The 71,546-nt window shown below is 54.5% G+C and overlaps 1 protein-coding gene and 1 non-coding gene across 2 annotated transcripts; one reads left to right on the top strand and one right to left on the bottom strand.

The window, feature by feature from the left end:
* Positions 1-175: 175 nt before the first annotated feature.
* Trnam-cau lies at positions 176-247 on the bottom strand. Its single transcript has one exon. It is a non-coding gene; the product is annotated as a tRNA-Met (tRNA).
* Positions 248-18,044: 17,797 nt separating this feature from the next.
* LOC122368578 (T-box transcription factor TBX20-like) lies at positions 18,045-64,271 on the top strand. Its single transcript, XM_043342643.1, has 6 exons — positions 18,045-18,343; positions 32,184-32,466; positions 55,635-55,908; positions 56,403-56,567; positions 58,432-58,508; positions 63,289-64,271. The coding sequence occupies exons 1-6, from the start codon at positions 18,208-18,210 to the stop codon at positions 63,761-63,763; spliced, it is 1,410 nt and encodes a 469-aa protein (XP_043198578.1). The 5' UTR covers positions 18,045-18,207; the 3' UTR covers positions 63,764-64,271.
* Positions 64,272-71,546: the final 7,275 nt, after the last annotated feature.

Genomic DNA, 71,546 nt, shown 5'->3' with positions numbered 1-71,546 from the left:
ACGTACGCTGCCCAGATGAAATAAGAGTTTATGATTTATTTACATTTCACGGGAAGGCAGCACGGAGAGGAATGGAGAGCCAAGAAGTCTCTCAGCATATTTTAGGATACGACAGGAAAACGTTCGTCTGTGAAGAAATTCCTGGCCGGCATCCCTACCAGGGAGCGGACAATCCTAGCAGAGCGTGGTTTCGATCCACGGACCTCTGGGTTATGGGCCCAGCACGCTTCCACTGCGCCACTCTGCTGATGGACAATGGCCACGGAGTGTGTGATTCTCTGGGATGGGGGTGGGGTGGGGGGGGGGTGGGGTGCAATTAAGGTCCACTCTTGGCACTGAAATCAACGTTTTACTTTGCACCATTGATCTAAGGAGTGAGAGAAATCCTTAGGAAAAGACATCCCAGCACCCCCCCCCCCCTCCCCAAGGGGCCAGGTCAAAATGGTAGCATCCGGGCAAATCGCCATCCTCTGGCCCTTATGTCCACCCGTCAAAACCACACGACGACAGCCAATCTGCCGTCCGACAGCTCACCAACAGGTTTTCACGTCGTCGCCGTTGTCGTCGCCGACGTCCAGCGGACCGCCCCGTCGGTATCGACCCTTAACGATTAGCCCGGCGGCCGCTGACCCGTGGCGGCCATCGCCCTCCGTACGGCTCTGCTAATAGTGGAGTCGGGAGTCTGAGTCCCAAGTGGGCACAGAGGTGATCGCTGAGTGGGGCGAGGATGTGACCGAAGAGGAAAAATCGGTGAAGATTTTGGAATAAGAGTCTGTAGTGGCCAGTGAACGGGAGCGTGCGATGAGTCGATGACCGAACGGAGACGCCCGAGATGACCGCTATACAGGCGTCCCAGAACGATCGCCGACTGATTTCGTGATGACCGAAAGGAAAACGCCCACGTGACAGCTGACCTGGGCCCTTTGGTGACCGACGAGCATATTCCCCAGCTGACCCCTGCACCGACTGGCGCCTGTCTACCTTTGCGCACGTGCCCTCATGCGTTTGTAGTCGGTATATCGCAATAACAGAGTGAGTATATCGCACACTACATGACGCTTAATGGCGTGCGCAGGCTATTAATCATCATTTCGCACCCCATTGGTAATACCAGGGGAAATACGGTAACATGAGGCCGATAGACGGATACGCAGATCTATGATGGAACACTCATAAGTGCGTGTTCATGACATAATGTATAAAGCACTTTACTTGCAGCGTCAGTAGAAATATGAAAAGCTCATTGGGCTCGCGCCTGCATTGTTCTTCCCATTTCCCATAGCAACCGTACCATCCTGCAGCAGATAATGCATGCATTTTCTCCATAGGGATGGGTCTCCGTGCTTACTGCAGATCATTGCAGTTGTAATGCCGCGAGGCGAGATGCCAGCCATTTCTCCCCTCTATCTCGTGTGATTTCCAGACAACTTCGCGCTGACTGCGAGCAGGAACACTTCCAAGCAACTGCAAACCAGGATGAGTATGAGTATTTCAACCTTTGAACCCGGTCCACGCTTGTGATTACACGCTGTCATAATCACGACTTACGACATAAAACCCTGGAATTAGTCGTCCCATAGTCTCGGCATCAAAGGAGAGCGACTCTTGCGCCCACGGGAGTTGAGCTGGGCCGTTGGTGTCAAAATCGGTGTTGTGGCGGCCACTATCAGAGGCGGCGTCAGGCCGACAGGTGGGGAGGTATCGGGCCGCCCCAGAGGCGGTGCCAGGACGGCAGGTGGGTCGGGCGGTGTCTTCCTGTGCTGCCGGGCGGCGGGCCGCTGGAGCCGGGCGGGGGCGGGGGCGGCCAGGCGCGGCGGCGGCGGCGGCGGCGGTACCGAATTAGAGAGCACCGGACGCGGCCAGCACGATATTGTGTTGTAAATCAATAGGGAGCCGGGCGGCGGAGCGGCCGGCCCGCCCGCCACGTCCGTGTGAACATCCAGCGCCATTTATCAAAGCGTCGTTAGCGGGTCTATTTTTCATCGCGTAATGGCGCTACATATTGCGGATTATTATTTTATATCACTATGATTACGTGAGTGGGCAATTTGGTAGGCGCCGCCGCCTGCGCGCCCCGTGTTTGCCCCGGCGGCACTCACGGCAGCCGGTAAGACGCCGATCGGCTTCTTGTCGTCACTCGGGCCGCCTTCGTGATCGGCAAATTGACCTTCCCCTCGCGAGCGCACGTTTTATACAGATGCGGCAGCTCCGGACTACCGGAGGTCTGGTCCCCATGGGCTCTGGCCTCGTGACCCGACCCAGGTCATCAACAACGGAAGCCGTATGCGATGTCGGAGAATTATCGATGAGATGGAAGCCCTGCTGTGTGCTTAGCCATACGCTGGGGAACAGCGCCGGCTACCGCCTATAAAGTCTTAGCCAAAAACGGCCGTAGAAAGATTGCGATCAAACTCGCCCTTCTACATACATACCTGGTGGTACAGCTATACCAGGAGCATTCAGTCGGTATACACATATCTCAGAGTATCGGCAGCCTCATGACGTGCATTCAACCTATGAGACCACCGGCCAGCAGCCATACTGGCTCGCGGCACGCGCCTCCACTGCAGGTCCGCACGCGTGTTCACACGGCTGGCTACCAAAGTGGCTCAAACGGCTGCTTCGCACACTCGGTCTTGACAGCACACACTTATGGACGCGAGTTTTATTGTTAATGCGCGAAAGTCTGGCATACAGTCGTGATAGGTGGTCGTTCCGCTGATGGACTGCGAGTGTGTTCGTCTCGGGCGGCGCGAAGGGTGTTGCGTGTGTGAAGGACCACCTGCCTGGCATACCATATGCTGCAGCGGGCGCGGAGCGGCCCGAGGCACAGTAAGCCACGCAGCTGGTCGGTCCGTTGACCACGCCGCCCCACAGACAACGATGACGTATGTGCCGCTCCCGGCGGCGCCCGCAGCTCGCGGCGGGGGTCGGAAGCGTATGTAACACTGCCCTCCGGTGTAGGGCTGGCAGAAGGGGGTCATTTTACACCGCTCAGCGGCGTCATTGCGTGCCGCCGCCGGCACCTGCGCGCAGTCGGGGTCGTCATCGGATGTCGGCTGTTCTCACATATTCGGAATATATCCGTTTCGGTTGGCGCGGGGAGAGATATGAGCGGCTGCGGTGGAGTAACTCTGCGCCGCTGACACCCTTTCCCTGCTCCAGTGCCGGAGTTGGGTGCGATATCGGGTGCAGCGCAATGGCGGCCGCATTGCTGGGAGGCCGGAGGGGTGTGTGCTGGGGTGAAGCGAACGGTAAATGTCTCTGTACTTCCCGTGTTCAGCGACCTGGCCGAGTATTCGCGGAAGTCTAGGATGGCATGTCGTTTCAGTCATTTGCATTGCAGGTAATTAGCGTCGGTTTAACACTCGTTAACATAATGAGGTAAGGGAAACGTTGTTTGTATAATGTATTACCTACCCATGGCAAAGTGTAATTTGTCCCGTTACTATCTGACATATTTGAGCAATGGGATATTTTCAATTAACTCCACACCTGTCCCCGTTTTGCAAGTAAATGTATATCTTGTTAGAAAATTTAAAGTTCATGTTTCAAAGTTCGTCTTAAAGCAGTACATCGAACTCGTACGATGTACACGCAGTTACGTCGTAGAACTGTTAATTTTTCCACCCCCAAAATCTCTAATGTCTAAATGAATGCACCCTAAGCCAACTAAATACACACAACACCTGACCACCACGCTATCACCCCCCCCCCCCCCACCCAGGCTGTCACCAGTCGCCACCCCTCCCCCTGACCCCTCCCTGCGCTCCCACCCCCTCCGTGCGGCCGTCGGTCCAGCTATGACTAATGGCTCACCGTCGGCTAGTACCACCGTGTCCCGATCAGCCACATCGACCCTCCGTCGGCGCCAGAGGTGCGAGACAAACAAACATGCTAATTAATATCGTGTGAATGTCGGACGCATACAAATGACCTGGAGACCTCCGTCCCCCACGCTAATACAGCGCTAAAACAACGAGAAAGCGGACACTGAATATGCAGCCGCATAGCTGATGGGTGCTTTTCACACGTTTAGTGGTGATTTCTGAATAAAATCGTGGCTGGAGAAGTGTGGAGAGGTGGTTATGTGGTGTGGATAGGCGCGGAGATGTGGATGCGTAGTGTGGGGAGTTGCGGGTTTGTGGATATTTGGTGTGGAGAGATGCAGAGTTGTGGAGAAATGGCGATCTACTCGGTATAATACTAGGTGTGAAGAGGAACAGAAAAGGTTATAACCGGAGAAAGAAGCCCCTTTTCAATTTGGCAACGGATGTAAGGACAAAAATAGACTCATGATAAAGCAAAGGCTGATCTCTAAAATGCAAGAAACCGTATTGCGTTTCATAAAATCAAGAAACCAAATAACATTCCAGATGCCTAGACAAATACAGGTTTAGATTTTAGAATGAGACTTTGATGAGACTAAGTACCTATAGCTTTGTCTTTCTTAGGTGTTGTTTTTATCCGCTGGGACTGAGAGCGTGAGATGATGTTTTTCGTACTCCAGCGTAGATGGGTAGCCATACGGCTGCCACGGTGCAAAAGATGACTGGTGTCATCACTGTCAACCGTGGCAGCCGTATGGCTACCCATCTACGCTGGAGTACGAAAAACATCATCTATAGCTTTGTCTCTATTTTGCTGAAACATGGATTAACTTCATCCATGGCTGAAACATGATAGTTCTTTGCGAGGTTATCTATAACACTTCCATCCCTTGCAAACGGAATATGCCGACGACATGATGCTTATATTTCTGCTGACCAGTTTATCAAAGCATTCTGTGTGCCATTCAGGGGCGGATCCAGGAATTTTCGGGAGGGGGGGCGGCAAGTTGAAATAGGGGCGACCTGGCAATCCGGGGGCGCCAAACCGTCGTCAAAATCGAGAGTTTAAAACCCACGCCGTGCGTTGTCACGTCCCCCTAGGTTTTTCGCAAATATCTTTAAGACGGCTGCGCGCAGCGCCGCCGTTTTGAAGATATTTGCGCCCAACCTCTGCTTGGATCGCCCAATCCGTCATAGGGAGGCTCACTTTGCTGAAGTCGCCTCATTTCTTCTAAGAACGACCAATTTGCTGTAGGCGGCCCACTTATCTGGGACGCCCATTTTTTTGCTAGAAGTGCCCCTCTTCTTCCTGATGCGTCCCGCTTCTACTGGGAGTGCACCTTTTCTGTTAGGGCACGCCTTTGCTGCTGGGGAGTCCCTTTTTCTACTGTGAATGGGGCGGCCCTTTCCTGTTCGGCGACCCCTAATTCTGCTGGGGGCGCCCCATTTCTGCCCAACTTTTGCTGGGGTGCCCCTCTCCTGCAGGGGCACTTATCTTTTGCTAGAGACGCCTCTTCTGGGGGCGCCCTTCCACTGCGGGGGACGTCTCTCTCCTGCCAGAGGCATCCCTTTTCTTCTTATGGGGCTCCTCTTTTTGCTTGGGCGCCCCTCTTCTGCTCGGAGCGGGGCACCACTCTCCTTTTACTGGGGCACAGCCCCTCTCCTGGGGTTGCCCTTCCGCTGCCTCAGGGGCGCCCCTCTTGTGCAGAATATACTCCTTTTCTTCTTGTAATGAGGCGCCCCTCTTCTACCGGGGGCGCCCATCTGCTGCTGGGGCGTCTGTCTTCTGCCGGATATTGTCAATGGGGCGCCCCTATCCTGCTTGGCGAGCCCAACCTCTGCTGAAGGCTCCCCATCTCTGATCAACTTTTGCTGTGGCGCCTCTCTTCTGCTGGGGCGCCCCTCTTCTGCTGAGGGCGCCCCTCTCCTGCAGGGGGCTCCTCTCTTCTGCTGGGGCGCCCCCCTCGCTGGGGCGCCCGTCTCCTGCTGGAGGCTCCTTGCTCCTGCTGGGCCCCCTCCGCTGCCGGGGGCGCCCCTTTTCTGCCAGTGGAACCCATTTTTTATTATAGGGCTTCTCTTTTTCTTTGTTGGGGCGCTTATCTGCGGTTAGGGCGCCCCTCTTCTTCTTGGAATGGGGGCGCCTCTCTACTTTTGCTGGGGCGTCGCTCCTCTTCAGGGGGACACCTCTCCTGCCAGGAGTGCCCCTCTTGAACAGAAGGCATCTTTTTATTCTTGTAATAAGACGCCCCTCTTCTGCTGGGGGCGCCCATCTGCTTCTGGGGCGACTCTGATCTGCTGGGAATGGGCAATTGGGCGTCGCTCTCCTGCTTGGTGAGCCCAACTTCTGCTGGAGGCGCCCTATTTCTGCTCAACCTTTGCTGTGTCGCCTCTGTTTTGCTCGGGGCGCCCTCTCTGCCGCGGGCTATGGGCGCCTTTTTCGGATGTCGGGGGGGGGGCGGCCGCCCCCGTCGCCCCCCCCTGGATCCGCGCCTGGTGCCATTGGTATGGCAGTATAAAGAGGCGTTTATTTTGTAGGTACTGGAATGTGTTTATTTACACTTACTTCTACATCTGTGGGGTCTACCGACTTTGTATATGTCTCGCATAACTCAGCATTGAGAACGATAAGGTCGCTATGTGCTCTGTCTGAAGAGGGATATTTCAACAACAGTGATAATTAGGTATCGCAATGTGATATGTCAATAAGTACGGAAGGCTCTGACTTCGTAATCTTTTAGACAAATTATTAGTAGCAAGCGATCCCAAGTCGACATCTGCCATATCAGCCGCGGAATCTACCCTGTAAATCGATCGATCAGTTGATTTTTGATCCCTGTAACACAGCTCACTGACCGGGAGGGGAGGGTGGACTGCAGTGCGTATCACGAACCCGATCCGCGGCGAGAGACCTGCCCTCCAGTGACCCTGCCTCCCCTGACTGCACCACGAGTTGCGCTGTGATCCAATGACGTCACAGGCCCACTCGGCCGCCCCCCGCCGGCTGTGGCGTCACGCCGGCAGCTAACGGATGACTGGACGCTAATTGGCGCCATTGTGACGGCCGATCGTGACGTGGTGACGAGGGTGACTGGGCGCCGCTCGCCGCGGGGCGCACATATCGCCACGGCGGCCACTTGTCACCGCGCGCCGCAATGGCTGCCACTGGAGCTGCCGGGGGTCTGGGGTCGGGTCACGGCAGCAGTGGGTGCTGGGCTCGCAGTGGACGTCCAGAGCCACCCGGCGACCGCTCAGCGCTGGGGGCGTCGAACGGCCCGGCCGGCCGCCGCCGGACCAGCAAAACCACCGAACGCGAGCCGCCGAACACTAAAAGGCACGTGACCGGCTGACGTGCGACGACCAAAAACAAAGCCACAGCTCGCGGCCGGAGAAAAAGCAATCGCCTGTGTGAATCAAAGTGAAGTGAGCGACGAAAAACGGCCACGGTCGACAGGCGCGCTCAGAGCACAAATCAGCGCATTAGCGAATCGGTGAATCGTCTAATTTGCGTCTGACAGGAGGCAATCAGAGCCATCGATAAGCTCGGGCCCACCCTGCACCGCTCGCCATCCATCTGCTCCCCATTCATAATAGAGAAGGTGTACGGAAGTTGGCTTTCAATTTGCCGGTGTGATCATCTATGGAGATATCTGGTGGTTTTTGTCGACATTCCGCAGGGCGGGCTGAGCAGCCAGCCGAGATTGATCGTGGCAGCACTGATGGTGATAGGTACAGATAGGGAGATGTTGTGTGAATGGCCGCACAGAGTTGCCAGATCAGACAGGTGACGCCGATTGTGATGCTAGATGACCTCCCGCTGACCGGGTACGGGTCTCGAGGGCAGTGGGGATCGGGAGACGGGGCAGCGATTGCTGAAACAGGGTCAGGTGAAGGAGACCTCTGATTCGCGAACAGTGACTAATTTTGCAGCCATCTGCCAGACTTACCGCAGTGCAAAGTTCTGGACTGCAGTGAAAAGCCACGGTGATAGTTCTCTTTGATTTCATTATCTAATTTCTATCTGCATCATCAGTCATACACATCGTTATGTCATGTCCGATCGGGAAAAATGGTGGGTGACAAAGCGCTCCAGTCGGCCCTTTTCGATGACCCATTCCTTCCACAGTCGTGACCCGCACTGCACGTTCAAGCAACTGTCACGTCGTGCACTGCAACCTGCTCCACTTCATCATCGCGACATAACAACCTACGCTGCGGCCCCTATCGCCATCCTCGCAACCAAAGTGATTCGTCAAAGTGTTCTCGAAAGCAACCTTTGACACTGACACCACAGGAGCACGACAGACACTTCCTGGAGAGCAGATTGAAAGTCCTAGTCATCGTGTTCAACAACAGACCCTCTCAATCGATAATTTATTAAAACTGTGTCGTGAGGCCTTTCTAGGCTCAGAGCACTACTCATCCACTGAAGGCTTTGGTGGCTCACATTTATTTATGTCTTTATGACAAAGTGTGTCACGGATTTAAACTTACATATTTACTTGTATATAGTTATGTCGCCGATTCTTTTTTGGCAGTAAAACCGTGACGCCTGAGCAGAGGCAGGTGTTTTTTTTTCATGTGCACTTTCATCAGCGAATGATAATTTTTAACAAATTCTACTGCTCCTGCAGCCTGCTCCCACACTGATCCCCCCCCCATCTCGAGCCCCTTTGACTGCCGCCACCAGCCGGTGACACAGCTCGGCGCCCCAGCTGGGGGCTGCCGGACAGCTGCCGAGCTGCTGCAGCTCTCAGTGGCTTCATCGTCCCAGCGGCGCGCCCGCCGAGCGACATGCACCGCCCGCTGACCGCATGCAACATGCATGAGGCCGGATTTGTTTGCTCAGAGTCCTGGCGGGGCGGTAGGCGCGTGGCGGTCACAAATAGTGACGATGCATCATGACGACGTCTTCATGGCGCTCCGGTGGCGAGCACTGCTCCAGACTGGAACACCCAGAGAGCCGGGCGCGTTATGCAACTGCTGACCTGACGTCGCACGTGACCAGGGTCACTGAACGGTGCCCGACATGTCGCCTGTCATCTGGACGGTTAGTTTGGTGGTATGATAAAGGAAGAAGCTTCCTTGTTAGCAGGGTTGTATACCAATCAAGTCGATTGAATTGATTGATTTGATTCAACGCGTATTTTGAGTTGATTGGATTGAGTCGATTGACTTTTCGAGATGACTGGTTGACTGACTCGTTTGACTTTAGCGACTGGTTGACTGATTTGATTCCCGAAAATTAGAGTGACTCGTATGATTGAGTCGATTGAATGGAAAGTTCCAATAAGTTTTAGTTGACAAAAAATAATGACACCAATTGATGACATCAAAGATCACAAAACTACACTGAAAACTGCTTGTCATCACAACTGCAATATGGGGTAGATGGCCAAATAAAGAACAGGGCCTAAACATGAACAGCCAACTTTGACTTTCAACTGCAAAAACTGCTCCAATCCTGGTGATGGAACCTAGCGATGCACCTACCTACCTTTCTGCACTCAGCAGGAAACTTTTTTTTTAATCCAGACTAGAGGGACAGCATTACGCGCAGCGTAATAAATCAATTTTCATTAAAATCGGCCCAGTAGCGGCCGAGTTATTACCAGAATAAATTTGGCGTCTCCTCCTGGCCGGCGGTGCTCTGTTCCGGTATTCATTGCCAAAGGTCAGTGACCTTCCGGCTCTGAGTTTGCTCAGTTTTCGCAGCGAACAATCTGAGCCTAAGGCGCGTGCTCTCTGATCGGCGCCGGCCGCGGCCCAAAATCCCGCAAAGATGCCCCCGCCACGTGCAAACCGCCGCACGCACCCCCTCGAAAAGTTGATACGACAAACAAATGCACGCGTCCGACTTGCGCCCAAAATTTCACCCCCGTAGCCCGCACCGTTCCGGAGCAATAGCCCGCCAAGCGTGACTGACGCGTCACATACATACATACATACATACATACGGACGTTTTGATTTTTATATAAGTGAATACGCGCAGCGTAATAAATCAATTTTCATTAAAATCGACCCAGTAGCGGCCGAGTTATGGCCAGAATAAATTTGGCGTCTCCTCCTGGCCGGCGGTGCTCTGTTCCGGTATTCATTGCCAAAGGTCAGTGACCTGCCGGCTCTGATTTCCCTCAGTTTTGCAGCGAAGAAACTGAGGCTAATGCGCGTGCTCTCTGCTCGGCGCCGGCCGCGGCCCAAAATTCCGCAAAGATGCGCCCGCCACGTGCAAACCACCGAACCCACCCCCACCAAAGTTTAATACGACAAACAGATGCACGCGTCCGACTTGCGCCCAAAATTCCACCCCCGTAGCCCGCGCCGTTCCGGAGCAATAGCCCGCCAAGCGTGACTGACGCGTTACATACATACATACATACATACATACGTACAGACGTTTTGATTTTTATATATGTAAACTAGACGGACAGCATTACGCGCAGCGTAATAAATTAATTTTCTTTAAAATCGGCCCAGTAGCGGCCGAGTTATTACCAGAATAAATTTGGCGTCTCCTCCTGGCCGGCGGTGCTCTGTTCCGGTATTCATTGCCAAAGGTCAGTGACCTTCCGGCTCTGATTTCGCCCAGTTTGGCAAGCGAAGAAACTGAGGCTAATGCGCGTGCTCTCTGATCGGCGCCGGCCGCGGCCCAAAATCCCGCAAAGATGCGCCCGCCACGTGCAAACCACCGAACCCACCCCCACCAAAATTTAATACGACAAACAGATGCACGCTTCCGACTTCTGTCCAAAATTTCACCCCCGTAGCCCGCACCGTTCCACAGTAATAGCCCGCCAAGCGTGACTGACGCGTTACATACATACATACATACATACGTACAGACGTTTTGATTTTTATATATGTGATGATGATAAAGTGCAAGGCCCTATATAGGTACTAATAAAGTGTGATTAATTAATAATTCACATCTCCACATCTCCTCAGAAACAACCCACTGAACTCTATAAATATCTGAAACCCCTACAAAAATAACTGAAACCAAAGCGTCGTTTTCGTCTCGCTAATTACGTTTGCGTAATAGCTAATTTGCTGCATTGTTTAATTTGCAGCAGAACGTTTGTTGATCCTTTTCTCCCGAGAACCTAAGCATAACATATTTAATATATTTCATTTTCCTTAAAATATTTTACCAAATATTATTAAGTGGTTTTATTTCAAATGAAATAATAATTAAAACGAAATTGGTGTTGTACAACCGATTTATTTATGATGATCTACCATACTACATGATAATCAATGACGTCATCTTACCAAAAAATCAAAAGACGTAGAATAAGGATTTATAAAAGCTTAGCATACTTATTGGCAAAACGTTTTCTTTGTTTTTTCGCAGTCGCTCCGTGCCGTTTTCGTGTTTTAATTTTTTTTTTGTTCCTACTTCCTTTGTCCTTAACTTATCCTGTGGTTCCAGAGTCCCTGTCCTCTCCATTTCCTTTTAAATATATTTTTAATGCTCATCCCTATCCCCCAGTCCTAACAGTTTCAAATTGTATTGCAATAAAATGTTTTGAATTCTTCACATATAACCTATCTACCTTCGATGGTACTGTTGGTAGTCAGTGACACATCTAGGCAGGTAAGTAGGTACCTACCTCAACCTGCTTTCCTGCTGTCTTCATAAAGCATACCTAATGCAGTTGTCAAATTTTTAGCACATTTTCAACACTTTCATATGGTGTCGGTGTGGCATGAAACCTAGCTAGGTTCATTATGTTCAGGGTTCAATTCAGAAGAGCTCCGCATAACTCACATAAGAGACAGACAGGGGCTTTACATGGGGTAGATGGCCTAATGACTTAGCTGGAATATGGCCAAAATTAAATTGACAACTTTTAGGTGAAAGGTAGTGATTTGGGTTAAAGGGCGTTTGTTGAAGTCAACTACTGGGTTATTTTGCACCCATTAAATGAGACTTCTGCTCCAATTCTACCCATTGAACCTCAATATCATGATCCACCTGTCCATCACTAGGTATCCTTCCTTATTACATAGAAACTTTGAATGGCATGGCAATTTATAATTTTAAATGACAATATTTTTATGTTTCTTCTGTAGGTAGGTAGGTAGGTAGGTAGGTAGGTAAACCAGACTGCTATGGACACTCTTCCAAGTTGGTGGGGCAAAAAAACCTAATGTATGTCTTGGTTTGAGTCGTTTGATTGAGTTGATTGATTCCTTTCATTGTCGCGTTTGAGTCGATTGAATCAATTCCCGAAAACTGCTCTGACTTGATTGATTTGATTGGTTTCCCAAATTTGTCGTGATTGAATTGATTGCTATTGATTGAGTCGTATACAACCCTGCTTGTTAGTTGTTGGTGGTGGAGCGCAAAAGGAAGTTTGTGTGAAGTTCATGGAAAACGAAATCCGAGTTACACGCACATGACGCAATGCAGTCTCCAGTGTGTCCTGCGGCACAGTCTACCTCCCAGGACTGCTTTCGAGCATCACACCACCCTTTTTCCGGGTGCCCGCCCGTGAAGCTGACGCCAGTTTTTCACTTCCTGTTGGACTCACGGGACGTCAGCGCCGACCACGGGTGACGCCGACGGACAACAATGCGTCTTCATCGGCAAAACCGGCGGCCGGCGCGCGCGCTTTGGACGAAAAACGGCGCGCCGCTGCTGATGGATGCGCGCATAGAGGTGCGTCGGTAGCGGGGCCTCTCGCCGTGTCGAAAGCAGGAGGTCTCGGCAATCGGCAGTGCCATCGCTTCTGGTCACACCTGAGCGGTATTACGGGATTTGTCTTGGGGTAATGATAACAACGTATAAAAAGCAAGCGATATACTGCAGTGAACTATTTTGGACAGTCAGCTAGCATTTGGATAACACGATCTCTTTGCGTTAATATTTCATTTATTTTTTACTATGATCACGGCTTTGATATTATTACTATTTCAATTACAGCACGAATGTATGTAAGTGACATGAAAAAGGCTGAAAGGAAAAAAATATAGCTGCACAAAGATCAACGGAATAACACTACGGAATGTGTGTTATAGTCGTGAATCATGTATTGGTAATCGAGCACATTTATAAAGGATATTATGTTTAACCCTCGCCCTGGCAGGGGGGGGGTCGATGCGACCCCCCCCTAAGGTTTTTCGAAGATAGCGTAAAAACGGCGGCGCGCAGCGCCGCCAAATTTGGCACAGCTTATGGGGCAACCTTTTTACATATGACCTGAAAATTTCAGGTCCGGGTGACCTTGGGTCAGGTCACCAGGTCAGAAAAACCGGTACAAGGTCATGGTCAAATTTCAATTTTCTTTTTGCACCTGTCCAACTCACAGTTTTGGACTGATTTCCTTCAAACTTTCAGGATGTGCTAAGTTCACCGAGTTATATAACATATAGTTCGGGTTTTTAGAGGTCACTGACCTGAGGTCAGTTAGAGGTCATTACGTCGTAATGTTAAGCCTATGGGAAAATACTAAATTCGGAAAATACTGGAGATATCCGCTTCGTTTTATCACTTTTGTGCTTTGAAACCACAGTACTTAACAGCAGGTCACTTGGTGCTTCTTTGTTTGGTGTACTTATCCATGGGTCAGGTCAAATGAGGTCAACTGAGGTCAAATGACGTTTTTGCCAATAACTTGGCACATAATGACGCTAGAGCTTAAAAAATGGTATCATTGTGTTCCTGGTGATCAGCCGAATCGAATGATATGCAATATGATGCAATTTGGTTAACTTGAACTTAAGTTATTAATTTAAGTTTACTTAAAATTTAAGAAAAACTTTAAGTACAATTAAGCAAGCCAAAAATTATATCACTCGACGCGCCTTGACGTGCTGAGTTCACTGGTGCTTTTCTTTTTGCTCTATCTTAATTAGATCAAAAGTTATAAGCGAAAAACGCTTGACCTGTTTTTAGCGAAATTTTTACATTTATACCCCCCAAAACCCCCCTAAATATTGACCTAGAGCAACCAAATTTGCACAGGGGCGAGAACTCCAGGGCGCCCACCTACCTACCAAATTTGGTGTTTCTAGGTGCCATAGGAGCCAATCGCGAGGGGGGGGGTCGCATCGACCCCCCCCCCCCTGCCAGGCCGTGTTATGAAAAATGCCCTGCCAGGGCGAGGGTTAATGCTCTCTAAAATGTAATAAATCATACAAATTTGATTAACATTGTCAAACTCCCCTGTATACCTAATGTTCATGACATGAAACATATTAAAAGTGCATATGATAGCGTAATAAATGATATGCATTGGCCACCTATTAATAAAAGCCTCGCGTGTAGCTATTTCATTGCGACATGAAACATTTCCGGAGCAGACAGCCCACATTAGCCGGGCAAACTGGTCACAAATGTATTGTTTGGCGCCTCGGTAAGTGTCGTCAATTGTTAGCCGGCCTCACTCGGTGTAGGGCCGAGCGCGCGACAATGGCCCCGCGGGTCCGCCGCGCGACTCGAGGCATGTCTCCGGCCGCTCTGTAAAATACTGATTAATTGAGCACCATCACGACACACTGTCCTCGATATTTATCGTTCGGCTTTTGAGCGTTATGGCCGCGGTTAATCATCCGAAGATATAGTTCACAGCGCGCAGAGCGGCGTCGGCCCATTGATTAGGCTGAGTACCTCGCTGTCGGTGGCGAGGAGCTTCTTGAAACGCGCTATAGCTCTCGTCAATCCTTACCCGGGCGCGGCAAACAGCCCCGTCCGGCGGCCGGCCGCCGTGGTCGATCGATTGTTATCGCTCGCAGGATGGTCCTGGCTACTTATAAACGATGTTCGGCGACAGACTCAGGTATGTGTGCACTGCGCTGACGAGCCGAGCGGCTAATTTCCACCCATTGGCCAAACGCGCCGTGACGAGACCCGCTCGTCCCGGCGGCATCTGTCATTACTTGGGTGCGCCGCGGCCGCGAAAATAGGGCCGTTTCGTCGAGAGAGCTCTCTCCGGACAGACGGTGATTACAGCGGTCACGCGCCTGATCTGCGCTGCCGCCGCCGCCGCCGAATAGCTGGCATTTCTGAGCGCGTAGGCCGGGACCGCCGGGACCACAGCGGGACCGCCAGGACCACGACCGCACCACCAGGACCAGACCGTGACCGTCGCTAGCGCCATGACCAGCAGGTATTTTAATGTGTCGCCCATGGCGTGCGCTGCGCTGAATATGTATGTGTCGCGCCACCCGGGACGGGCCGGCCCCCAATTTGTCATCGCCACTCGGCGACTCATTAGGTGACGGAAGCGGCGCGGCGGCGGCGAGGGCGGCGCGGCGGCGGACCACCCCGGCCGGCCACGGCGCACCGATAACAGTAATGGCCAGTGGCGTCATTAACAGGCAATTAATCACGCACAGGACACCATCAGCGTGCCAGATTTCCTCTGGACGGTTAGGCGACACACAACCCTTCCCCCTTGTGGAGGATCGCGGCCGTGTTTTGCGCTCACCCGACCTCTGAGGACTCAGGACACCTCAGCCGGCGGATGTACTCGCGGGAGATCCGTGAAATTCACCGCCGGCTACTACAATAGTGGTGTGGGAATGTTTGCCGACGGTGAGCAGCTTCAAAGACCGCTGCCGCGGCGCCAGTGACTGATCTGTCGCGACCGACCCATCACACGCACACCGCACGCACAATCACACACACTGTGCGGCGCAGAACACACAGCAGCGATACGGCGATGGTCTGAGCTAGACAGTGAGACCGCACCGCCAACGCTGGGACCGAGGACCCTCGCCGAGTCGCCACAATAGGTAATTTATAGATTTTTGACGGGATGTCAGCGGCGCGATCGCCAGCGACGCGTCTCTGTGGGACTCTTGGCGGGTCAGACCGCCCAGGTCGGGCCGCCACGCCGCGGGAGGAAGATCGCTTTGTGAGCGGCAGAAGCCTCTTTGTGAGCGGCAGAGGCCTCTTTGTGGGCGGTAGAAGCCTCTTTGTGAGAGGCAGAGGCCTCTTTGTAAGCTGCCGACGGTGGCGGCCCAGTAATGCTGTGAATTCTAGGGACACTCAATGCGAGAAACGGATACGAGCACTAACCATTTCATATAAATACGTTTTCCTTTGCTCTTATCCATATGTAATATGCAATATGGACGTCCCTTTTATTGTAATAATATACATTTTCGAGTGAGCCATGAAATATCGAAATCCACTAAGTGTAACGGATTTATGCAATATATCTTGATGTGCATTAGTGTTTCTAATTATGTAACATATTTAGTTTTTTTCTATTATTTTCTTTATTCGACAATATAACTGTTCCATGCAGCTGCACCACCCAGCTGGGTATGCGTGTGTTCTTGGTCCGCTGGCAGCAGCTCTCTGGTCCAACATTAGCACATCACCGGACTGTGATGTGATGTGCTGTGATGTGCTAGCTCAGATCTGATGAGCTGTGAGCTGTCGGTCAGCGATCGGCCAGCTCACGGTCCAAAGAGTGTCAGCCTGTGAATGAAGGGCTTTCGCAGCCCGTCAGCCCTCCCTCAGTTCCTGTGTCAGCTCTTGATCAGCTTGGAGCAGGTGGGCGGCCGAGGCACCCAGGCAGCTCTGCCCCGCCGAACACATACACACACCTGCTGTGGTTGACAGGCTGGGCAGGCGTGCGACCACCAGCAGGTGAGCTGACTGATGAACTTTTGACGTATCTCTAACAAACTACCGACAGATCAATCGGTAAAGGTGCTTTTCGCAGTGACCACCTGAGGCACTGACCATGGCCACAAACATAGGCGGCGGAACGGGGAGGGCACCGGGGCATCGTGCGGCCCCCTTTGGTTTTGGCATTTTAACATGAGCCCTATGGGCGTTGCATGGAAAGAGTGGGACCAAAAGTCGGCGGTGCACCCCTCCCGCCTTAATTGAAGGTGTTCCGCCGCTACTGGCTACAAAATGGATGTCCTGTAATGGTACAAAATGGTACTCCTGTACCAGTGTGAAACCAGTGGACTGTTTTACCCTGGTGATGATTTAGGTTTGGTATGTAAAAAATAGTAAGGCCATCTTCTATTGAGAAAAGGTCGAGCATTATAAGCAAAAATTCTAGCATTTTTGGCTATAGATAATGTTGCAGGATAATAGCGTTGCTGCTTTCTTTTTTTTCCGCTGATGGCTAACACCGTGCCAAATCAATCAATAGATCAGTACTCCCGGCCAGGCAGCCTATCTCCAGAAGGATTCTGGCTTCTGCTGTCTTGCAGATTCCCGTTTTGACACCTACCCAGCCCATATCCCAGTGGTCTTTCTCCGGATACAATATCAGGTACCTAGTAAAATAAGTATTTTATTTCCTTGATCGTATAGCAAGCATTGCTGCAAATGCTGCTGTGTGTCATTTTCTGCAACTCTGGTTCGCTTTTAAACTTTATCAGAGTACGTTTCAACTTTGATTTTATCTGATTGCTCAATACTCAACCACCTACATTAGCATTTCACGCAATTAGTCACTCATTCAGAAGCAGTTCCGATTATTCCGGCCCGGAGATCGGTGTGACTGGTCCCGCTGAGTTGGGGCGCCCTCGCCATGGGGGCGCCGCCACTGATCAGAGTTCGTTCGCCACGCCCTCGCAGCCACAAAGGCGCCTAACACACTGCAGCACCGCGCCTGTGTGCCGTTTCTTCCCCAGCGCAAAACATCGGCGATATCTACTGATATTTTGCCGCTCTCAGCTTCCCTGCCTCCGCGGCACAAGAAGCGAAAAATTCCCACTGTGCGATAACTCCGTGAAGTTTTACATGTCGCCCGCCTTTCACTCGATTAACTACCTGCAAGAATGGAGCAGTTTGCAAAAACAGAGAGCTCTGGGCGGGCTCGAACGGAGATAGCGGTCGAGCGAGTAACTCGATCGTCCATTAGGGAAAGGGAGGAGAGAGGTGGGAGCGTGGTGAAGAGAGAAGAGGAGCGAGAGGCCGAGAGAGCGATCTGAATCGGCGGTGGTGGTGCGGCGCTAATGGCTGACGGCCGGCCGGGCGACACGGACTGCATGTTTTCAGACGATTAGTCACGCCTGCTCAGTCGTCGGCCCAGAAATCCTCTGTATATTCAATTGCTATCAGCCGGATCGCCGCCGCCGCCGCCGCCGCTCTCAGCGCTGGGAGCGGCGGCGGCCGGCGGCGTCGCTCGCTCCGCCCCCTCAGCAGACGGCGCGCGGTGATTGGCTGGCGGCGGCGTAGGCCCCGCCCTGCTGCCATGGTGACGGCCGGCTGCCGGGCGAGTTCACACCTCCTCCTAGTAGCGAGCGGCGGCCGGGGGAGGGCGCGTCAGGCGGCGGCGATCGATACGAACCCCAGTCGAGCGGCGGAGCCGGCAGCGCAGCGTCCGTCCGTCGTGCGGCCGTCCGGTGACCGAGCGACACGCAGCCACAGACAGACATATAGACAGAGAGGGAGCCATGTCGCCGGCCAGCCTGCCCAGCTCGCCGGAAATGGTGCGTCCGCGCGCCACAGACTTCTCGATCGCAGCCATCATGGCCCGCAGCAGCAGCCGGGCCGAGGTCAGGTCGGCCACGCCGCCGCTTCTATCGCCAGGTGAGTGCAGACCCAGAGTGACCCGTTCACCCTGGGGAGTGGGTGGGGTTAGGGGCCTCCAGCCTCCGTTATCTAGTGTCCTGGTGGAACAGTGCTGTCGGTTAGCTGCTGCAGTTTGGCACGATTGCAGCGAATTGGATGTGAGCTTGAGTGGTCCACAAAGGCTGTGTTCCAATTTTGAATATGACGCTTTTCTCCAATATCCATTTCTCTAAATCATGATGGAATTATAAGTTTTACCGCAACTAACACGACACGAATAAACATATCGACTTATCTTTTGCCGAGCTATTAAACTCCAAAATTAGGCAGAACATTTACTAGATCTATGTGCTACAATACCAGTGCACAAATCATAGGCTGTTAGTTCTCAATAGACCCCAAACCAATGATTTATTCCCATCTCATCCTCGTCATGTCGTCCCGCCCTCCTTTTGTCTTTTCCCCGGCCCCTCATTAGGGTCCCTCCCAAAACCCACACCTCGCCAGGTGCCCTGGGGAGCAGCTGGCCGGCCGGGACGCTCCTCCTGTTAGTATTCCTCAGGGACGGGCGCCCCGCGTGGCACATGTCGCGCTCAGCGGCCGGGCCAGATACAAATGTGCCGCGCCCCGGGAGGCAGCATTGGTCGCCGTTCGACAGAGTCCCAGCTCCCGACCCCGACCTCGACTTCGGCTGCCGACCGCAGAGACCGAGCCGCGCGCTCTCACGTGTGGAGCTTCTGGAATGTCACTGAGAGCTAACTTGCATACAGATTAGAGGACCGAGTGGGCTGCCAATGCACTCATTTGTAATGTCACCAGCCTTTGGAACATTCTGAGCATGCTATCACCTCTTGCTTCTTTCGCGTTATTCCCGATCTAGCCACAGCATAACGTTAACCGTGGTTGGGAGCTGTCTTGAAGCGATTTTCCCGCAGCCAGGTAGTGTATCTGGGAAGACCCGGCCGTATCTCCCGCCCCAATCATCACCCCAGCCGCCCACTACACCACCCACTGTGCACCACTGCGCCCCCGTCAGCCCCCATGGCCCCTTCCGCCTCAGAAAATCACCTGGTGGTGGCCCGCCCCCAGAAATTGAAACTCTTCCGGACAATGAGTCGGTCGTTGGTGTCCGCGCTCGATGTGGGTTTCGCAGCGAGCTTTTCTGTGCCGCTCTAAGTGGGGACATTGTGTGATGGTTCGACAGCCCACTGAGTTGGAAATGTGAGGTGGTTTAGGGGAATTTAGTGATGCTTTGTGTGCTCTGGGCTCGGTGAGTTGACATTCCCGGCGAAATGCACGATGATAATGGGAAGTCGTCATGACGTATGGGTTCATTTCCGAATCATTGTTCGGTGTTACCCCTTTAGTGGTCAGCTGGAATGCCTGGCTAGGAGTATGGCCCTATACTGTGGTTACAGACTGTCTTGGTGTGGTTTTAAATGTTCTGTTGACTGCCGATGTTCCCTGAATCGCTTTGCGGGCCGTACCGTATTCTTTCGTTTATAAAATTAAAATACGTAGTTCTGAGTAATTGCAACAGCAATTAACGTGATAGAAACGCCGATCCTGCAAGTGTTTAGTCCGCTATTCATTATATTTACTAGTTACAGCTAAACCTATTTATTCATAAAAGTAACATTTAAGATTCGCCTCGCCTTATTTCTTTTCTGAAATCCTTAATCCTCTACACAGTGTCTCTATGTCCATCTGTGCTGTGTGAGGAGTGCACGTTCCAAGCAGTTGTCTGGTTGTTCGCTGTTGGTCTGAACAGAAACATTGGTCAGTCTTGTATAGTACACCTAAGAGCGCGCGCTGGTCGATCTGATAGCGCCGAGCAGCTGCTTGGACGGCGTTTCCGGCCCCTCCCGGACGGCAGCCGTGGTGCAGCAATATGCCGTGTGGGCTGCAGCAGCTGTGGTGAATGGGCTGTGGCGGCTGGGCTGTGGCGGCTCGGCTGTGGTGGCTGGGCTGTGGCAGGGCTGGCGGCTGGGCTGTGGCGGGCGGTGGCTGGGCTGTGGCGACTGGGCTGTGGGGGCGGAGCTGTGGGGACGGAGCTCTTGCGGCTCGGCTGTGGCGACTGGGCTGTGGCGGCTGGGCTATGATAGTAGCAGCTGTGTGATGGGTCTGTTGTCGGACGGTTGTGACAGAATGGTTTTTGGAGAGCTGCTATGACAAGGCGAAGCCTATGTTCTCTTGGTCCTGTATGGACATAACTGCACAGACTGCCAGTAACTTCCGGAGGCTGATACTGTGGCTGTTACGGTTCAACTGCGTCTGTGACAGTTGTAGGTAACTCCACTTATGGCTGTGAAGACTGTTGCTGTGATGACAGCTGTTGCATTGATGTAGCAACTGCTGTGGAATGTGGATGTAGCAGTGGTGCCATTTTTCGGCTGCTGGATTTCGGTCGTGGCTGCTGTTGCTTCGGTGGCTTCTGATGCTGAACTGTCGGTACTGTCAGGGATTGGGAATCGCAGCCGCCGGGATGTAAGATCTTCATTTCAAGCTTCGATGCTTTTAGTTGAAAAAGTTCGGTTAATTGGGTGTCACATAACCCTTGAAATCGAGCAGAGAATAAGGAATATTTCATTTAATTTCTTCTACGCTATTCATTGAATGGCGGTTATAGCTTATAGGGATCAATTACGGCAATGAAAAATGTCACAACTCTATGGTCGACAGTTGTTGCTGCCGACTTTTAACGCCAGATTCAGCTTGAGCCGTTCTCTCTGCGTCATTGGCTACCAGCGGCTACCAGTTATGTTTCCACATAACTGACAACGTTTCCACATGTTTGTAGGCGCCTGTTCCCAGCCAGTCTGTAGCAGCGCCATATGGCAGCCGAGCTGAGTGGTCAGCCATCCATCTCCGATCGCCCTGAGCTCTCGTTTCTGAATATAACAGACGCTGTAAGACGTATGAACGAGCCGCCATTCGTGTCGAGGAACAAGTAGGTAACGGATAATGTGCGCGAGATGCACTCTTCAGTCCTTTGGTCTTCTGCACAGCGGGATAGAAGAAGGAGAAAGAAAAAGAGAAAGAGAAAGAGAAAGAGAAAGAGAAAGAGAAAGAGAAAGAATGAGGAGGGAGAGAGAGAGAGAGAGAGAGAGAGAGAAGAGAGAGAGAGAGAGAGAGAGAGAGGGAGGGAGAGGGGGATGAGAAAGAACGAGAGGAAGAAGGTTGAGACGGCGACATTGACCGGTATTTGCGATCATTGCCCAGTCAAATGTACCCCAATCTATCTGTTGACAGTTACCACGAGTGGACATAGAACTTAATTCATTGCATTATAATTTTCTTTTATCGTCTTTTTCGGTAAGTAAATAATTGCCGAGGGAAAAGGTGCAGGTATGGTTTTAGTTGCTGATATTTTTTGGCATGCCCCTGGAATTTTGAACAAAACTTATCTACCTTCACAAGTGAATTTGATATTGGCTTTACTATGGACAACAAATGCTCGCATAAAAATACATTTGCAAAAGAACTGTGAGCAACAGGTATCATGTATAAAGCGAAAATGATATTTAAAAACTCACTGACAAAACTTGTATTAACTATTTCATAACATCTAACCCTTCTCTTGGTGCTGATGTTCCCCGTACGGGCCCCACGCATTTACAACCACTCTGTGCTGTGGTTCCCCCGTACAACAGTCGGTGAAAGGTCATGACCGAGGTTGTGTCAGCGTTTGACGAGCATACAACTGCTACACGTCATGTTTAACCCCTCTACGGTTATATCTGCAGGTGGTGGTGACAGAAGCATTGACTGTCCTGAACTTTACACAGCGCGATCACAATAGCATGGTTCTATTGCTGTCGTTCGTTTTGACGATTGGTCGTATGACGTCAAGCCCCAATGGAAAGAGGCTCAAAACAGGAACATCGACTGCCGAATGTGTTTGGTGACGCCACTTCCTGTGGCAATTGTCATCACCACTGCTGTCTTATTCTATAGGGGAAGTTGGGGCAATGCCGGAGTTGGGGCAAAGCCGAAATTCGAGATATTTCGAAAACCGTAAGACATGGATGCCACCTGTCAGTGATGCTCTGAAGCTTAAGTGACTACAATTATCGCATGTTTGTTACGAGTCGTCATTCGGAATACTTCGACTGTGAGGGCGCCAAGAGCGTTTTCAAGGTACGTTTCCCTTGTACTACATGCTCCTTTGAAGCTGCATTTCTTACTCATTATGCTACCGTTTGTCTGGCCAATTCGGTCAAGTAATCTTTAGCATGTCTTTGCATAAGTGTGCTGCCTATTTGAAATTTATACAGCACGTTGAAAAGTTATGGGCCTGCAAATGAAAGTATGGCAGGCTGGGGTAATGCCGAAAACGTGCGATTACGCACGTGTTAAAAGCACGCTACGTGGACTTTACTGCTGTAGAATAGCAACGCGTATTTTTAGTCACACAAATTACACTTTCAACCGACACAACGGCCTGTTACCTATAAGGAATGATTTACCTGGCATGTTCTTATTATATCACACAATTATAACTTCCAGTGTGCACCGCGTCCTCAAGCTCTTAAAACGCGTGTCAGCTTTGATCAATTCTGGATAAAGTTTGAGATAAAATGGCAAAACATCAATGTCGGCATTCCCCGTAGATCATTTCTCCCATTTTCGGCTTTCCCCGCAGTCCGGGGCAACGCCGAAAAAGTCACTTCTTTTATATTTTTAGTTTGTGCGCTTAACGGTATGCGAATTCATCAAATGCGCCTGGTATGTTTGAAAGGCAAAAGACTGGCCTCTCGAATGACGCCAACAAGAATAGCTTATGTTGTCTACCTTGCGTGCTACGGGTGTCAGAAAAAAAGTCTTCGGCGTTCCCCCAACTTCCCCTATAAAGACAGAAATGTCTGGAGGGCTCTCAGTACGCTGAGCCATTCACATATGCTCCCAGCATTTTTACTTGCATATGCTCCTCAAATAGCAGCATTCGGGTCACTGCAGTGGACCCATTTGGGCGTCAGTGTCCACGGCGCTGTGTGTGGAGAGCGCCTGTGACCCGCCGCGGGCGGCCCGTGTGCGTCAATGGCTCATGACGGCTGCAGCACGGAGGCACCAGTCCGCTGCGTCCGTTTTCGCACTAATTAGAACGTGATGATGCTAACTGCCCGCGCGGCCGGCATTAATTCCATTATCTGTGATCTGTGTGCCGTACATTCTTGTCAAACAAGCTGCTGTACACGCCGTTATCATTTGAAATGAGGGCTCAGTCGGCAATATTGCCGTTATCTATCATTTTGTTCACACTACCATTTCATGCTGAAAACTATGTCTTGTTCTGCTGTGCTGGACTAACGGCATTCTAGGGCGAGGCAGACCTACTCATGGTGATTGGTTAATTGCCTAAATAGGTAGTTTTTGAATTTATGGAAGAGAAAGCAAATAATTTATCCATATTACACAGAAACTTGGTGAAATTCCACGTACGACCTAAATCAAAAATGTAAATACGGGTTTTATGTAAATATGGTTAATTGCTCCTGCATATTAATAGGACATTTTGAAAGGCATGGCTTTACATTACATTACATTACACCATTGCATACATGTCATAATTACTTATTAACTTTTGCCAGCAACTTCTTATCCATTCTTTATTAACCCGCGAGTTGCTGGGGGGGCGTTAAACGCCCCCACTTTTTTCGCCGGGCCATAGCATAAAAACGGCGCGCCGCAGGCGCGCCAAATTTTGGGTACCTGTAGGGAATTCATTGAAGTTTATTGTGACAAAGTTTCAAAAAAATCGGTCGGAAAATTTTTGAGATATCGAGGTTTTAGTGACGTCATGATTTCTGAGTTTTCGACCAAAAACGGCATATGTTCAAAAAATCATATTAAATCACAGAATAGAGATACAGACATGCCGTAAACGCCATTAGACTGCCAATACCATGATCAATCAAATGGCTATCTTCGATTATTGATTATCGTTCCGCATTTTCCATAATATTGAACTGAATCTTGGCAATTTTTCGTGACTACTTCACGACCATGATACATGAATTTCTTAAATTGAACTTTTTGAGCCAAACACGTACACATATGATAAAATGAATGTCACCATCGTGTTTTACGCCCAAAATTACCTATAAAACATGTGTCACAGGCTGCAAATATCAGTTTTGATTTTCGGGGATATGTGCCTACCCGGTTGACCTGACCTTGACCCTGACCTATGCTTGACTGACCCCTACATGGAGCTGACACTCTTGTAGGCCTTATAAGATGGATTGTGCACCGTTTTCACAGAGTTTATGGCGAGCGGCGCCCATTGCGAAGTCCTGAAGTCCATGCTACTGAAAGCCCGATTTCAGGTGTTTGACCTGACCTTGACCCGACCTGTGACCTCAAAATTCAAATTTAAAGTACTCATCTGAAGCGTCTCGTTGCGCTCTTTCGTTTGCCGCCTCGTGCGTTTCGCTGCGCCTATTGGTTCTCGAGTTATCGGCTGGGGGCGTTTAACGCCCCCCCCCCCCCCAGCAAACGGTGGGTGGCGAAATACCCCAGCAACTGCCGGGTTAATAATGCATGTGGTGCCTCAATAGGTGAAAGCTTCTGTTGTTTCTTTGACAGAAGATTTGTTTTTCGAATACACCTCAATTTTTTACGTGAATAAGCTTTTCTAACGCAACAAATAATACCCCGAAAATTCAATTTTGCTCCCTTTTCGTTGAACTCTGCGAATTCTGAAAAACTTGAGTGGCCGTTTTCATATTTGGAATAATATTTGTTTACTGCAACGAAATAGCATAAATGAGTGATTTCATTTCCGGCATCGGCCATTTTTTATTGTGGATCACATTTCAGAAATTATCTGACCAGTGCAATCTCAATGCTGAAATATGTACTGCTATTTTTTATGTTTCTATGATGGCCTAAGCCACCTAAATACACCGGAACAAATATCCTTTTAGGCATGTCAAATAGAAATCCTGTCATTCAGCTGTCGAACGAAACTGTCCAGTGTCCATTTTACACGATTACCCAACTCTCGAAAGCGCACCTCATTGAACCCAAACGAAAGTCATTTAAGTTCTTGACAGCCTTTCCGCATGAGGATTATCTTATCGAGCTTGTTAAATGAACAAGAGTCCTGATTTTGGGAATACAAAAAAAAAAAAAAATATATCAGAGCGGATGCATCAAAACTCAAAATGAACCTCAACATGAAACAAAACACCTCGCATAACTTCTTCCACAGCAACATTTTGTGGCTGTTTGGCATCGCATCCCCTTTTTGCTATTGTACTTAATGTGAGCCAGTTGTGAAACTGTCAAAACACCAGCTCCCCAAAGAAAGCTAAGCTGCCTGTAACAATATGTGCACTTCCGTTTATAGACAGTCGCAGCATTTGCATACCAGTGTCCGTCCCCCCTAGCCTACAGTGGGCGCCCTGTTTGTGCCATTTGTACCACATTACTGGCGCAGCGGGGGCGAATTCCGGCGAGTCTCCGTAACCATGACTACACAACCCCCTCCCGATCACCATTCATGGGGCACTCCATTGCGAGTGGCGGAGGCCGTGCTCCATTGAAAACAGCCGCCGCTCTCCCCGTGTTCGGCCGCCGTTCCCGGTCCGTCCACCAGCCGGCCTCGGCGGGCGGCCGCTTCTCCCACTGTGCCCAGCAGCGACATTTTTACACGGCTATCTTGTGTGGGATCGCGGCGCGATTTCGCGGTGATCCGTCCGTCGGGCCGGCCGGGCATGAGAACGTTGGTTTACCACCGCTGTGCGCCGAGGGGGGTCGCGCGCCGGGCTGGCCGCACTGGGTCGGCAGTGGAGACGGTTGGAGCGGCGGTATAGGGGCGGGAGCAGCTGGACGCAGGGGCGACAAGAGAAGAGGAGCGGCAGTGGCGACAGGGGCGACACAAAGTAGCAGAAATGGATAGCAGAAGCTGACAAGCAGGACCAGTCCTCTGCATCTGGTGGCGCCTAAGTCTGTGACATGGATGCTCCCGAACCGCGGGATCGGCCGCCCACTTGAGGAGCGACGGCAGCAGTGGCGGCGGTCACAGGCCCGGGCTGAGCGAGGCTCTGTGCGTGCCCCAGTATCGATCACCTCCTACTGCCACCGCTGACGTGCCGACACTGCACGCCGTGTTCTCTCCAAACAGAGAAACGACAACTTTGTCATGCTGAGCCGGGCGACCAATATTGGTGCGCAAACAGACTGAGACAGAGCGCCTCACTGCTGGTCATGGACTCGGGGTCCTGGTCCCACTACTGGTGACAGGATACCGCATGTTTGGAATATTAAGACTAGCTTCACGTTTTAATCAGCTGATTTAGTCTAAGCTGAATGGTCTAACACCGCTTCACGGGGCTTCTTCAGCGGTTCGCCGTTTTGTCTTTACCCCGTCGAGCCATCAGCAGCGCTCGGCGCCCCAACTTGGGAGCTGATGTGAAATGTCTGTGACTGGCGGGCTGCGCCCCAGCCCGGGAGCTGTAGTCTGTCCGGTGACCAGTGGGGGTCCGGAGCCTCCCGCCCCTCGACGGCCGGTCTGCGGTTAGACCTTTTTGTCCGGCCTGGGAAAGAAGTGGCCCTCCACCTGGGGTCTGACGGACCGGGAGCCCAGCGCAGCAGCTCTCGGCAGCTGCTGGTGCTGACTGCTGGTGGTGCTGGTCCTACCACCGGGGGAGCGATGGTAAAAATAAACACGACTTCAGAGTGTGGTCCTAGGACACTAAAGAACTCAGTCTGGCGGGTCGGGTGATTGTCAAATCATGATCTGAACCTGTAATTAAACAGCTTTCTGCACCTGGCAAGCCGGATAAAGAGCTTCACCGTTTTACAGTGGCAGTTGTGATATGACTGGACGTAGGAACTGGCCTGGTTCTTCGCTCCACAACTTGTTTTCAAAATACGGAACATACATATTCTCGTTCCCTCGCCGTTCTGCGAGCTATGTTTGACGCAGGCAACAACAGGCGTGACATCCATTTGACGTCTGTAAACGCGCGGCCGTGGTAAAGTCACGTCGTTCCCTCTATGGTGTAGCGCTGACAGTGTGTTTCAACACTGACAGCGACACTTTGCGGTGTCAGCGCGACATTTTGATCGGCCCTTGTTTTGATCGGTCGCCGCCGCCACTAAACGGATCGACAGTGCCACAATCAAACTGTTCTCATTTCGACATCGGAGCGACAAAAACAGCGCACCGCGCGACGCGCAGCGATCGATGCGCACCGCGCCACGTTCGCCGTCGGACGTGCCGCCGCGCCAGGATGGCCGCTGACCGCTGGCCGTCCGGCGCAGCGCAAAAGTCGCGTCGCGCCACAGACGCCGCCACCGCAGCTTTTTGTGCGGACAGGAATGTGGCGCACGTGAAGCGCCACAATGGTGTCCGCACGGGACGCGTGCGGCGTCCGCGGCGTGTCTCGCAATGTGGCGCACGACAGACGGTGTCTGGCGCACCGCCCGTCCGTCCGTCGGCGCTGCTGCCAGTCAAGTCGGCTCCCTCAGTTCTCTTTCTGGGTGGCGGAGCGGCGCCGGCGGCGACTACTCATGATTCCTAACAGGCTGCTAACCTGCACCTGGCGCCCGTTCGGAGAGGCGGCCGCTCTGGGGCCGAGGTGATGGCTCGCGGAATTTGCTGCATTCCGGTGGTGGGCGATTGTGGGGCGCACGGCCGGCCTCCCCCACCCCCGGGGCTCGTCAGGTGCCCGCACCGGCCGTTCCCACAGGAGAAGAGCCGATCGCCGCCATTTTGGCCTCTTACCCGGCCGCAGTGAGATGCAAACTGGTGTTGATGGTGGGGCGTTTAGCTCATCTGTTGGCCGCAGAGCCGTCCCGTTAATTTTGTTCCTCATTTTTCACCTGCTCCGTGCCCGCCGGTTAGCGTGAAAAGGTGTTACTCACCCGGCCCCACGCCGTGGTCCTCATTTCATCCCAGCGAGGTCTGCTATTTTCATATGTTGAGCTCAATACTGGCTATCTAATGAGATTTAACTATTTTTCATTTCCTCTTGCCTGTCAATTTTTGCGTAAAGCTTGCCTTATTTTAGACTGACCCCACTCTATTTCCCAACCTCCCCATCTATCCCTCTTCTCCCTGTGACCGTGTGACCGTCTGCTGGCGGGCCGGGTGACCTGACCTGACCCGCGCGCGGTGGTCGCCGGTGCGGCTGATAGCCTGTTTGCCGGTAATCACGGCACAGCCGCGGCTCTCGGCCGCCCTGTGTGGCTCACCGGCCGCTCGGCGCCGTGCCCGACACGGCCCAGTCATTTTTCACCCGCGGCTCGCCGGCTCATCTCAGGCCCGCTAATGTCGACGGCGCCTTTGATGTGCCGCGCCGAGGTTTTGCGATGATAAGCCATGATTTCATTTACACATTACATCAATTAATAAGAGTCGGTCATGTTTCAGAAATTAGATACGACACACTGGCAAAAAGGCGTTGCGCGAGAGAATGCGGCCTCGCGGTGGGTAATTGATACAAAGGTGGCCCCCGGCGGTGCCGCGGGACACGCGAGAGGCGTGTTGCACCACGCTGCACGAAACTCGAGCGGGGGTGTAGCGGCTGGGCCAGCTCCAACGGGGCGTCAGCGGTGTCCGGTGAGCTGTTCTTTACCGCTCTGTGGTGAGCCGACCCCGTGAGCTGGCCCCTTCCGATCACAGAATCAATTTACGGATCCAGTGCTCGGTGGGACATCTCAACTTACCTCACTTTTACTTTGATCCAGCAGCGCTGACTCGTCTCAATGATTCATTCTCACTAACTGAGTCTTTGTGTCGAAAGCGTCATCAGTGTCACACTCAGCCAAACTCACGCCACTGACACCGGAGCTGACACCCACCCGCTTATAGACGCTCGAACTAGCTGTGTTTGTCGACTCAATTGAAATGGGGCCGATCACGGATGGGAAAAACAGGATCAGCCCTGCTATCGATACGACCACCAGTGAGCTGCTACTCGCGGCAAGTCTGAAACGCGGCACGTTAGATTGATTTCCAGGCAGTTAAGTGATCTCATTGCAAGCTCGGAAACTGATATGGGTGTTCTTTTCACTGGCGACAAACACCCTTTGTCAGCTTCGCTTACGACAAGCTGCACGTTTTATACGACCTAGGTTTTTGTTTCCAGTATTTTTTGTGTGTGTGTGTGCTTAGTTAGGTTATAACTCGGAAAAAATACAATTTTTTGTCAGCTTGATTCTATTTGACACGTACGCTGATATTTGATCACGATTTTTTTTTAACCAGTGCGGACCAATCACTGGACGCGTTCGTTAATTATGTCAGTCACGTCAGCGGTCTGATGGCTCCGTGAGTGCCGAACAGCGCACGGAGGTGAGAGCCACGTCAGTTGGCTGCGGCCTGATCGCTCTTACTGCGGACTGGATGATAAAGGTCAGAAAATTGTGGGACCCGACCTTTCTCGCCATTTTTTACCGAGTTGACATACTCTGCACGCTAGTTTCAACAGCATGTCCGGGAAATTCATTAGAAACATTCATTGAATATTAACGTGAACTTAACTGATGATAATTGGTTGTCATGAGGTACCGTGAATAGTTACAGCCTTGTAGCGGGAACATAAAGTTGTTACATGATTTGGTCGGCTCTTTTGATACAGCGAACTACATACGAAAACCTAGCCATATTTGTGCGTCCCAGTTTAGAAGACGACCGTTTTAGTGTAGTTTCAACTACGCGTCATATAAGTGCTGCGTAGGTACGGCACTGGATACAGTGTTCCGTTCCAGCGTGACCAGCGCTGGGTCACGTTCTGCGACGTCCGGTCACCGCTCGGGTCAGCGGGTCAGCGACTGGGCGCCGCTGAGAGCCGCCGCCTGCCTTTGATGTGCCGCCCGGCGCGGCGGTGTCCGGTCTCTGAGCAACATCTCGCGGTCTCGCAGGAATGCTGACCGCAGGGGCGGCTGCAGAAGCGTCATCACCGGCCCCATCACCGTCATCACCATCAAAATCACCATCACTGGCGGCGGCATTAGCAGCGGCAGCGGCAGAGGTGGTCTGCCCGCCGCCCTCACTCCGTCTGCCCTCGGGGCAGGGCGGTGCCCTTTGAGCAGCGTCACCAGAGCTGGGCTGTCTCTGCCGGCGGCGCGGGGTCACCGCGGGATCTTACCCCAACTCCGGGTCACGTGACTCTCCGGGTGACGAAAGGCACCACTAAATCCTGCATTAAATTCAATTACGGCCCAAATTAGGATGAAGTGTGGGATCCAGAAAATTCATGTCCATGTATAATTGGCTGTAAAACTGCATGTCGCTGTTGTTCATTGGTTAGGACTATTTTCTCCTATTCAGGGCGTAAAAATAAGATGCTATTTGGAACAACGCTGTCGGTCTAAACAATGCGTACAAATAAGCTACACAACATGCAAGGTGGTATATAATAACCCAACCATTTTGCATGTAATTAGTTATGCAAAATAGCTGTTTGTGCTTCACAGTGGTAATCATCACCAAGCACTTGTGAAGTATTTTTTGTGGACTTATAAAAAATACCTCTTGGGAAAGCTCCGTCGCCATGACTGCCTCAGACGTGCTCTATTTTCCGTCCCTCTTCCTTCCTCCTCACTCTCGCCGATGTCGTCTGACAAACAGGTGCAGTGCAGGTCTGATCAAGGCCGTATAAGGTCTGATCTGATCCGCTTTTGTGTGCCGGACATCAGCCAAGCGGCCGTTCGGTGTCCGTAATGGCAGTGGACCTCACTGACCGGCGATCGGAAGGGGATCAGCCGATCAGCCGCCTCACACTGCTCTCCGAACTCACCTCACAGCGGATACCTCCCCTTCTCACCTCTCCCCTCCCCCTCCCCACTCCCGTCCGTCCCGGGCCAGTTCCGGCCGACCCGGCCCCGCGGTCAGCGGTCAGCCCGGCCGACGCCCTCGCACGTGCCCCAATATCGGGCTTTTTATCGCGCTCACCGCGCCGCGATCGGCGCATTTCTTCGTCAGCTCGCACAATGAAAACGTCAAAATATTTTTTTTACCGTCATCCACGTGCGCATTGAGAGAGCGGCGTCGGCGTCAGATGAAAGCACGTGCCGATGGGGGCGGCCCGCGCCAGGCCGGACCCGCTCCTGATTTCGGCCAAATGGCCCCAGATTAGCGCGGAGCGCCGCAGAAGGCGAGCGGGGTTTACCGCTGGTAGATTAGGTAGGGAGGCACGTGTTTTGTACCGGGGATCGAGGGGAGGGTAGTGGTGGGACCGTGTAGTGCGAATTATGAATGCGGGGCTGTGGTAGATACTATGTAGATGTAGGGCAGGTCAGAAAAAAAAATACTGCCTCTGAGGCAGATGACATTCTGGACAGTGGTCAGTGGACAAGGATATAGCTCTCTGGGTGCCAGAAGATCTGGAAAATCTGTCAGCGTTCTAATGCTGGCTGGAAATCCCCAGATAGCTACAGCGTCGACATTCAAAAATGGATGTGTTAGAAGCCAGTGAAGGGTAAGATGACCAGGGCCCGACATGTAAATTCAGATGCAGCAGCTAACAAAGGACATTAGGATTTGGCTAAAACGGATTGTCATGAATTGTTGTAATATAATGCTGAGCTTGAATGACATCTGCATGAGCTTTGCTCTGTCGTCAAGCTAAGAAGTCATCTAGATGTGGAAAAAATGAATGGAAGATTTGGTAGATTGTGCTTTGTCATCGCGAATTTTACGTCCCCAGCATCTGCCACAGAAGCTAAAATGACGTCATTATTTGAAATGCGGCACATCACACTTCCCATTGTTGATGACAAGAGCTTCAAAAAACATTCATCCGTTCGCCTAGCTCGAAGTCTTTATTTTCCAACCGCACCTTCCTGCTCTTTAAAAAGTCACTTGTCGCATGCACCTGACCAGCCTCTCCTCCGTTTTCAGTGAAGGCGATGGAGGCGGTGCGCGTCTCGGAAGGTGAGGAGGAGGAGCGTGAGATCGACGTCGAGGAGCTGCCCGAGGCAGCCGCCATGGACGACTCGGCGTCCCGGGGCTCGACGCCCTGCTCAGAGCCGTCCGACAGCCCTCAGAAGCCGGCCAAGAAGGGCGTCCGCGAGACCAGCAACTGCGAGGAGCTGAGGGACGTCCACTGCCAGCTGGAGGCCAAGGAGCTCTGGGACAAGTTCTTCGAGCTCGGCACGGAGATGATTATTACCAAGACTGGACGGTGAGTACCCGTGGCACAGTGATGGTGGCCTGAGCGATTGGTGAGACGAGAGTTCGGTTAATGAAAAATGTAGGGTGATGATTGCGAGGGAATATGTAGGGAGTGAAGTTTTGTCATCATCCACTTATCGATATAAACAGATACACCCGCTGCGATACACACTCGATTGCACATTTCCCACACGGTCGCGCCCCTTACTGTTCATTAATCACCCCTGATCCATCTCATCACCAGCTTGTTACAACTCTCCCGCACCCACTCCCCACTCGTCGGTCCGCTCCGTCCCCATCAAACGCGGCGTGTCGCTTCCAGTTGGCCGGCGCCGTGCAGATGAAATCAGGTACCATTGACTGGCCGTCACAGCTGTATTGTCTGTCGGCGACTGCCGCGCGGACGGCACGCGCCTGACACAATGACGCGACTGACTGCTGGGAGGCCGGGCGGACCCGGGGGCGATCCACTCCCCAGTCGGACTCTCCCGGGGACGGTGGGGATCGCTCCCCTCCCCCGGGACACGCCGGAGTATCGGGTGTGGGCGGAAACAGAGGCGAGTCAGAGCCAGTGGCGCTGGGAAAATGTTTTGCTGGAGTTTCAATGGATAAGAACTGGCGTTTGATCCGTATTTGTGGATAAAGAAATCGACGAATCGTACTGGCGCAGTCTTTTCTTGCTGACGTTGCTATTCTTTGTCAACTGAGCATTAAATGTTTGTTTTAAAACGTTCCTAAACCTATTTTAAGCATCCCTCCAGAGTTATGTTTCTGTCTCGTGTAGGTTTGCCTTTTCCCAGCGTTCTCTCCTTCATCCCACTGTACTGGTACGGCTCCGTCCTTTTCACACCGCTTCTCTGTCCCTCGGCTCCTGTCATCCCCGTCCCCACTCACAGCAGTTACTCTGATTCGCACGCCGCTCAGTTGGTCCCTTGGCCGGTGTCGGTGTCGGCGGGGCGGCTCACGCCACCCGCACCGGCTGCCTGGGGGCATTATACGCGGCCATCGCTCCCCCATTAGATGACAATCACCCCGGACAATCGGAACATTGCGAATAATCGACTGGGGTGCCGCCGCCGACGCGGCGCTGGCAGGTGTCGCGTCGGTTGCAACGTTCCGGAACGCTGGCCGCTTTGTGGGCCGTCGGCGCCGTAACGAGAGCGACGGCACCGACAGATGGCCCGGGATTGGACTGGGACGGGCGACGACGGCGACGGGAGGCGGTGGCAATCGGTGGCGAGTAGGACTGTGGAGTGTTGGTGCGGACTGTGGAGTCCTGATAAAGTTTGGAGGGGAGGGAGGAGCTGGTGCAACGTCTATGAGACAGTCATAAGCCAGATTTCAATTAGTGATGTATCACGCTTGGTACATCTGCCTGTCCACCCGTTCACCGTCAGTCTGTCCGTCAGTCCATCAGTCCCTCAGTCAGCCAGTCCCTCAGTCAGTCAGTCCGTCAGTCAGTCACTCAGTCACCGAATCTGACAGTTGCCGCCCGCTGCAGTCACACTCGCTGCAGGGACATCCAGGTCCGGTCTGGCCCGTCCAGTCCCGCAGAGCCGCCCTGTGAGATCTCGTTAGTACGGTCCGCTGCGTTTGTTTGTTCTGCGGTGTGTAACGTAATCTAACGTTCACGTGTTTCAACGAAGCTCACGTCATTCATTTTTATTGCTGCAAAGATCGTTAACTCTAGATCCGTGTCAAAGCTACCGAAAATACACGCATGGAAGGTAAAGTGGCAAAAAGTCCAACATTCTAGCTATATCTACATAATTATCTCACAAATGCAGTTCTCTCGGCACTACACTGCAATGCTCACAAACCGACCTTCTTCCTACGCACTCCGCTTCCCCGCCGGGTGGTGCCGGGTTGTCTGGCGCGGCGGGGCAGCCGTGGGGTCCAGGTGTGGCCCGCTCAGCCGCCGCGCCGGCTGTCATTCAGGCATCGTGTTCCGCGCCGTCGGATGCCGGCGGGCCGCGCGTGCAGCCGCCGCGCGTGCATCGTCCACCTGACCGGCTCCGTCCAGCCGTCTGGCAGAGCGCCGGAAACGCGCCACCCGCGCCGCCGCCGCCGCCACCGCGCTCAATTCTCCGCACGGAGCAGGCCAAGTCTCTGTTTCGGCGTCGCGCGGGCTCCGTTTCGGCGACGGTGGAGTGAGCGGCACGGCCTACAATGCTGGGTTCGGCGGCGGCTAGCCGGGTGGTCCCGTCGGCTTCCCAGCGCCGCTGCCACCGCTCTCTCTCCGATGATCGATCCCAGCTAACCCGGCCGCCGCGGCCACACTCTCAAACAGTTTACGGTGGCGCATTAGAGGCCTCCCGCAGACAGAAGGCCAGACATCGAGCGGCTGCAGTGGCGGGGGCGGGGGCGGGGGCGGCCGCGGGTGGCAACTAGCTCGAACGGTGTCTGGAAGTAGCTCGGCCGACCTGAAAGACGGCGCGGCGCCGGCGCTGCCCGCCCGCCGGCCGACGCACATCCGTCAAACGGACCGACGCGAGGCGGGTCTCGGAAACGGTGGCGGTGGAGGGGAGGATTGGGGTCTGGAGTGGAGTAGACCAGGGGCAGAGTAGAGCAGAGCGGAGCCGGGAGGGCTCGAAGACCGGCGGGCGGACCGGCACTTGTTTTCAGCGCGGGTGGCGCGCGCCGTGAGGACGCCCCTCTCATCAGGGCCGTTCGCGCGACACCGATCCTGACGAGGAATGCTGCGGGGGCGCCTTAATTGCCGGCGTCTCGCGCGGTCTGTGACGGCGTCCGGGCGTCCGGGCGGCGGCGGTGGGGGCGGCGGCGGCGGTCCGTGGCGACCGGTCCATACCTGTCAGCGCGCCCGGCGGCACCCGGGTGGTCCTCAGCGCTAGCGGCACGCTGTTTACAATCGGCCTACAAATTGGTAAATTGATACTTGCGGCACGGAGACGGTGCCGAATTAATGAGCACCGAGTGGGCGGTGGGGTGACCGAGTCGCCACCAGCGCCGGCGGCGTGCATACAACTGTAGAGCGGCGAGCTGTGTGTCCAGCGGTCCGCTATCGGCCGTGTCACCGCCCGTCGCTCCGATCGACCCCCCGCGGCGCCCTCCCCTCCCCCTGTGGTGGTGGTGGGGCGCCGGAATTGGCATCATGGGTGACGTGTTGGACGGCACTGACGCCGCCCCGGTGGTCCTGCAAGCTGCAGACGGGGAGCTGTGACCGGACACGGGACAGGTCGCCCCTGTTCGCTACCCTGTCCCTCCCTCCCCCTCGCCCTCTGCCCGGCTTAGATCCGGATGGGAGGCTGGGTTGTGCAATGAACGACTCCCTGTTTCATAAGGCTCGATCGACAAACACTCGGCAGAAACTGCTTTGATATTAGATACTCATACTGACCTGTTCAAATTTAGATAAAGAAAATTGTTGAAGCTGTGCAAACGGTAAGATGTTTAGCTTCAAGCTAATCTAATCCTCAAGTATCACGGTGATTTGTTTTGTATCTCAAGTCGGTAGTTTCATCGATCCATTTTCATGAGCCGTCCCCGGCCGGCCGGTGACACTACCATGGGCTGCTCTGCAGGTGGTCGGTGGCCGTCCCTCGCCCCACCTGCAGATGCACTCGTAACCCGCTCTCTCGGCACAGAGCGGCCAACAATCATATTTCAGCACGGCGTCTGTCGGGGTGCGCCCTGCTCGGACCGACACGGACCTCTGTCAGTCGGACCGAGTCATGGTCAGCCTGTCACCTGGTCTCGCCACCCGCCCGAACGGCCGGAACCCGCCGCGGCCGCGCCAGCGACGCCGGTGGTCCGCCCCGAGCCGTCGCGTGCACGCCCCACCTCTCCTCGCTCCGGACTCGCTCGCTCGCCCGGGACTCGCCCGGCTCGCCTCTCCCGGCCTCGCTCTGCGGGCGGCAGCCGGTCGCCGGTCGCCACTCTCCGGGACGATGTGTTGCTGGCTCAGGAGACGCCTCAGCGTCCGCGGTGACCCCAGCACGAGACATGAGACACGGGCCACGAGTGACGAGACACTGCCCACGAGGCAGCGCGAGTGACGGCGCTGCGCCGGCGGCCCGACAGCGCCTCACGGGGGGCGCCGCGAGCCGCTACTTTACGAAGCTGTTGTGCCGACACGGTGCAGGCGATTTGCGCACCCCAGCTGCGCGTCCAGTGTCGCCCATTAGTTTGTGAGACCGTTACTGTCTCCGGTAGGGGTGTAGGGAAATAGATATAACGCACCACTCAGCCGCGGGCGGCGTGACGTGCTGGAGACCACGAGGAGTTCTCGGCACGGTGCTGTAGGGGTTCTCCGAGTCTCTCAGGTCAAGTGATTTCCTAAGACACCAGGAACTACCCACACCGGTAGGTTAGAGGGAATACGATCGCCCTTACAGTTGGGACACCGCCTCGGCTACCGTAGTCGGCCGAGAGATGACACGACATCAGAGCCTGCCGCCGCCGCCGCCGGTGCTGCCGGCGCACTCTGACGGTCCGGAGGGAGGGGTGACGGACGGGGAGGGGAAGGGGGCCCCAGTACCCGTATCGATATCATTGCTCGTCTGAGGACGTCCGTCACGGGGCCTGGCAGTCGTCGGCCGGCCGGTGGCGCCGTGTGCTTATTTATGGGCGGCCGGGCTGCGTCCGATCAGGAGGACCGACCGCCGCAGTCGGCGCCGAGCGCGTCACAGCAGCCCGCCGCCGCACTCGGAGGTGTTGAGAGGTGGCTGGGGCGTCCCTACCGACCCCCATCGGACCGCGGCCGCCCCCGCCCCCTCCCCGCCACCGCCCGCCCGCCGCTTTACTACCCGGCCCACCGCCGCACACTGGTCGGAAACGCCCTCACGAGAGGCCACGGGCGATTCCGGAGTTTCGGATTATTTTTTATATAGATCGATTTGAAATTGATCAAATTATTATACTTAGGCCAAAAAAACTAATCCGGGTGACCAAAAATAGCTGTAATCAGCCCCCGAAGATGGGGTATCCCAGAACTCGGAAATTGACGCGGAGCAAGAGGTTTCTTGAGCCGGATATTCAGAGTCTTATTGCTGATAGACACCAAATTGAAATCCCACATATTATGCATCAAAATGTTCGTTATGAAGTTGCCGACTGGTCAGTGCAAAATTTTTGGTATACTTTTTCCCTAACTAAGATGTACTATAGCTTTTTTATGAAGGCTCTCCTACAGTGATTCTGGAATATAACTGCAAAGTTTAGGTAAGGAAACAACAGGTAGTCCCATCTAGTTCCACTCTGATTTTTTGTGAGATGAAGTAGGATTTAAATTTACACCAGGGCAACATAAAAGCTAACTGCGCATATTTGCGCAAAATTTGCAGGAGCCGCTCTTCCTACCCAACTACCGCCCGCCCCGCCCCAGTTTCGGCTCGGCCGCCGCGCCCGGCTTACGCTGACCTGTGTGGCCTGCACGCATCCATGCGTAGTTGACTGGTCATTAAAACAGATGCGCCAGAGTTTATGAATTTTGTGAAAAGCGCGTTTTATGTATGCATTTATGTATGTATTGACATCAAAAGCCTTCCACATATTGCGTGGCGATTACGGCTTGCATTTAGAGAGCCTTGCAATTGACAACCATCACTCGGCTGAACAAAGTGGAAATTGAAACCTTCGTGAATATAAGACGCTGCAAATATAGGACACCTGTCACTGACGTCGGGTTACCTTGGGCCGTCTTTTTACATTAGATCACAATTCCGGTATTTAACCCTGGCCGGACCGATTGGTTTTCTACATTGACCGGGGAGGGTTGGTACAACTCCCTCGCCGTTTCGCCTCTAATTGAGCTAGAGCCTCGCGGAAAAAAACAAGCTTGTGTGCCGTTATAAGACGCAAAAATTAGGTACTACCCGATTTTAAGGTCTTAGGTCAGCCAGTGACCTCTTAGGTCAGGTAAGTGCCACAAGGCACGGGCTCGGTTTTAGGTTAATTACTTTGTCAAAAATGGTCGCACTGCCGCGATTTTGGCATAATCGTGTTTGTCTAGCTCAGGCGCGTTGAATGCTATACTTGGTGTTCGGGTGAAGTCAACTTAACCCTCGCCGGCACAGGCCATTTTGCGTCCTTCGACGGCACAAGGGGGGTTGGGGGGGTTGGTACGACCCCCCCTCGCGTTTGGCCCCTGATCGAGCTAGAGCTTCGCGGAAAAAAACGAGCGTGTTGCACGTCACGAGAGAAAGCCGATGATACCCAATTTTAAGGTCCTAGGTCATCGGGTGACCTTCCAGGTCAGGTCAATGACCCGAAAACCGGGAAAATCGGGACCTGTTAGAAAGTCGTAAATTGTGGCTGCTATGTGGTTTTCCGGGGTGCTGATCACGAATATCGTATTAGTTTTGATCAGAGATAATGTCTTTAAGCATTTAGACCAGGTCGAGTCAGGTCAGGTCAACCGGTAGGGGTTGTGACAGGTATTCGTAATACGTGTCAACCGCCTCTGACAGCTTCGTAACATGTTACGAAGGCGCCAAAACTACTTCGTAAATGTTCAAAAACTTCAAATGGTTGCTAAATTGAATTCAGCTCCAAAAACTAGCCTAGAAACATGTAAAACTCGAAAAAGTGAACCGAGGTCACCCGAGGTCAACAAAGGTCAATGACCTGACCTGACCTTCAGGTGACCTTGACACCCATCCTTATGTATGGGAGCAACATCAAATCACATGTTTGAACGTTTGAAACCACGAAAAGCTTGCAAACGCGCGGCTAATGCGAGCCGACATACGCCGAATCGCGATTTCGGCCAAACATGGTCACGGAAAAGAGGTCACAGGTCAAAGGTCATTAGGGTCAGGGTCATGAAATTTTCAGGGTAGGTGTAAAATTGATCAATGCGAGGGTACTGAAAGTTTCGTCGCGATCGGCCGCTTTTTACGCGAGTTATTCGCGAAAACCCTTAGGGGGGGTTGCATCAACCCCCCCCCCCCTTGTGCCGGCGAGGGTTAAGGTGTTAACCTCGGGTCAAGGTCAGGTCGGAGCCCCTCAGGTCACGAAAATGGTTGAAGGAGGTCATATTGCATATCATTCGATTCGGCAGGTCTTCCTGAGTCCAATGGTGGCTTTCCCGACTCTCTAGCTCCATCTGATCAGGAGTTATTGACGAAAAACTTACATGGCCTTAGTGACGTCATAAATGACGTCACGCAAAGTCAACAATGCTAAAGTCAAGCACTGGACCTTGCAAGGAGTGCATGAAACCATTCCCGGTGCCCGAATAGCAGCTCCCAATTTCCCTTGTTGACTTAAAGTGGTGCTAGATCCTGTATTATACTCAATTATGACGTCATAACTTAACAGATTCACGTCATATATTTAGTGCTTGACATCCAAATGATAGCTTACATATGACAGAGAAGGTATGCAAAGTTTTATGATGTTTGCTTCACTAGTTGTGGAATAACAAGCAAAAAACTTTTGCGGAAAGGCCGCTGGCCTCTCGCTGGAGCGTTTCCGACCAGTGTGCGCCGTATCGCCAAATCACAGCCGAGTAAATTAGCACGACGGCTCGACTTGGAATGCAGCCGTCTGGGGACAATACCTGTGTCCACAGGTCGGTTCGCTGGTAAGGTGGGCACCGCGTGGTCCCGGCCGACGCCAATTTGTCACAGGGCCGGGTCGACCCTAAAACGTTTACCGCCCAGTGATTGGGACCCGCGGAGGGAGGGGGAGGGAGGGGACGACGTGGTGTATCGACTAACAAGGTGACGAGCCGTCAACGCCGGCCGACCGGCCGCGATTGACGGCCCCTGGGAACGGACGGACGGACGGAGGGCTCACCTGGCCACCCGTCGTCCCCTGTCCTGTCGTCTCGGGGACAGCCCGTCGAGCGAAACACCGATACAACGCCAACGCTGGCGGCCGGCGGTGACAGCGGAGGACACGAGAAACAGCGCGGCGAAATATCGGCCCGTCGGCCCCCAATGCGCCGATCGAGGACGCTGCGCCAGTACAGCTTTGTTTACGCTGCGCGGGACAGTGTTGGCCCACCTCCTGCCTCGAAAATAGCGTCGTTAAACGGCGGGATGCGCCATGTTCGCCGCTGCGCCACTCTGCGCACGGTCGCGCCGTCAGCTGTCTGAGTGGACGTCTGTCTCTGTGGCACAATGCTGGCGCGGTTCGGGCGAGCTCGGCGCACAGATGTTGACTGCGTTTGGCCGCGGGCTCGACGAGCGGCGTCGGCTAGTCTGCGCTGCCAGTCGTGCAAATGAGGGCCTGACACGGACCGCCGGGGGGCTGTCGGACTGGGGAGAGGGACAGGCGCAGGGAGGGGCTGGGAAGGCGGACAGCGGCCCGCCCCCGCAGTCCCCGGTGACAGGCCTCTCCCGGTGACAGCAGGGAGCAGTCAGCTCATTGACAGGTTGTGTATGAGAGCTGGGCACGTCCGGCACAGAAGGCACCGATCCAGAACGGAGACAGGGCAGCGCGGCGCGCACAGAGCGGCGCAGCGGGCTGGCCGCCGACAGCCGACGCGTCGCCGCCAGTTAATTGTGCGCCGTCAATGGAGCGATGTTGTCGGAGCGCGCCCAGATGGGCTGACCGTCCGGCGGCTCCCCCGCTGTGCAGTAACTGGCCCGGAGTCGCTGAAAAATGTCACACGCCGTCCGACAGGCCGCCCGCCGCGCGCCGGAGAGTCGGACTGCGCGGACGGCCGGCCGCACCTGCCGCCGCTGCAGACGAGCCTACCGCCTGTGTGCGCCGGCCCGTCTGCTGCCGCCGTGTATGTTTGTATGAGAGCGGCGACTGTTTGTGTGCGTGTGTGCAGCAGCGTTGCTGTATGCGTCACTACGCGTCACCCGCTCCACTGCATCCGCGCACTGACGGCTTCTTACAGAAGGCGCAATTACGGCCCGGCGCGGCGCCGGCTGCACCCGTTGGTGACGACATTCATCAGACTCGGCTCTGCCGGTGTCGTCCGTATCGGACCATCGTCACCCCCCGCGCGGGCCGTTTTCACAACATTGGCTCGAGCGCGGCGCCGCCGCCGCCGCCGCCGCTCATTAGGGAGCATTGTGGCGGCCCGCGACGCGGTCATGCCACGTTCAGCCGGTTAGCTCCGATAAATTGAACGGAGAGTGAATCTGGGCGCGTGGAGAGCCGGTGAGCGCAGTGAGAGCCGCCGAGTGAGCGCGGCATAGTGGGATGATGAGCCGGGGGCCGCGGCTGGTGATAAATCGGAGCCGCTAAGCAGGCTACCGGAAAAGGCACGGCCGCTCCTCGGCAGCATATCAACTCGGCACGCCGGCAGGCTTGTTGTCGCCTCGCTCGGCGAGAGATGCCAGTGCAGTGGCACGTTAAAGCTGCCGGCTCCAGCACCTTCCTCAAGGCTGCAACGTGGCGCGACGCGACGAGGCGCGGCGCGGCGTGGCAATCGACGGCTCGCGGCGCGCAGATGAGCTCTCGAGTTTCGTCTCTGTGGGGAGGCGCGCGCTGGATAGGTGTCGCACGTCGGCCGGCGGCTCTACCGCGGGTATTTGTTTGATTTTCGAGCGGCGCCTCGTGACTGCAGACTCTGCGGTCTGAGGGCCGGCTCCTGGCGCTATCGCAGTTCAAAGTGACCGCCCGCGCCGCTGACGATGGCCCGGCCGCCGTCGCCGCCGCTGCAGACGACGGTATGCAGTGATGGTTGAGAAGTGACCTCTCCTCCGTCGCCGACATGTCACAGCGGCCGCCGGCTAGCCGGGTGACGAGGATGACCTAATTGACCTCGGGCACCTCCAGGCGAACTTGGTAACGGCGCGCGTGGATGACCGACGTCCGACAGAGCTCGCCACTCGACCCGGTCCGGTGAAACGTTGTGCGCTCGCGTGTCTGCTGCTGTGCGCGGCTGCTGTTGCCGCGGTGGCCGCAGGCTTCGTGGTCCGACCTGCGCATTATCACGTCGTGAAATGCTCAGTCCGATCATTGCGGACGGTAATTGCGGACTGGGGCGGGCCGCCGCTGGGTGGCAGGCCGCCCCGCCGCGCCGGTCGCTCCGCCGCCGCCGCCGCCGCGCCGGTCGGTGGACGCCATCCGTCCCCTCCCGGGCGTTGCACGCGGCCGCCCAGCTCGGCAAAATAATCATTATATTCAAATTCGTCGCTATCCATCAACGGGACGGCGCCGGCAGCGCCGCACGGTGGCCCCGGGGCGAAACTGGAGCGGGGCGAAACAGGCGCGAGCAGGCGATATCGGCGCAGCGGGCGCGCCGCTTCGGCCGCTGATGGAGCGAGTCGAACCAGAAATGATAGTTCGGTCGGCGCGTTGGGCCCGTATTAGCCGCTGTGTTAATCTGTGATAATAACGGCCGCGCGCTAATCTCTTGTAATGACGGGTTCGCGATCGGGCCGTGTCGGTGCTGAGACGGCGCGGCGTCGACCGCCCAGAAGGCGGTCATCCATCTCGAACCTCCGCCCGGAGTCGTCCGGAGTCCGCCCGGAGCCGCCCGGAGTCGCCCGGAGCCACCGCGTCACGCTATGACCGCCCGCCCCGTCACGTCACCTCCGTTACATCACGTCACGTCACAGCACCGGCTGCCGTTATGCTAATGTCGCTTCCGTCGGTGGGTTCGGGCGGTGGTGGGTCGGCCGGTGGTCGCAGTCCAAACGCCTGTCGACGGGACTGGACGGGTGGTTGGTGGTCAACGTGGGAGGGGTCCAGATGACACCGCCTCTGTCCACCTCCTGCCGTTCCACCGCCCACCGCGCCGCCACTGGTCTTACCACCACTGTTCCGTTTTTCTACCGTTATGTATCTACTCACCGCCCACCGCTTCAATGTTCACCGTCTACTGTCTACTGCCCATAGCCCTCTACGGCCATCACTTGGTGCCATTGGAAGTAACAGACCGTCTTCCTGTTGCCGTTGGTCTTTTGGCCCTTGCCTTTCTGTTCTGTAGCCACCCCCAGTGCGTGTTTATTCTCTGACACCGATCCCGGCACGCTCCCCACCCCGGGCTCATGTTCCTCCTGTCCTGAGCGGCGCGCTCTGGGCCGATCCTCCACTCGGGAGAGCCGGCCGTGGCGTGTTCCTCCGCCTCCCGAGTGATCGCTCTTTGTCCGCGGCCGCCGGGGAGGAGCCCGCCGCCGAGAAGCTGGTCGGCCGGCGCTAAATAACGCCCGCTGTCGAATAAATTAACCAAAATAGTGATCAACAAGTCATTAGGGGCACCGCAGCGCGGCCGGCGGCAGGATTTACACGGCTCCGCGCCGTCTCGCCCGGCGCGCGGACCGCACGCGCGTACCGCGCCGCCGGCTGTGCGTCCACGCGTGGTGCGTCGGAGCCGACGGCCCCGCCCCGCGCGCCGCCGGAGGTCGTCGGTACCGACGGTGACGTCGCCGCGTCTGCGCCGGCGCCGACCGGCAATGGCGGCGCGCGACGGCGTCTCAGCCCGCCGGCCGCGCACAATTATGGTGGGCGCGCTGTCGTGATAGGAATTATTTGGCGTTTAATTGTGTCGGTGTAAAATATGGACCAATACGTGCGGCCGGCGTTCCAGGCTGCCGCCGCCGCCCGCCCGGTTTTTGCTGACGGCTGCTGTCACGCAAGCCGCCGGCGTTTGCGGCACTTGTGGCTTGATGCGGACCGCGTTTGCCGCATGGACCGCGGCAAAATTGGCTGGTAATTAGAGATAGTATTAGGTGTAGGCTGGTGGGTGGGGAGCGGAATCAAGTGGTATCTGTCCAATGGGATTTATTTCAACTGTTTTGTAACGGATGGGAGGCACGTAGCTGTAAAAAGTAAGCGTGCATTACCTCCCTTGAAGGAGCAAGTGGCGTTAGAACTGCAGGCCGTATTGAGGTAGCGCGCCGCGCGGGTTATAATTACAACTTCCGCAGTACGTGTATAAGTGACAGCTGTCCCATTCCTGCCATGGTAGGCATAGCACAGCGCCATAGCTGTCGCGGTGGGCGGTGACGAAGCCGGCGCTGGTGCGGACAACGCACGCCAGGGCCGAGTAACAAGCCGTGATAAATTCACCTGAAATATGCTTCTGATAGCAATGAGCGAACGATGACGATCTCACCATAAATCGCCGGAATAATAGCGCACCGGTGGCCCTAAATTATGACTGTTCGTGCTCACCTGAGCGGCGCCGACGAAAATTGTTTCAGATTATGGTCGGCGTATATCATAAACAGCGTCGAGTGCCCATATGTTGGCGGTCTCACATCATTATTGCTGGCAGAAACAAAACTTTTGGCGCTAATTTAATAGTGCGCCGCGCCGCCGGTGGCCGACGGGCACGGAAGCGCCGCCGCAGAGGGCTCGTTTGAGCCGGGCTCGCCGCCGCAGCCGGTCGCAGCCGAGACCGCCCGCCGCGCCGTGCCGTGCCGTGCCACGTCCGGTCGCCGGCTCACGGCGCATCGGACTGCTCAGCGCCGGCTGCGAATCCTCTCTGTCGCCTTGTCGCATCACTCATGCGGTGTATTCATGTGCGGGCGGTGGCGGCGGCGGCGGCGGCTCGGCGGTGGCGGCGGCGGCTCGGCGGTGGCGGCGGCGGCTGGTGGCGGCGACGGTAGCTCCGCGCTGGACGTTACTAATCCTTTGCCCACCGGCCTCCCGCCCATAATTTCTCACCGGTGCGGAGCGTCACACTGCATGCATATAAGATCGCTCATACGCGCCAGCGCGACGCTTTCCGAATTAATAACTTTATGCAAACGTGGCGTTGCAGCCATCCATCGGGCCGTGAGCGGTTCGCTGCGGGGGTCTGCGCCCTGTCACCACTGGCGAGCCCACCGCGCTGCCGCCGCCGCAAAGTCAACAACTTTTTACCGGTCGCGTCATAATTCGCGAGCAGATTCACCGGTGTGTGGAGCGGCTCGACTTTGGGCACGGCGGCTGAGCGTACCCAAAGCCGTGGCGGCGACCCGGTCGGCGGGTGAGCGGCCAGCGGGGGTCGCCGCTGGGTGTGAGCGCGCGGCTGCATTGACAAATGGCGCGGCGCCGCCGAGCGGACGCGTCGCGGACGTCCCGCCGGCGCGAGCCGCCCTGACGGATGGCCGCTTACCGGCGCGGAATCCGGCGGCGCGCATTCCGCGCTGGCTGTGTCCATTTGTCGGCCCGTCCGGCCGGCCCGAGCCGCTGTCCGGGGCTACTGTTCGGGAGGGCACACTGTTAGAGACTGCTGTTTAGTTGTTCGTAGGTGTTGTTCGCTGCCCGGCTGTCCGGAGCTCCTGTCCAGTCGCCCGGCTGTCCGGAACTGCCGTCGGCTGGCTGTCCGGGGCTGGTTCGTCGGCATCGTTAGCACCGGGGCGTCGCTGTCGTCGCCGGCGTCGGCAGCGGCACGTCACTGTCGCCGCTCGTTATGCGGAACACGGCCCGTTCTGACAGCTGGCCTCGCGAGGGACGACACTTCTACTCGCTGGGTGCTGGCGCAGAGGCGACACTGCTTCTGGAGGTTTGGTAGGTCGTCCCGAACGACTCGTTTGCCTTTCAAAAGTCACTGCCCCGGCTTGGTACCAATGAGGCTAGAACAAAGGCACCGATATGTCATTTCATGTCATCACTGCAGTTTTCGTCATCACAATTCACAAGTGCTTATGCAGGCTGCAACAACACAACACCTCTTTATGCTTTAGCATCGTCACGAGCAGAGGTATAATTTTCTGCTATGTAGCCCGGCAAATGTCGCACGTCCTTCCCAGCGCTGAATGGGCTCGGCGGGGGCGGCCCGACGACCGCCGCCGCTGTCGCTAGGTCAGAACCGGGCGCAAAAACACGGCGACAATAGCAGATACTTGCCTCCGTCAGCGCCAGCGCGCTGCTCTCGCTAAGCAGCTTACATGCACGGCTGACAAAACTACAGTGGAGCGGTGCAACACGCCGTGCTGGTGGTAAGACGGCCGGCAAAGCTCGGCGCTGAGCCCTGAGGCTGAGTTTGAACACAAGGCTGGCCGGCCTCTGAGTCCAGAACTTGTCCTTTGTCGCGTCCCTGCAGGACCGGCCGGCCGACATAGCGCAACATTGACAGTCTTGTCCCCAAACCTGGAAATTTGGAATAATAATGGCCCAGCGTCGGTTCAATTATTCCGCAGACATTTTGGCCTTCATCGTGCTGTAATGTCTGCTCAGCAGGTCATCATTAATTCAGAGAACCCATTAATCTGCTAAAGCTCGGCGGTTGGGCGACCACCGCTGCTGTCGCCGCTGGAGCCTGGAGCTGCCGTGCACGAACATTGGCAACTGGACGGCGGCGGCGGCGGCGGCGGTGGGGGGGGGGGGGCGACGGTGGACATTGCCGGCGGCGACGGTATAGGCGGTGGACAGGATGCAGTGGGCAGGAAGACGGTGGCAGCTGGGGCATTCCACGATAGATCGTACCAGGCCCGTCACCCTCATCTCTCAGATTTTAATGAAAGTCGGTCCTAGGGGTAATCATAGGCCCCAAAGACGCCTGGCAAAATATCAGACTTCTCAGATCAAAACTTTTTGAGTTATATTGCATTACATTTTTTTGACTTCGGTATGTAACGGTGAGTTTGATGGCCTATAACTCAAAAACGGGTTAAGCAACCAAAAAAAAGTAAACAACACTAAGCTTGCGATGAATAAAAAATTAATATTACTATTTAAAAATTCCAAAGAAAAAATTTCATCGCTGATCAAAAACCTTAATATTTTTTCATTTGCCTCTAATGACTTTTGGGACCAAAATTTTTCACATTTTTATTTTTTCAAAATAATCTTCATGTCATTGCAAATCGACATGCAAAAAATTAGAAAGGTGTTCTTTCTATAAGTTCCTCATTTTCCCGTAAACAAAATGGGTTTCGGAGGGGTTGATACGACCCCAGCACGCCGTTTCGCTTCTAATAGAGCTAGAGCTTCGCGGAAAAAACGAGCGTGTGTGCCGTTACAAGTCGCAGCGATTGGTACCCGATTTTAAGGTCTCAGGTTAACCGGTAGCGTCTGAGGTCAGGTCACGTGACTGAAGTTACGGGTTCGGTTTTTAGTAAATAACTTCGCCAAAAATGGCCGCAGAGCCGCGATTTTGGCATCATTGTGTTCGCCTAGCTCAGGTGCATCGAATGGTATACTTTTTGCTAGGGTGAGGTCAACTTAAGTAGTTGACCTCGGGTCAAGGTCAGGTCAGAGCCCCTCAGGTCAAGAAGCTGGGCAAAGGGTATCATATGGCATATCATTCGATTCAGAAGGTCTTCCCGAGTCCATTGGTGGCTTTCCCGACTCTCTAGCTCGATTTGATCGGGAGTTATTGACGAAAAACTCGTACGACCCTAGTGACGTCATAAATGACGTCACGCAAGGTTAGCAATGCAAAAGTAAAGCATTGGACTTTGCAAGGAGTGCATGAAATCACGATACCATGTACGTGGGATAGTTTTAGATCATTCTCGGCGCCAAAATAACAGTTTTTATATTTCCCCATTGATTTATAATAGTGATGTCACGTGACCGACCTGACCTCATGTAACCTTGAAAAATTCCCAGATATACAAGTTGTGAGACCTCTGGAGGACACAATGTATGTGTCCTGTAACTTTCATCTCGGACAGCTATGGTCATTGGCGTCCAAAACAATGTCAGAACCAAACAGCCTTTTTCACCCTCACGCTTATAGGAAAGAGGGTTGAATGAACCCTCTTTTCACTTTTTCAGATGACTCAGACTTGAATTGAAATTTCAGTAACCCCTGATGTCACTAGGCAGCTTTACCACGCCATTTGTAAGCTCCCCTCCCGAAATCACTATTCGAAACCGTTATCGTGACGTAAAATAAATACATTTATAGAAAGAACACCTTCCTAATTTTTTGCATACTTCTTAACAATGAGCCAAATATTTTTTTAAAGAAATAAAAATTCAAAAAAATTTGGTCCCAAAGTCCAAAAAATACAAATGAAAGAAAACTCGATATGTCATATATAAAAAATAGCGTATTTTTTTAAATTTCAAAAATGCATATTAATCTCTGTTTCATTGCAAGTTCAATGTTATATAACATTTGGCATTTGAATAATCCGTCTTAGAGTTACAGCCCGCCAAACTTAGCGCTGCAAAGCAGGATCCAAAAGATGTTATACACCATAACTCAAAAAATACTTATCTGATAAGCCTGAAATTGTTACAGGTGGATTCAGAGCCCCTGATTACCCCTGAGACCAATTCTCGTCAAATTCCGAGAGATGAGGGTGTCAAATTGGAAAAAAGTGGTACGATCTATCGTGGAATGCCCCAGCTGGCAACGACGACAAATATATTCTGCTACCATTGCAATGGTATTCGTGCAACCCAATAAACAGCCAATGCATTGGCTGTTTGTTGGGACCAGACATTCTCACTGTGTTGGTAAAGGAATGAAGACCATTGTTTCATTTTGGGCACTCAGCCTAATGGTGAGCTTAGAGCTATGCTCACAATTCGATTGTGAGCTTCATTCTCATATTTCTAGAGAAGTAATTTAAGCACACATCTTTATATTATAGCAAAGCCAGTGTAAGTATTTAGTAGGGGAGACCCGGGAGGTATGGGCCGGTTTTGTGAAAACGCCATTTTCTTCCAGTGGGCAGTGGCTAGACCCGGTTTTTCACTCTGTGCACGTGAAATTGCCTTTCGCCTGCAAAGTGTACCTGATATTAGGCATCTGGGATCAACTATTTTGTCTCGAGATAACTTTCAATAAATAATGTGCTTTTTCGATCCATCAAAATATACCGGGAGGTATGGGCCATGGCCCGGGAGGTATGGGCCGGTGCCATGTTTCATATTCTTTTCTCGACAATGAGAACAATACTCGTAGCTGGTATCTACCTTGATCTCTCTTAGAGCCCAGGAACCGCATTAGCGGCCAACAGCTTACTTCATGGAGGTTACTTGGGCACATATGTATTTTGGTAAACTGTATCATTCACCATGAAATAAAATAAATGATATTTTTTCTGTTCGAATGATATTTGAAGCTAAATTTTCAACCTTGCGCGACAAAAATAAAACTTATTAAAGATGACACTCAATGAAAGCATCTTTTTATTGATTTAGGATCAACGGGAGTGGATGGCCCGAACCTCCCGGTTAGGACGCCAGAATTTGCGTAGCATCTCAGCCCATAATCTTACAAGAAAGCTTCAAATTGTCTATCCAGTCTTAATTTGCATGCTTTAAACTTTATGTTAGCATTGGTCTGACATCATAAAACGAGCCTGGTTCAAATTTATCACGAATTTTCTGTATGCACAGTATTTTACTCGAAGAGGGCAAAAACGCTTTATCACCGCTCATCGCCAAAGAAGACTGAGGAGGATTTTGAAAATCACCTGGGTTGTATAACGGAATGGCTGCTGCCAGTTTACGCGGTCAAATGTGTAAAAATACGCAACACTTCTTCAAAACTGCGATGGCCCATACCTCCAGGGGGCCCATACCCCCCGGGTCTCCCCTATACATTATTCATTTAAAGCACATTTGCCTGTTTGCAAGTGGCGCCTCTGTGCTTCGGAGGGCCACACTGCTGCAGCCGCCCCGGCAGGCGGAGGCCAGTGGTCCACGGGCGCAGTCTCTGAGCCAGCACAAAGCCGTCTCGGTTGAAATTCCGCCGTCTGACGCGGTGTCGCGCCGCGGCGGTGGTGGCGCGCCGGAGACGGTAGCGCCGCAGGAGGCGCGGCGCGGCGCTATGACGGAGCCGGCACCTCTGCGGCGCCGACAGCCGCACTTGTTTCTCGCGCCGGACAATGCCGCATTACTGAGGCGTGAGCTCAGAGCTGGCCCCGGCCGGCTGCCCACGGCCGGCCGGTGCGGGTCGGACCGCCCTCACCACCGCGCTCTGTTCCCCTTTGTCCTAGCCACTCCATTTGTTGTCGCCTGATTCCTATTCTGTTCTCTCCCTCACCAAATGTTTAGCCACAGCTGTATCAGTGTATCAGCTCGCTGCTCAGCGAGTTGCACACCCCTGCCTTTTCACCGCGCGCCCTTGCCGGACGGAGTTGAAGCCTGCACTTTACAAGCTCAACCCCGCTAACGAAGCGCGTGTTAAACGCACCGTGCAGTCGGTACACGCGCATAAAACGCCTCCGGGCTGTAAAAGCGCCGCCACTTCCGGTGCTGCAGCGCGCGGCGGTGCCTCTCCCACGAGCGGCGGTGGCGGCTGAGCCAGGTGTGAGGCGGCGCGGCGCGGCGCGGCGGCGGCGGGCCCGTATCAGCCCCTGGCCGCCCTGTGGCGCCCGCTCACACCTCGTTTCCTGAAACTGCAGCGCCGTTAAGACTGCGCTGCATAATGCGCTTAACGGCGCCGCTGCGGTCATGGCGGCCGCCTTTTGCACACGTGGTTATTACGTGTGATTTAGCGAGGGATGTGCGCCCTGCCTAACTACCGTGAGACCCGCCCCGCCACCACGGGCGTGACCACGCCGAGTCACTCGCCGACTCACGCCGAGTCACGGCGCGAGTCAGAGTCAGAGTCGGAGTCAGTCGCAGTCGGTGGTCGGGCGGTGCTTACCCACCCCACCGGTCAAGGTGTCGGATCAGGTCGATCATCACTGACCTAGCACCGCATAAAACTATTCCCCGTGGCGAGCGGCCCACGCGCCACACTGTATCACCGTGCGGGAGACAGGGGCGGGGAACAAAAGATATCAACTGGAAATCGGATCATGACAGCTTATGGCACCACTGTGAGGTCCCACTTGTTCGTCCCAGCGCAGCTCCCTCCGCTGAATATCCACACATGCCCCTGCATTCGTGATATGTTGTTACCTGGCACGGAATATATGTGCATTACGAAGTGAAGCAAATTGCCGCTGAGTACCACGCTTGTATCTCTAATTACTCGCGCCGCCGCGGTGTCTGAGGGTGGCTGTGGGGCCGGCCGGGTGCATCCACACCTCTGTGAGCCGGGGGCGGTGGTGACGCCCCGTGTGGCGGCTCAATGCCCCGTGTGGCGGCTCAATGCCCCATGTGGCGGCTCAATGCATTCCGAGCCGTCGTCGTGTCGGCGGCGGCGGGCGAGTTACGACGGCGAGCTGGTGCAGCGCGCCGCGGTAGCCGCTGACATGCAGCTACGTCAGCGGGCGCGGCCAGAGGCGCCCATCACTGTCCCCTGGCGGCTCCCGCGCACCGTTCGCGCCCGCGGCCGGCCGGGAGAGTCCGACACACCTCCGCGTCAGGTGTGAGCCGTTATCCCGACTCCAACTGCACCCTCCCACCGCACTCCGCCACCTTCTGTCCTTCTCACAGAACAAAACATCCCACACAGTCCACTGGCTGCCCGCTCCCGGTGGTGCACTGTGCAGTGTGCACACCTGGCTCCGGATTCCGGGCCGGACAGGAGTCCGGGAGCCGACTCGACAGGGCGCCGACACCTGAGCGCCGCGCCCGAGACAGTGCAGCAGACGGTGGGCGGCCGCCGTCGGCCGTGGGCGACCCGTGAAAAGTGTCTCGTGCTCGCCGGCTGCAAATCAGAATACACCTGGCATTTGTGGCCGGCTGACCCCGCGACGAATATAGCCGGATAGATAACAGCTCCGGCACCTACTCAGCACCTAAACGGGCGACCGGATCTGACTACCATCTCTGGACTGCGAGCTCCTGACTCATGACTCCAGCTTGTCTCTCGTTAGCGGTTTATAGTCTAGATATGACCTCTCAGTCTTGACCTGCATTTCACGTCCTTATTCTGCCCCTTGCCTCGTCTATTGCTTAAATTCCGTCATCTTCGAACTTTTATCTCTCGTATTCTGCCTCTGGTTTTTCGTGTCTCATCGTAAGTCTCCAATCTCCCAGCTATCATCTCTCGTCTATCAACCTCCCGGTCTATCTCCCGTCTCCGTCTCGTCTGCTATCTATATCTCCGTCTATCTGTCGTCTCCGTCCATCCGGCTCCCGGTCCGGCAGCCGCTCGCGCCGCAGCACACGCTCGCCTGCGTCCGAGTCCAAAATCGCGCCGCCAAGGCGATACTATCGCGTAATGCGCTTTGCTAGCACGCCGCGTCGCCGCGATGTGTCTCGGCCGGCGCGGCTCGCGTCAGCACCGATATAACAGCCGCGGTGAGCCGGCCGAAAAGGAATGTCAGCGGCCGCCGCGACCTGCCGCTGCTAATCGGACGCGCCGCGCGACCCGAGTGACGTCACTGGTAGAGCTAGTGTGACGTCACTCCGCGCGGTGGACGGTGGAGTGTGACGTCACTCGGCGCCTGGGCAGACGGCCGGGCGCGGCGGGCGGCATCCGGCGGCCGCCGGCCCCTCTCCGTCGCTGATGGTGGCCCGCATAGCGCAGGGCCATTCCAGATTCCAGGGACAAATTCCGCGCGCCGTCGCGTCGTGGGCGGCGCGCGGAAAAAGCCGGCGCCCCCCGGCGAGTGACAGCGCGCCGCTGCCATTGGCCGGCGCGCGTCACGTGGGGTGCGATTTCGCGCCGGCGGGGGTGATTTACTTCCGACTGAGTTATGGTGGTCCGGACGCGCGACACGGCCCGTTTGCGTGCTGCTGACGGCGGGCTGTTGGTTTTAATGTGCGCCATTAACAAATGTCGATGTTTTAATAACCGGGCGACGACCGTCCCAGCTGGTGGTCGGCGCTGCCTGCTGCACACCGCTGGGCGTAGAGATGACGGTTGCAGCGGCCGGGCGAGCGCGACTGGACGCCGCCACAAACTCGGTGTAAACTCGATACAAACCTGATACGATTCCGGTACATGTGTTTCGGCTCCCTCGCACCCCAACAGAATGGCACACTTTGACTGTCCGTCCCGCCCTGTACACCGCCGCCCCGCCCTGTACACCACCGCCGCCGCCCCCGCCTTACGCCGCCACCGCCGCCGCCGCCGGCGCGGGTGGCGAGCTGCGCGCCGCAAAAGTGCCGTGCGCGCCGCCTTCGCCGCCACTCTGCCGGCCCGTTTGTCGGCGGCAAACATGTAATCAGCGCCGGCGCCGGCCATTACAGCGCAGTCAGGCCGACAATCACGGCGCGCCCACCGCGGCGCGGCGGCGAGCAGCGGCGCGGGCGGCCGGGGCCGAGTCTGGTGCGGGCTCTGGTCTCCGAACTGCTGCAGCCGACAGAGGCTTTACTCAGCTCTGGCCACCAAACTGTGTCCCAGGGAAATAGCACAACACATGCCAGTAGCAACAGCGGGCAATGCCCTGATACGGCGACACTCAACGACAATTGACGGAAATTCGCGGCACTGTCTGTCGTAAGGCCTACCCCACAATCAAACTGGCATTACACGGTGTTGAGCAGTGCAATTGCCCGCACGGTGCTGTGAAATGTTACCGATGTTACTATAGCGTTATTTCAGTCACGGCGCGAATTTCCCTGCTCATACATCGGGCGGCGCTAATGCGGCGATTCGCACGACGGCATCCGTTACCCGTTCAGAGACGGAAGTGCCCGATTCGGGGTCGGCGCCGCGGCGGCAGCGACTCGATTCGGGCCGCAGTGGCACCCTTTCACAGTCGGCCAAACGAGCGACCGGTCAGGCTCAGTCGGCCAAACTGCCGGTCGCCAGTCGGACCAGCTCCTGGCCAAATGTCTCCGCTCAGACACCGCGCGACACGCCGAATGGACGTGCCTCCGCGCTAACGGCGCACCACGGCAGCAACCGGCGCCGTCTCATTGGCCGGTAATGCATTATGACAAATTTCACTGATGCTATCGAGATATTAGCGCCTGAGTTATGCAAGGCCTGACAGACGAGATTGGCGCGGTCTTTATTTGGGATAAGTGAACTGGACGCGGCTATGGGGCTCGAATGGGCGGCGAAAACCCTGATCAGCGTGCTATCTTTATGGACGAAATGAGGCACGGTGATCTCTGCGTCTGATCTTGGCTGTATATAATGGGTACAATGCGGCCAGCTCAATGCTGCAGTGGCGAGACGGCGGCCGCCGGGCAGGGTCCCCGCGCTGGCGTTTTATTGGCGTCGTATGAAGTCAGCCTTCATCCGAGCGCTGTTTTAGGAAGTAAGCCAGAAACTCTCGGCCTTGTCTCCAGCTCTCGGTCGCATTGCATGACATTGCAGTGTGTGCAAATCGCCAGGTCATCGCATTGTCTCCGCTGGTGGTTTGCGAACAATCGACAGGACACGTGGAACAATTGATGCTAAGCCCCGACCGCGCACTCATGCCACGCGCACAATGAAGACACTAATCTTCTTTTTAAAATTCCCTTTGACACTCAGTCATGCTCAAGCTTCTCTAAAGAGCTTATGCTGCGATGAAGCGTCTATTTTGAGAGATACATCGACACCACTGCACAATCGCTCCGACAGTGCTTTGCTGCGACCCCTGAGGCACACCACTCGAGACGAGAGCACAGGGGTCAAACCAACACCTTCAGCAGCTCCGCCCCAATCATTGAGCCCGATCACACGTATGAATGAACGCCCCTCTGTTGTCTCTGCAAACTGTAATCAGCTGTTCAACCAGCCGGGTGGCAGGCTGCAGCCGCAAGAACACCCAACACTGTTTGGATATGTCTAGCAGCGCGCTCAAAGAGCCCCTGTCTGTCTGTCTGGCTGTCTGATGAAACGAGGGGAGCAAGAGGCCTCCGGAAACCCTCACCGGGAGAGGGAGAGAGAGGGGGGCACACAGACTGCACTTGCTCCGTGCAAGACGAGTCGACAACAGGGCCGTCTCAGCACACGCTGCGGCTCGGATGGACCGATGCCGACACAGCTTTGCTCTCAGCCGATGAGGGATGATGCCGCCGTCCTAAGCGCACGAACCGGACACCACATGTCCATCCGTAGCGGCTTCCTTTGGGGTCTGTTAAACAGAGCGCCGCCAGTGGTCTGACAGTGGCTCTGTGAGTCAGCCGCAGACGACCGGACACGAACCGGCAGCGCTCGGATTGTCGTCTGACCGACTGCAGACTGTCAGCGGCAGTCATCGGGCAGACTGACGCATAGAGCATAGGCTGACGCAGACTGACGCAGACTGGCGACTGACGTATTACGCAGACGCCATATAGACCGGTACATACAGCACACAGACTGACGCAGCCGCAGACACCTAACCAGACTGACGCAGACTGACGTATTGCACACACATAAGCCATCGCAAACCGATGCAGTCAGGACGCAGACTGACGCAGACACCTTGCCAGACTGGCGCACTGACGCAGACAGTACACAGACTGACGCACTGGCGCAGACACCTTGCTGGCAGCGGAGCGTGCGCCGCCTGCCACTGTGCGCCGCCGCCCGCCGCGCCGCCTGTCTCGCCGCGCCACCCGTCTGAAACGCGTCGTTTTTGTCCCCGGCAGGCGCATGTTTCCGACGGTGCGATGCTCGTTTACGGGCGTGGAGCCCCAGCAGCGGTATGCGGTCATCCAGGACATCGTTCCCGTCGACAACAAGCGCTACCGCTACGCCTACCACCGCTCGTCGTGGCTGGTGGCCGGCAAGGCGGACCCGCCGGCGCCGGCCCGGCTCTACGTGCACCCCGACTGTCCCTTCAACGGCGAGCAGCTCAAGAAACAGGTGGTCTCCTTCGAGAAGACAAAACTGACAAATAATGAGATGGATAAACAGGGTCAGGTATGTTATCGCATAATAGTTTAAGACCTGAAAATTGGTTGGTACGTAACGTTCAAGTAAACGATAGCGCAAGACAATAAAATGTAAAATTGAATCATCTCTGATCTTTAGATTGATCTTTGAAACCGTCACGATTGGTAGACTGATTGTCAACTAAAACAATAACTTTCGCTGAACAATGGCTTCGATGGCTTTCACAACGTATTATATGGCCCAGAAGCGTTAAATCGATCACGAACAGCGAATACAAATGATCTCTCTTGCTTCTTTGTGGTCTTCCCTGCCCCCTGTCTCAGACGGGGGTGCAGCGCCGGTCGCGGAGGCCGCAGCACACGACGGGTGCCGGCTTAGCCCCCGTTCGAACGTCACCGGCGGTTTTGTCTAAAAATGGAAATCACCGGCCGATGATGAAGCGGCTATTGAGCGCGGCGTGCAGCGGCGCGCTGCGGCGCAGGCGACGCATTGTGTTGTCACGCGGCGTCCGTCTGCTGCAGATCGTGCTCAACTCGATGCACAAGTACCAGCCGCGGGTACACCTGGTGCTTCTGGAGAACGACATGAACGCGTCGGCCATCGACGACCTCAGCAAGGTCAAGCACAAGACGTTCATCTTCCCAGAGACGGTGTTCACCGCCGTCACCGCCTACCAGAACCAGCTGGTGAGTAAACGGATCGAGCGTTTGTCATTGGGGAACAAACAATCGTATTTTTTTTCTGCACGAAGTTGGCAGGGATATTATTTCTTCACATTAGTGATTATAGGGGACAACCTCTTAAGATTGATCCGCAGATCTGGCGCCTACTACAGCCTCTTTTAGTAGTCGGTGTTAGATGATCTTTCCTAGCCCACATCATCTTGAAGCGTGATGTACCCTTTTCTGTTCACGACCGGCCTGGGAAACACGAATAGAAATCGTTCCACTCCGGCGCACGGAATTTTACGCTGTGATAGATGGCCCAGGAAACGGTGTATTTATCCTCCCTGTGCCGGGTGGCGGAGTGGGGGATGATGAGGGGCGGGGGCCGCTGTTCAGGGGGTATTAGAGGATCAGCGCGGCCGCAGCGGCCAATCAGAAGGCGCGCAGAGGAGGGGCGGGAGCCAGGAATTAGCGGGCGAGGTCTGACGCCGGAGAGACTGATCAGCCGGGCGGCGGTCGCCGACGGGAGAGACAAATGGCCCGCGGAGGCAGGTGCGCCGGCGGGGGACGGGTCAGCCGCCCCAGCACCGTGCGGCATTCCAGCTCACCGCCAGCTAACGCCTGCAATTTTACACGCCGTTCTGGATTATTAATGGGTTGATGTTCTCTTGCAACCTGCAATATTGCTTCTTCCCCATAAATTTTCAGAGCACGCACAATAATTTTCAAATTTGTATAATATACACACCTAACTCACGATATTCAATGGTAAGTTTGAGGTCTTCTCATCATCGAAAATTTTAGTTTTTGAGTTGTTTCACCGAAGTTCCAACCAACGCAAAAATAATTTCACAAGTATGTAACTCAAGACATCCGTAGCTCATGCCGATATTCAGCGACCGAAACGTAACCAAGCACACTGTCTCGCTAGAGCCGCCCCTCGTCGTCCATCTCGGAAACCGGTCTGTCATCCGGAGACCGGTCGCGGCCGATCGGCTCCCCGTGACAGCCGATAGCCGCATCAAAATGGCGCACGGTGCGTGTCGGCGCGCCGCCGGGTGGGGGTGGGTGGCGCGCGTGACGTGGCGACACTCGCGGCGCACCGGCGGCGATGGCGGCGGTCTGAGGACAGCACGCCCGTCGGCCGTCTATCACTATTATCACGGAGCGGTCGCGTCTCCCGGTTTCCGGTGGAGCGGGGGGGGGGGCGTTAATTGTCAGTGGTGGTGGTCCGTCAGCGATGGCCGACTGATGTCCCACCGATGACGGTCCGATGACGGTCCGATGACAACTGCGATGGTCCGCAGAGAGGGCTGGTGTGGTCAGCTGATAATATCGGCTGTCACGTCATCCACGAAGACCGACCGATGGACATGGTTTCCTCACATTTGGGACACAACAAAACGATCCTATGATCATAGATAATTAGGAAGCGCTGCTCTGAAAAGATGTTCGGTATGTTCGTTTTCTCCACCATGTTACCATTTGAACTGCCCGTTTTACATCGCGTTCTCCCGATTTTACACATGACCGGTAATTTCCCGGCCAAATAACTACGTGCGTGGTATCGCGTGCGCGGCCACCGCCTCAAGTGGCCTCCAGTGATGCATGGCGGACCGGCGGCAGCGCGCGCGCCTCGAGGGCTCTCGGTGGCCGTCTGTGCCGCCCTGGCCCGTCAGTACGTCACTCAGTCTCCGCTCGGCCAGCCAACGCCTAATTGGATCACAGAGCGAGCCTAGCTGCCGGCGCCGGCGGTGGCGGCGGCGCCTCTGAAGTCCGCCACCTCACCGCCGCCGCCGCCGCCGCCGCTGGCCGCTGCTGCCAGCCGGAAACTGAGTGTACCGCCCTGCCGCCGACTGATCCCACTCCGTTTGTTGTGTTGCAGATCACCAAGCTGAAGATCGACAGCAACCCGTTCGCCAAGGGCTTCAGGGACTCGTCTCGGCTGACAGATTATGAGCGGTGAGTGTCGGAAAGCGGGCCGGAGATTGTGTTGATGACTGAGCGCGGCTGGTGGCTGAGTTTAGCGCTGGACGGCTCAGCGGCTGACAGGCGCACCTCTCAGCTCAGTGGCGGAGCCTGTCAGGCGGTCGTCAGGTGTGCCGCTCCCGTCCTCTGTCTCCCGCTCACATCCTCTGTCCGCCGGCAGCTGCCCGTCGGCTCGGCGCCCCGCCCCCTCGCGCGCCGGCCGTCTCCGCTGGCACGCGTGCCCTCGGGCACGTCTCGCGTCGGTGACTCCGCGGCGGCGCGCGATCAAAACAGGCTCGTGTTCGGTTGTGCCGCGCTGCGCCGTGCGCCACTGTCGACATACATCACCGCAGCGCGCCACTTCCGGCGCGGCGCGCGCTTTTTGCCGCGCGCGCGGCCGGCGGCGGGCAGCGGCCGGCGAGGCGGCCACATGAAAGCGTGTGTGGTCCCGATCGGCGAGAAAAACGTGCGGCGCTGGGCGGAGCTAGGCGGCGATCGGCGGTCGGAATTATCGGCCTGCCGCGATAGGCCCGCCTTTTGGTCGCGCCTTAGTTTGGCGAGACGGCCGTGTGATTACTGGGTCAGCAGTGCGACTGACACGGCGGTCGTTTTTGTGACCTGTCGAGAGGAGCGGCGCGCGGCTGCCGGGCGGCCGACGGGCGGACTCCCAGCGGCCGGCAGCCCCGAGCCGCCTGCACCGGCCGCTCGCTGGCGAGCGGCGGCATGCCTTTTCATGTCCCGCGCACCGCCTCCAGTGCCCATAATAATTAGCCCTGATGATAGCAAATTGATGCAAATAACCTCGGGTTTATCATAATATAAAAGTTTGTACCCAGATGGCGCGGTGCGGCGGAGCGCGCCCTCACTGCGGTCTGCAGCGGCCCGTTTGGTGCGGCCGGCCGCCGCCATAGCCGGCCGGCCCAACAGGCCTCTATGAGATCATTACATTTTGCACATCGTCAGTGCCCGGATAACACGTGAAAATAAATTAGCCAGGCGCGAAAGAAGCGCCGTTCCGACGACGCCCGCCGGCCCGCAATGGTGCAGTATAATTTTGCCCGTCAGCAATGCCCTATTTGCCGGTATCCGCCTTGGCAATCCCTCCACCGCATACAGCCTGCCAATCACGTCATATTAGCATCTAAAACGACGTCGGCACGCCCTCCAAGGAGCGCCTCGTCGCGTCCATCGGCCGACGTCAGGTGTCCTCCCCATTCTGATACACACACCTCGGCGGAATCTCCCTCGGAGAGCGGCTCGCCATCCAATCTTCATCAAATTAAGGCCCCGGATGGCATCATGGCCTAGATGAAAGAGCGCCGCCGCCGCCGCCGCCGCTGGCGCCCGCGCTGATCCCGGAGGTCACGTGCCGTATGGTCCGGAGAGCCTCAATCACGACGAGCTTCGAGGACCGACGGCCGACCACACCGGTCCCAGACGCGTCAGATGGTGCCGCGAACGGGTCGCCGGAGTGTCGAGCAGTTTGATGCCGTTGCGGCTCAATATCCAAGCGGACTAGTGCTTCTGTCAGCTGTAGAACGGCTTTGCCTCTTCCCACCTGTCCCATCTTCGTTCATTATCTCCTATAGAAGCTCTGCCTTTGACTGGTCCCACTGTCTCACCCAGCTGTCCCAGCTCCCCCCTCCCCATCCTGTTTCATCGTGCTGTCCCAGATTTGTCCCACCCCTCTGTCCCACCCTGCTGTCCAAGCTCCGTCCCAGCAGCCTCCTCCGGCGGTGGTCCGGCAGCCTGCTCTCTCTCCGCCACCGAGCCGCCCATTAGAGGCGGCCGGTGCCCGCGGAGCCCAATCTCATCTGCGGCGCCCACCCGGTAATCATCCGCCGCCACGGCGCGCATCTTCTAACGAACCGCCGCGCCGCCGCCGCCTTATTCGCTCCAAATTAATATAATATACCGATACTGCTCTCGGACACGCCAGCCGGCGCCCCCGGCGCGACCTCCAACGCGGCCCGCTCGGCCCAGAACATGATTTCAATTAGCGGAGGTGCGAGATTTACACAGCCTTTAATTAGAGCGGGCGCGGGGCCGGGTGGCCGATCGGATGGTGCGTGCACCGCGGCGCGCCGGGGCGGGGCGCGCCTCCACACCGGGCCGAGACCAGCCGCCGCCGCCACTCAATGACACGCAATCAAAATATATCATTAATCGCGACGTTAATAAAGGTTCAAGTGACCCGTAATTATGCTTTAATATGCAGGTAATCGCGCCGGGCGCGAGATGAAAAGAGCCGACAGAGGTGAGAACATACCTCCCCTGAGCCATTAAGTAAACCCTGACCGGCGGCGATGGGCGCTACAAAGGTGGTCCGACCGCCGCGGTGCGCCGTTTTTCGCCGCACCTCGCCGCAGCGCGCCGTGATCGTGAGCGGAGCGCCGCAGCACGCCGCAGCGACCGGCGCCGCCGCGCGAGCTGCATATGTGATTAAGATGTTTTGTTCCGACGCCAAGATAAACGTGAGGCGTTTGATTTCGAGTCAATTAGCCCAGTGGCCGACCGGGAGTGGCGGTCTGCCGGCGGGGCGCTGTGTTGATAGATCGGAGCCAGTCTCTGCCGGCCGGAGGAGCTCTTCCGGACCGCCAGAGACCGCCGGAACCGGACCGGTCGGCGCAGAGCAGGCCGTGCCGGGGAGCGGAGCCGTCCGTGATGTCTCAGACCATCTGTCGGCGCCGGGAGCAGTCACCGTGACGGCGCCGCCGAGCCGAGCTGAGCGGTTGAGCTGAGTTGAGTTGAACTGAGCTGGTGCAACCACAAGGCTGCCGTCTCAGTCGGCCACGCCGGGTTTTGAATGGGTGGCCTCGGCCGCTGCAATACCGGCCACCGAGCTGCTGGGTAACCCTGCCGAAGGTCCCCGGTCCAGTGCTCGTTGTTTTGCACTCGTGTTTGCCACCGGTGGAGTTTTTCCCATAGTGCGGCTCACCGTCTCATGCACGACGTGTCAGTTGGTGGCCGCTGGCTACACCGGCAGATGGCACGGTTGCATTAAGTTGTCATTAGAGCAACGATAACTACTGAACTCTCATTGGACGTGACCTTTGGTCACTTCTTGCCTCTGTTGGCTATTAACGTCATTATGAAAATTAGGGTGGTAGTTTTGATAATTCACCGCATTTCCTTTTTGTAGTCATTAGTAAGCGCTGTCTTTGTGAGAAGCCGCGGCGTGACCATTTCTATTATTTTAGTGCTGACTGACAATAGTTCCCGAGCTTGCACGGGAGGGCCTGAAGGCTGCAACTGACGAATGTTGCTCGGCTAAAAGGCGACCCAATGTTTATGGTCACCTCACTTCGCGTCGGAAGTTATTGTAAATCAAAGTTGCATCAAAACAGCAGCTATTCAGCTTTCGCTAGCGATATAAATCACCACCGGAACTGTAAACCCCGTAACACCACAATTCTAGCTCCTCGTAACAGCAGCACAATCTAGCCGGCGGTGCCGTGACCGTGCGCCGACACACCGTGGCCACTCTCTGGCGATCGTTCCCCGCGGCCGCACCATCTCTCCGCCGATATTACCTGAGGTCCACGATCCCCGGGCCGCCCGGAGAGCTCACCATTTATCACTATTAGAGCGGCGGTGTCGGCGTGATTACCTGGCGCTCGGCCGCCGGCGGTCGCTGAACAAATCCCGACATTAATACCGTATGCCGGCCGCCCCCGCCCCCGCCCCCGCCCGGCCACGCACAGTGCCGCCCGAGTAATGAGGGTGCCGCCGCCCGGCGGGCCGATGCGCCGTGACACAATGACCATTCCGTCCCTGATGGTCGTATGACCGATCGGCGATAAATCTTTAAACGCATTTGCTTTGCTCGCTCGTGAAAACTTATAGGTGTTTAGTCTCTGAAAATAGAGTGGGCCCAATCTGTGCTCGCTCCGCCGCTTCTGGCATACTTTGTTCTCCGTCGTTAATTGCCTGAGTGTTCGCGCTCGCTCGGCCGACCGTTGTCTGGCCAGTGCTATCTTCCATGTAAAACGCGGCAATAAACTATATCGGCAACAAACATTAGAAACATCCATAAAATCCCAAACAAAGCACCTGGGTGCTTGGTTCAGCACCTGGGTGCTTGGTTTGGACGTAAACCTGCAAGTGCGCCTGCCTGGAACTCTGGGCTGGCGTGGATGGTGCCCAGGGCTCCGGGGGACGCCTCGTCTCGGCACCTGTGTCTCTGGCCGTTGTGTGTCACCACCGGACATAACGGGGGTGTGCCACTCGGCGGCCCTGCCCAGATGACGTCATACAGAACGCTGGGCGCATCCATATTGTGTTTTCATGCTCGGCAAACATCAGCCGAGTCAGTCTGCGGCGGCCCCACAGAGCGCGCCGAGCGGCATAATTCGAAATTACAGGCTTTAAATCGCCGTTGCAGACTTTTACGGCTCCGCGCCCACGTTTGCCACATTAGCCGAAACGTTAAGTGCAGCTCGCCGGAGCAGTTGGGTAAGCGCGCTGCCCACCGCCTCGCCGCGCCGCTGCTCGCCGCCGTAAATCACCGATCGTCACTCTATCATTACGGCTCGTACGAATTATCACTAATTCGACGGCCGTTTGCTCTCGGCGCGTCAGCCGAGCCACGCCGCGCCGGCCGCCGCAGAAGCGTGCATTGTGACGCGGCCGCGGCGAATGCAGCGCCTGGGAATGTGACGCCGAATGTAGCCCGGCCGCCCCGCAACTGTCTGCCGGCCGCCATCGCGCGGCTCCCACCATAGCTCATCCGCTGTCACTGTCTGATTCTCACGACTGTCTCTCTCCTTTTCAGGGACAACCTGGACTTCATGCTGGACCAGCAGCAGTACGGCTTCCCGCGGCTGCCTCCGCCCACTATGGAGGTGGATGGAGCCGGTCTGGTCGAGAAGGCCCGCGCCCAGATGGCTGCTCTCGGCTCTCGTCTGCCGGGTCTGCCGGGTCTGCCGGGGGGTCTGGCGCCGGACACGGCCGCCCAGCTGTACGCACTGGGCGCGCGCGGGCCGCCGGCGCCGCTGCCTCTGACCGCCCAGCTCTGGTCGCAGTGGAGCGCGCTGCACGGCGTCGGTCTGCCGCTGGGAATGCTGGGGGGCGGGCAGCTGCTGCCCGGCCTGCCCGGCCTGCCGCCCTCCTCCCTGCCGATGGGGGTGTCCGCCTGCCCGCGACCCGCCCCCTCGCTGGCGGCCAACGTCAGTCGGTACTCGCCCTACAGCGTGCCCACCAAGCGGGCACCGTCGCCGCCCTCCCCGCCACCACGGACGATAGTGTAGGGACGACTCAACTTCCCCCCCCCCCTCCACCCCGCTCCGCTGCCCCGATATGGTGATATCTAGATCGTGAATGGACAGGGCCGTCGCTCTGCTGTCGTGAATGACATCAGAGTCTCTCCGGCCGCCCTGTTTTCTTTATATAGAGTATACGATGTAACGTATAAAATCGTAACATGACGCACGTGCGCGAGGGTGTAATGTAGCGACGTACAAATTGTGGTGAACGTAACGCATGGTCGTGGACGGTGCGTTGTCTATATCGGTATGTTGTCTACCCTATTTGTCCAGTCTAGTCGAGCGGCGCCGGTGACTGGGTCGGCTGCAGGTCGGGTCAATGGTCAGAGGTCACCAGAGGTCACACGCACAGAGACGACCTGGTGACGTCGCCGTAGCTTTAGCCGCCGGAGCTCCCAGTGAGGTATATCTAGCCCGCGCGGCCAACGCACCTTGTTTTATGTAAAATATATTGTTGTCAATGTTCTGCAAATACATTAAGATTTACAACGAGGCTGTGCCGTTTCTGATGTGCGAGTTGTGAGCCGTTTATGTCGTGATCGATGTGTAGAATGGACACGGGGCAATCCATACCTGTTACGGATACCTCTATGGAAGTTCAGCACGAACAAGCCACAGCACAACAAACGAAACAACTCGAGGTCGTGGTGTAGGGTAAATATTCGTAACTACCAGGCGTCCACACTCATTGACAATGCTAACCGTTTATCAAATACACTTGCAAACTTTACCCTCCACTATAGATAGTCCAATAGATCAACACCGAACCCTTCAGCCCAACGTTACTTTCTTGTTTATGATCCATGTTTACAAAAAATGACCCCTGCTTCCATTTAAAACGAGGGTCGTTCTGTACATAGCCTTCTAGCAAACTTTGCAACAGCTTGGCCGGTTCTTTAGGAACATTTTGAACTATAAGTTGTTTGTCGTCTGACGGATAATTCATGTCACCAGTGACTACAAACACTGTCCAAATTCATCAGATATGTGTAGTGTACAAAGGAGAGCGCCTATATAAAGTCGATAGAAAAAGCCAATGAGAGCGGGTGGATATGCTGCACTGCTGCAGCCAGACGAGTTTCAAATGCTGCTTGGCTGAACCTCCAGCAGAACATCGTTGAGTGAGGCGCGAGAGCGCTAACAAGCCCAGAATTATCGCTGAAAGTAAGCTTCGTAGCGAGACACGTTTAATATGACATTGAGGAAAGGGATCATCAAGATGCATCTGAAATTCTGAAGCGTTCCTAAAACTGAAATATGTGATCAAGTTAGAGGCTAAGGTAAAGTCAAAGCATCGAGTGTGGTCGCATTTAGAGCTCTTCTGAACTTAGTATGGGTTATGTCAGGCTCAATTTTGTGGACAAAATATTGGAAATGCGTTTCAAGGCATTCTTCAAGTAGGTACCAAACTGTTAGCAAACACCAAAATCAATAAAAATGGTAGAATTGATCTTAGGCTCATAATAGTTAACTATTAGAAAAATTAATCGAAAAAATCGATTAGACTTCGTATCAATTTCTTTATAACTATTGTGAGCATAAGGCCAATTCTACCATTTCTGTTGATAATCATCATACTCAAAGAAACATTACATCACATACAATTATCAAGATCAGGTTAAAAAGTGCACTTGTGAAAGATACCTCGTCCAAGACGTTCACGATGCATGCCTTTTCGACATTTTTTTACAATAATATTCTGATCCAAAATCATTAATTCTAGTCGATGGATAGCTGTTAAAGCCCATTACCCATTGTCATCATCACGTTGTCCAATCAAAAGTTGTCTACTCAATTCCGAAAATACCAGTCACCCCCGATCCACTGTCCCATTTACACCGAGCTGAGTCGCGTTCTGTGCCACACGTGTCGTTTCTTCAACGAACAGTGCATCGGCGGCCTCCGGGCTCCAACGGGACGGACCGCTTCTTGGACACCACCAGTCACCGGTCGCCCCACACGCGCACGCACAGAAGTTCTTCGCGCTTCGAGGGAACACGGCTCTGGTGGCTACCGCTGCAGCACGTGCGGCTGGCTTCTGTGGCCGAGTACCGGACCGGTTCGGTGACGACGCTGCCACCACCGGCACCTTTGATCGCAGCTGGAAAGCCCGACTCGACCTCCGAGCAGGCGTGAACGGCTCGGCCTTGGCTGCGACGCAACACTTCAAAGCGCGCGCTGTCGCCGGACATTTGCTGATGGTGGGATTAATTAGCAGGTGCGGGCACGCCGGCGCGACGACAGATCACCGAGGCGACAGCTGCTGCTGCGCGTGCAAAGATGGCGTGCTTTATTGTGCAATTTATAATATACCGACGACGCACAAGTACCGGTCATTATACTGTGAGACTGGACCCACATAATTTAAAGTATAATGAGCTTGATTGTCTGCCGAGCAGAAAGAGTAGCCAGAGGCTCGAACAGTGAGCTACATATTGCAATGTTTAAAATTCCTCTATAGGTATACACCTTTGCACGGTCCAATATAGAAAGAGTGCACACAATTCAGTAATAGTGCAACCGACTTCGACAGTTTGGCATAGTTCACTGCTAGTTCGGCCGAGTGCATGATATTCAGTAAAAGTGCACACGTTTCCAAAACAGAGCAATCAATTTAGAAGATAGTGCGTTCAAATTCAGTGGACCGTACGCGTAGGTTCAATTTCGTCACAGTGCATGGTTTCGTCATGTGGCATGATATTCGGCGTCCCGCAAAGCAATTTAGGCGATGTTCAAGTGAATTTGATGCTAGATTGGGAAAATATTTTTTTGAAAGCCCCCTTATATGTGTGTCAAGAATAGCGTGAATCTTGGTCGAAGAGCTGATCAAATACAACTTCAACTCTCAAGTCTCAGGGATTAACTTATCATTACTCTCGCTCTATGACACGGTCAGAACTCGAAGACACGGTCACGTGGTGGTCACGTGGCATTCAGGGCTTCTGAATCGGCTGCATAATTTAGTTGCTGGTTCAAAAAGATCAGGAATTCTGTAGATTTTTGTTATCGCCTTTCAGCATTGTGGCGAAGTTGATTGAACAAAGCCGAAAAATATTACTCAAGTCTCAAACCGAACTTGAAAGTGTACAATGTGCGCTATGTCTTATATCCCGCACCCCGTTGAGGTCTGGCAGGTTCCACATCTTGTTGGGGGGGGGGAGGGGCAAAGAGCCCCCGTCGTATCTTCGGAACCAATAGCCGGATCGGAAAAATTCAAACGGCATTCGAAAGAGCACATCAAGATGCACCAACCTAGTACCTATATCGATGATTTTGGTACTTGACCTGTGACGTCTCAGGGAGGTCAAAAAGGTCAAATCAGTCCAATTTACAATAAAGGTCAAATCAGTCCAATTTACAATGACGAGAAGTCGGTCATAAAAAGTTAGGCTTCCAAAATGAGTCTGGTTATGATGTTTATGGTAGCTCTGGCATGTGGATAGTCACCTGAATGGAGGATGACCTGTGACGTCACAACAGAGGTCAGTTTCGACCAATCAGAAAACACTTACGTGAACCGTAAGGAAAGGCATGTTAAATTGTGAATATTCGAGTCTTTATGAAGACATGTCATACATATATAGTCACAGAAACATCTTTGACCATTTTTCTTGGACCTATGACGTCACATGAATGTTAAAAAGGTCCAATTGTACATGGGTTCCGCCACAGGGGGAACGGGGGGACTTGTCCCCCCATATTTTACATTTTTAAGATTATGCCTATGGGTGCTGCATGGGAAGAATCGACTTCAAACGGCCTTCGTCCCCCCCCCCCCACCCCACCCCACCCCCAACCATCGCGTCGTGACGGAGCCCTTGCAATTGTACCGGTTTACGACGAAAAACATTTTTTTCACGTAAAAGTGACTTTTGTAGGAGTTCCCTACAGCCGCGCACACCTGCTGCGCATGTGTCGGTGCGACATTGCTTATGTATACTCGTATATCCGCGCACACACGCTGCGCATGTCTCACATTACTAGATAGACCGTCTAGCGCATGCGCGTAGTTTTAGTATACCGTCTAACGTCCGTGTGTGCTGTACATTAGTAAAATCTGAAATTTGTTAATACACACTCTTCTACTCATCAAACCAAGGCTTTGGAGGAAGACGGAAGACGAGGAAGCGAGGGCGACATGAAGAGCCCTGGTGGCTGACGAGTGCTCGGAAAGGAACACGTTTCCCGATCACCACGATCGGATGACTGTAAACCGGGACGACTCTCCCCAAAGTTTACACTGGTGACCCCGACGTGATCCGGGCTACTCGTGGACCACACCATGGAGTCGAGCGAAGCCACCCGGCAGCACACCGCTCCTCCCGCAACCAGCTTCAGCTCGCCGGCACCCGAACCCGAGGCAGCAGGTCGGCTCACAGCCCTGCTAGCCACCATCGCGACCCTCATCGTCCGAGTACAGCAAATGGAGGCCACCCAGCGTCGACTCAAAGGCGCAGCATCGCAACTTGGCCGAAGCCAGCATCAACGACGCCATGAAAACCGCCCTCTAAAGCCAGCGCATCCGTCAACCTACGAGATCTGCTGGTACCACCAGCGCTTCGGTGCCAGAGCGCGTCGCTGCAAAGCGCCGTGCAGTTTCTCCCACCGCAACAAAGGTCGACATCGCAGCCGTCAGACGCCTCGCCCGTCACGCCCTCCGACGCCGACGTACCCAGACAGCTCTGTCTGCTGGTACCACCAGCGTTTCGGCAACAAGGCCCGCCGCTGCGAGCCTCCGTGCAGCCGGTCGAAAGCATCTGCCGCAACACTTCTCTTCGTGCGGAACACGAAGACTGCCAAACAGCAACGGATCGACGCTGACGCCTCACTCAGCGCATCTCCTCGCGGCAACCTACCGAAGCGACCGACGCCGACGCCAGCTCCACCCAACAAGCAGCCGGTGGCCGCCAGCGCACCAACCAGCAACATCGACCACTGCGAGCCTGCGTCTCCGGAAGAGACGCCACACCTACCTGCGCAGCAGTCTCCTGCCTCTGCGACTCTGCCACCATCAGCTGCCCGGTCGGACGGCCTGGAGCTGATGCTGCCACAAGACACGCCGCCTGCAGAACAACCATCTCCAAGAGCAGCAGCACCGGGACCAGCTCCACCGCGATCTATCTTGCGCTCTCGCACCGATCGCGACGTTCGATCCCCACAGCGATCTCGACGCGTCACGTTCGCGACCCGTCTAGGGAGGGGGTAGTGTAGGAGTTCCCTACAGCCGCGCACACCTGCTGCGCATGTGTCGGTGCGACATTGCTTATGTATACTCGTATATCCGCGCACACACGCTGCGCATGTCTCACATTACTAGATAGACCGTCTAGCGCATGCGCGTAGTTTTAGTATACCGTCTAACGTCCGTGTGTGCTGTACATTAGTAAAATCTGAAATTTGTTAATACACACTCTTCTACTCATCAAACCAAGGCTTTGGAGGAAGACGGAAGACGAGGAAGCGAGGGCGACATGAAGAGCCCTGGTGGCTGACGAGTGCTCGGAAAGGAACACGTTTCCCGATCACCACGATCGGATGACTGTAAACTGGGACAATCTCCCTACAGTTTACACTTTAATCACGTAAAAGATCATATTTAGTCCGGAAGAGGTTGAAAAGTATCATCAACATTACTCTTGTCTAATTTAAAGCCCAAATGCTGAAAATATCGTGACGTCAAGTCAAGTGGCTATATCTCTGGCAGTTTTAGAGATAATCTATTAATTTTTGGCATGTGAAAGAGACCCGTAACGGCTTGTTTGACATATATTCCGGTGTTCGAAAATTTCCCCAAATTTCAAAAATATCTCAAGCAAACTAGATTTTGAGATAGAAAATTGCTAGATCTTGAGGCTTTTCTATTTTGAAAATTTAGAGACAGCTATTTTGTTTGGCTTTACATCTCTGGACGAATTTTCGAGTCCCTACATTGAATGTCTGATTTTCTGCGATTTTTCTTCGCGAACAGATTTTTCGACGAAAATCACCGAACATGGCCTCAGTTTGACCTCTATAGCTTTTGACCTGCGATGATCTGGGGCCAAATTTTTTAGATAAATTGTGTGGAATGGATGCCCAGTTTTGTATTGAAAGATTCAAGCCGAAATTCGCAGCCGTTTCTGAGTTATCTGCGAAAAACCACAGGGAGGCCCTTTGCCCCCCCCCCTCCCAACGGGCCGCGGGATATGATTGAACCTTAAAGCAACGATGAAACATAACATTAAAGACCCTCTACCTTTTGCACCACGAACAGTGCAGCTGGCTACGTGACTTATTTGCGTTGCTGACTGCCTACGAGTGTCATTGGAGAATGGAGGCTCAGGTAGCGTGATATGTCTAAAAAAAACTTGTCATTGCTTTTTATGCAATGCCGGACTTACTGAACAGTGCCTAAACTACGTGCGGCACCCCAAAATTGAAACGAACTGACGTATAGTGTGCGCTATGTTTAACATGACTGAACCTGGACCATTTTTATCTGCACTGCGACGAAATGGTTGCACTATGACGAATATCGTGCCGCGATTCGATACACGAATGCACTATGCCCTACTGTCGAAATCGCCCGCTCTATTACTGAAATGTGTGCACTGCCGCCTAAATTGGGCGTAATAAGGTGTAGCTGTCTAACTATTCCAAGGGCTGTCAAGTAGCCCGAGATCAAGCTACGCATACAGCGTGGCGCTTTTATAAAATGGTGCTTGGACCGATCCTTTGAAAATACGCGTGTTTCAATATATACCAGCATGTATCGGGTTATAAATGGAAATTCTTTGAAAATCCGGTTTATCCCAACAAAATTATAGGATTAACTACAAAGGGAAACACGAATGTCATTACTAATCTGTAACGGGAAATACAATTGATATATTAGTGTTTCTGATTGTAACAAGATCATGCAGTCTTTGCTCATGTCTAAAAGAAATAAAATATCAAAAACTTGTTTCTTGTTATGATTACCTATAACCATAGCTTGTGTTTTTTGTATTCGAAATGTAGAGCGATATGCATGGATTTATGAAAAATAATTGTTACAGTGGGCTAAGATATGACGAGTAGTGGGTGCGGTAGCGGTAAGCATGGGGGCGAACTTAAAAGGCAGGCTTTCAAACGCTGCGGGTAGGGGAATATGCTCCCAAAAATTGTTCAAATTTCCAAAAGCTGCTTGGTCCGCTTGCTCAGACTTTACTTACTTATTGTAGAAGCCTCGCGCCACTGGGCGAGGCCTGAGGCAAAATGGCCTGTGCCGGCGAGGGTTAAAGACTTAAGATATTCGAAGCACTTGAAATTCTTGGGTTCTTGAAATGAAAATGACATGACACGACGCCAGTGAACGTCATTAAAAGAAAAAATATCCAGCGGATTTCACTCCAATTTTCAGAAAACATGCCAAGTTGATGTATGATAAAATACCGGAAGTTTGACATAGCTGGCTTGACACATTTACATAGAAGATACTAGTGAGGTACGGGAGGGAGCAGATTCGGTCACCCCCCCCCCCTCCCCCTTGCGGAGCGCGGGATGACCTAATTCAAACCTGTAATAAAAAAAACAATTTTTAGTGTACTTTCTTAGCGAGGAAAACGACAGAAATTACATATGCTGCAGACTGGACAACGTGTCCCAAGAATACCCCCGTCGTTTGGATCGGCCTCTGATTTTGGTTGCGGAATAATGCATTCATTATTGCGGCGTATTTCGGTTTGAAACATCAATGCCGGGAATCATTCACTATATAATAGGACATATGGGGCAATAGGACCGAAGG

This window comes from Amphibalanus amphitrite, unplaced genomic scaffold (assembly GCF_019059575.1).
Source record: "Amphibalanus amphitrite isolate SeventyFive unplaced genomic scaffold, NRLGWU_Aamphi_draft 000958F_arrow, whole genome shotgun sequence".
NCBI lineage: Eukaryota > Metazoa > Arthropoda > Thecostraca > Balanomorpha > Balanidae > Amphibalanus > Amphibalanus amphitrite.
This window is presented reverse-complemented; position numbering and strand designations above follow the sequence as displayed.

Excerpts from the sequence above, each read along its gene's own strand:
- LOC122368578 (XM_043342643.1), top strand. The coding sequence starts at position 18,208 with ATGTCGCCGGCCAGCCTGCCCAGCTCGCCGGAAATGGTGCGTCCGCGC. Across the intron at positions 18,344-32,183 it reads GCCGCCGCTTCTATCGCCAG|TGAAGGCGATGGAGGCGGTG; the intron begins GTGAGTGCAGAC and ends CTCCGTTTTCAG. Across the intron at positions 32,467-55,634 it reads ATTATTACCAAGACTGGACG|GCGCATGTTTCCGACGGTGC; the intron begins GTGAGTACCCGT and ends TGTCCCCGGCAG.